The 72089-nt window shown below is 41.3% G+C and overlaps 1 protein-coding gene and 1 non-coding gene across 2 annotated transcripts; one reads left to right on the plus strand and one right to left on the minus strand.

The window, feature by feature from the left end:
• Positions 1–21758: 21758 nt before the first annotated feature.
• Positions 21759–55906, minus strand: LOC113934831 (monocarboxylate transporter 1-like). The gene is made up of 5 exons (XM_027616396.2): positions 55807–55906; positions 29843–30103; positions 28401–28544; positions 24511–25377; positions 21759–22226 (listed from the first exon to the last, which is right to left on the minus strand). Exons 2-5 carry the CDS (start codon positions 30057–30059, stop codon positions 21976–21978), a joined length of 1479 nt encoding a protein of 492 aa, XP_027472197.2. The 5' UTR covers positions 30060–30103; positions 55807–55906; the 3' UTR covers positions 21759–21975.
• LOC113917291 lies at positions 48956–49061 on the plus strand. Its single transcript, XR_003518193.1, has one exon. It is a non-coding gene; the product is annotated as a U6 spliceosomal RNA (small nuclear RNA).
• Positions 55907–72089: the final 16183 nt, after the last annotated feature.

Genomic DNA, 72089 nt, shown 5'->3' on the forward strand with positions numbered 1-72089 from the left:
AGGCTAACCCCTCGGAAGTGCCCACTCCCCCTGTTCCATTCTCTGGAGGGTCAAGTGGATCAGTGCAGACTTGGGGGGGGGCAGTCCTCCTACTATTGAGGGAGTCCCAAACAAAAGGCTCCAGCAGTTTGGGGACTGAGGAGTGGGGGAAAGTGTCTTCATGATTTCCCCTCTTCCCCTGTAGGAATGCCTGGGCGGAAATGTCTAGTAGGACCTCTGCCCAAGGCCTCAGATAAAGACCCAAGAATGAAGGCCCTGGGTAAGGAATCTAAATGTGTGGAAAAGCAACAATTAGTTTTATTGTACCTGGAAGCTTGCGACCTTATTTCAGCATTCTGGTTTTCATTGAATGTAGCTTCTTGAACGTCCCTTTGAACTAGATTTACCATTCCACTCGTTTCTTCATGGATGAGTTAATCTTTATCACATGCTCATTCTATATTTATGTGATTCCTGTTTTAACCCTTCAATAGTTATACTTTGACAGTCGTGGTGTTGAGGATGTGTTGGAAGTGACAAAGTGAGATCCAAGGCTGGGAGTCCTTAGAAAGCCATTTCAAGAATCCTGATGAGGCAGCATGAGCACCTGACCCAGGGCTGTGGCCGGGAAACAAGTGAGGAGGGGCTGACAGGGGGGCCATGAGGCAGAATGACCTATGAATATTGGTGATGAGAAATATGAGGAACGCCTACCCCCAGAAGGAGTTTAGGAGCATGCCAGAGCTTCTGGCTCAGAAAACTGCCCCCCTGTAGTCCCACATCTTCCTTGCTTGTGCTTATTCTTAGCATCCGAGAAAGTAGATAATACTTGGAATTTACCCAGTTCTAGGACTGGGGCAACAGGTATTACCAAATGTTTCTATAGCCTCAAATGTGAAAAGCATTTAGAATTATAGTCAGAAAAGCAGTCAGGCCCTTTTCTTTTCTTTCTAAAAACAAACAAACAAACAAACACAAACAAACAAATAAAAAAAAAGCAAAAGAAAAAGTAGGGGTGGGAGGGCCCAGAGAATAAAACACAGCAACAAAAGACAACAAGAGAAATACCCAGGGTGAACTTCTCTGAATTATACACATATGGATTATTAGCACCCCAAATGAGGTGACTTAATCCCAGCCCACTTCCCCTCCTGGCTTCTTAATGGTTGCTGGCCACTTCCTCTTGGGACACAAGTGGAGTAAGCTCAGCAAATGCAAGCTGTTTTAATTCTTGAAACAGCAAAGAATATTAGGAAAAGAAATCCACAAGTGAGGAAGTCACATTATGAATTCCAATGCCAAGGAAAAGGATTATACATCAGATTGTGAATTCTTTGGGGACCGGGAATTTTCTTACTCTTTTTGGTGCAGGACCCAAATGACCGGTTTGGCCATTATTCACCCTTCAGGACTACCCAAGACTCGGACTCTTCCATCCTTGTTTGTCTCCAGAGCTTCCATCCAGCACCATCTTCAGTGCTCACCTCTGAGCTGTAATGTTCTTGCTTTGCCCTCTTCTGATAGTAGATGCCCTGCTAGGATGAAGGCCCAGATAGGGGATCAGTGTTGTGGTCTTTCTTTTCTTTTCTTTTTTTTACTTTTCATTTTAGAATTTTAGATTTACAGAAAAATTGTACAGAGTTCCTATACACTCTTCACCCAGCTTCCTCTGATGTTAACCTCTTTTATTATCTTGGTTTATTTGTCAGAACTAAGAAGTAAACATTGGACAACCCTAGTAACTAAACTACAGACGAGTTTTTCCATTAATGTCCTGTTTTAGTTCCAGGACCCAATCCAGGATACCACAGTGCACTTAGAGGGGTCATTGTTTCCAATTATACCTACCTCCCTGGGTTTTGGCAGGGACTGGATGATAAACTGTATGTAAAAGGGCTTTGTAGGAATAGAATAGAGAGCCCAGAAATAAACCCATGATTATATGGTCAATTAATCTTCAACAAAGAAGGCAAAAATATCCAATGGGGAGAAGACAGTCTCTTCAACAAATGGTGTTGGGAAAACTGGACAGCCACATGCAAAAGAATGAAACTGTATCACTTTCTTACACCATGCACAAAAATAAACTCAAAAGGGATTAAAGGCCTAAACGAGAGACCTGAAACCATAAAAATCCTAGAAGAGAGAACCGGTTGTAGTTTCTTTGACATTGGCCATAACAACATTTTTCTAGGTATGTCTCCTGAGGCAAGAGAAACAAAAGCAAAAGCAAATTATTGGGACTTCATCAAACTAAAAAACTTCTGCACAGCAAAAGAAACAATCAACAAAACAAAAAAACCAACCTATTGAATGGGAGAAGATATTTGCAAATGATATTTCTGATAAAGGGTTAGTATCCAAAATATATAAAGAACTTATACAACTCAACACCAAAAAAAAAACAACAACAAAGAATCCAATTAAAAAATGGGCAGAAGACATGAATAAACATTTCTCCAAAGAAGATATACAGATGGCCAACAGGCACATTAAAAGATATTCAACAATACTAATCATCAGGCAAATGCAAATCAAAACCACACTGAGATATCACCTCACACCTGTCAGAATGACTATAATAAAAAACAAGAAAGAAGTACTGGCAAGGATTTGGAGAAAAGGGAACACTCCTGCATTGTCGTTGGGAATGCAAACTGGTACAGCCACTATGGAAAATAGTACAAAGGTTCTTCAAAAATTACAAATGGAATTACCATATGATCCAGTAATTCTATTGGGTATTTACCCAAAGAATATGAAAACACTAATTCAAAAAGACATAAACACCCCTTTATTTATTGCAGCATTATTTACAATAGCCAAATTATGGAAACAACCCAAGTGTCCATTGATAGATGAATATACAAATAAGATGTGGTATTGCTACGGAACCTGGACTGGATCACCTGATGGAAGAACCAAGCGGCACCTGGAGATCTTGGAGGACAGGAGGTTTATTTAATGCTGGTGGGCTCAGTGGAGAGTGGTCTCCAAAGGTCTGAGCCCCGAGCACAAACAAAGGGGGCAATTTATACACTTCTGCTTCTGCATACTTGGCACTTTGGGTATGTGCACGAAGTGGGGCAGGGAGAACCCGGAAGAGCCCCGGGGCAAGGACTGGGACTCTCTCGCTGGCTCCATCGGCCATCTTAGGACACAGATTTTCCTTATCATTCCCCCTCCTTAATGCCCCTTTAAACACCTAGTTTAGAGGGCATCATTTCATCTTCTATGGGGCAGTAGTGAGTAAGGAGTAACTGGAGTCTGATTTTAGCAATTTCAGTAGTGACAAACCTAGTAAGGGCATTAAGAATACAAGGACCAAATGCTACTATGAGGAGAAGCAATAGGAGGGTGCTGACGAGGGTGGTGAACCAAGGGAACCATTGTGAGAGGGTATCCCACCAAGTTGTCCGCTGGAGTGATTCCCACCAGTGATGTACTCATTCCTGTAATTGGGTCAGAGTTTCTTGGACCACCTCCGACTCACTAGCATAGAAACAACATTCCTCCTGTAAGAAGAGGCAGAGCTCCCTCCTGCACGGCCGTGAGCAAGTCGAGCTTGCGCCTGTTTTGGAGGACCACTGAGGCCAGTGAATCAAATTGGCACTGCAGGGCCAGGGCCAACTGAGTGAGGGTGGAAAAGTCCGCTGTGAGTTGTTGAGTTAACCCCTGGTACTGAACCTGAGACATCCAGATGCCAGTGGCACCGAGGGCAACACCTGATGTGGCCAGCAGGCTCACAATAAGAGGGATGGCCGCGGGGGAGCATCGAGGGCGGCGAGGACGTCTCCATATGAGTGGGGCATCGCTCCCGGAGAGGACTGAAAGATCGGGTAAGAGACTGACAAGTGTGCATGATTGATGTGCCAGGTGATGCAGATGTATACACCTGGATCACAAGCCAGAAAATTGTTGTTAGGCACACAGACCCAACTGTGGCCTGTGATGGGAGAGGAAGAGTTGCCATACAGTGGGACTGGAGCCAGAAAGGGATAATCTGAGGTCCCCGGTGCCGAGGCGGGAGGTGACACAGTAGATTGTTGAGGATGACGCCTAGGTATTGGACAGGACCGGGCTTTATACAGATCCAGCAGTCAGACGCTAGGGGTGGATTTGAGTGGTTAAGCACTTGGTGGGAGGCGTTAATCATACCTAACAGTTGCGCTATAGATGCTTGCTGCTTGTGGATGGGGGACCCAGGGATGCTCCAGGATGAGTTATTTTCTATCTGACTCTGGGGGTTGTCTGTAAGGCTTGGAGTGAACATGGACTTAATTTGGCCATGGGGTCGGTTCCTATACGGTGATATTGGCCCAAGAGGAGAATGATTCCTGTAGCCCATGACGTGGCATTAGGTTCTAAGACTGAGACGGTGAGCAGTATACAGTGATTGTTAGAGCAAGAGGATGGGGTGGCGTTGCATGACAAGGAAATCTGGATGTCACTGCACTGTTTGAGGTGCCACCTGGTGGGCCATCATTCCATTCCTGGCCAAGTTGCCACCCATGACTCACAACCCCAGGCTTGCGAGCAGAACTGAGGGCAGGGTTTTGCTGTTGAGGCGTAGGGCCCCCACAGATGTAGATATCTACCAGCCAGTAACCTGAGTGAGGGCCATGGTAGGAACACCATCTATCAGGTTCCCAGCAGGTATCAAGAAGCTGGCATCCATCAAAATGGAGATCAACCTTTGGTGTGTGTTCATGCCAGGTGGAAGAAGTAAGTGGGGGCGCTGGTGCGGGATTGAGGGGGATAAGCTGGAAAGTCCATTTGCCAGTAACGGTGATACGAGAGTTTGCCCCCCTTGCCTGGCCGGGCAAGCTAGAGGCAGTGAGAAGGAACAGCACACCAGGTAGCAGAAGACCGGGACTGACTGGGGCCAGGAAAACCATGGTGAAATGTGCTCAGGAGTAGACAGCAGAGGGCCAGTAAAAGTGGGATCTATGACCTTAAGTAGAGGGAGCCATCATGGCTAACCCGTCAGCAGATGAAACCCATGGACAAGTAAGTGCAGTAATACACCCTAGGGACACCCAATAAGCAATGACAATAGTAAGCCTCTGGGGGAAAGTCCAGTCAGGAGGGGCAACAGTGTAGAGTCCAATTCCCAAGATGAGGGAAATCATGCCGATGGGAGCCAGGGACCATGGTGAGTAGGTGTCCATCAGTCAGTGGGGTCTCATCAAAGGTGAAGCCGGAGTGGGTTCGTGAAGTCTGGCTGGACTCTCCACTGGTGCAGCTCCTCGTCCAAATGATGAGCTTTCTTCACTCTGGAGTGGTGGACCCACGGAGTGACACCTGAGACCTTGGGGGCAGTAGGGGCAGTTAGAACAACAGTGTGGGGCCCTGTCCACTGCAGTTTCAGGGGGTCTTTCTTCCAATCTTTGACCCAAACTGAGTCCCCTGTCTGGAAGGAGTGTACCTGAGACCCTAAGGAGATTGGGGCCCTCTCAGTGGTGTATTTTGTAATTTATTTAGGTTGGTCCCCAGGGCCTGAAGTTGCTCCTTTATCCTTTATCTCCAACCTGATGAAAGTTTCCTGGAAATCTTCCTAAGCATGGGGGAGGCTGTCCATATATTAATTCATATGGGGAGAAACCTAATGTCCTGGGCATGCAGCAAGCATGCAGGAGAGCTAGGGGTAGCAGATCTGGCCATGGGAGGTTAGTCTCCTGACAAAACTTTGCTAAGATTCCCTTGAGGGTGTGATTCATTTGCTCCACTTTCCCTGAACTTTGGGGCCAGTAAGCAGTGTGGAGTCTCCAGGTAATATTGAGAGATTTGGTCAAGACCTGTACAATGTCTGCCACAAATGCGGGTCCATTGTCACTATCATTGTTAATGGCAGGCCGAACTGGGGCACGATGTCCCGCAAGAGGACTTGGCTACTTCCTGGCTTTGTTCTGTCCTGGTCGGGAAGGCTTCCCACCCAGAGTATGTGCATACTATTACTAGGAGATATCTGAACCCCCTGCTCAGCTGCACATCTCTGAAGTCTACCTCTAGATCTTCGAAAGGGGTTGCTCCCATCCTCTGGACACCTGGCCGGGGCCATGGTGCAGACCGAGCATTATTTTTAGCCCATGTTATGCATCTTTCACTCATTGCTCGGCATAGTGCTGGCAGCTGACTGACATAGTAGTGCTTCTTGAGAAGGGCTTCTAATGCAGTTTTCCCCAGATGAGTGAGTCAGTGGTGTTCCTTGACTAGATGCCCTCCAGTTGCTGTTGGAACAAAGATGCACCCATCTGGCATCATCCACCATCCCTTTTCAGTCAGGGTGGCTCCCTCAGCCATGGCCCATTCCTTTTCCTTTTTAGTGTAACTGGGTGGAGGGACTTGTTCTGGGGGTGTTAGGGCCATGGAGAGGGAAAGATTGGCTGCGGTCTTGGCTGCCTCATCTGCCAGATGGTTTCCCCGAGCTATGGAGTCATCTCCTTTCTGGTGTCCCTTACAGTGCAGGATCGCTACTTCCTTTGGAAGCCAGATGACTTCGAGGAGTCTCAGTATCTCCTCTTTGTTCTTGATAGCTTTTCCTGTGGTGGTTAGGAGGCCTCTTTCCTTGTAGATGGCTCCATGTATATGTACAGTAGCAAAGGCGTACCGAGAGTGAGTATAGATGTTGACTCCTTTACCTTCACTGAGGGTGAGGGCTCAGACTAAGGCATATAATTCAACCCGTGGAGCTGACCATCCAGCTGGTAATGCCTTAGCTTCTAGGACTTCAGTGGTTGTGGTTACTGCATAACTCGCTTTCCAGGCACCCTTCTGTAAGTAACTGCTGCCATCGCTGAACAGCGTGAGCTCTGGATTCTTTATGGCTTGACCCCGCAGATCTGGACGGCTCATGTAGACTTCATCAGTCACCTTGGAGCAGTCATGGTCTGGTTCCCCCTCTTCTGTGGGGAGAAAGGTTGCTGGATTTAAGGTCCTTACTGTTTTGAGGGTGACCTGCGGGTTTTCGCAGAGGAGCCCTTGGTATTGTGCTAGCCGAGAGTTGGAAAGGAAGCGGTGTCCCTGTACGTTCATGAGGGATACAACGGCATGAGGGACCTTGATGTTAAGTTCTTGCCCCAGGGTAAGTTTGTCCGCCTCCTTGATGAGTAGGATTGTGGCTGCCAGCGCCCTGAGGCACGGTGGCCATCCTGCTGCCACGGGGTCCAGCTTCTTTGACAGGTAAGCAAATGGCTGTTGCCAGGGTCTAACATTCTGGGTGAGTACCCCGAGCGCTATTTTTTCCTTTTCATGCACAAAGAGATTGAAGGGTTTTTCTACATCTGGTAGACCCAGGCCTGGAACCCATCCCAGGGTGGTCTTTATCTTTGTGAAAGCGGCTTCTGCTTCCTCAGTCCAGGCAGGGGGTTCTCGATCTGGTCCCCCTAAGAGATCATAAAGGGTTCTTGCTATTGCCGAGAAACCAGGGATCCAGATGCAGCAGAATCCTGCAGCCCTCAGGAATTCTCTTAGGCCCCTTTTTGTCTGGGGCTGTGGTAGGGAGATAATGACCATTTTCCTCTCCGGCCCTAGTTCTCTTTTCCCTTGGGTGAGGAGGAAACCAAGGTATCAGACCTCTTGTTGGCAGATTTGTGCCTTCTCCCATGAGACTCGGTATCCCGAATCTGACAGGAGCTGTAGGAGGGCCTTTGTGCCTTTTGTGCAGTCTTCTTGTGTGTCACTGGCGAGGAGAAGTCATCCATATACTGGAGGAGGGTGCATGGTGTGGCCTCTCTTCGGAAACTGGCAAGGTCCGCGGCCAGCGCTTCCCCAAGGAGGGTTGGTGAGTATTTAAACCCCTGTGGGGAGGCACGTCCAAGCCAGTTGCATCTGGCGCCCTGATCAGGTTCAGACCATTCAAAGGCAAATAGTGGCTGGCTCTGGGGAGCTAAGCGGTGGCAGAAGAAGGCATCCTTTAAATCTAAGCAAGTGAACCATCTGGCTGACCCTGGGATTTGGCCGAGGAGGGTGTATGGATTCGGGACCACTGGGTGCAGAGAGATGGTCACCTTGCTGATGGCCCACAGGTCTTGAACTGGTTGGTATCCCCCTCCTGGCTTCTTGACTGGCAGGAGTGGGGTATTCCAGGCCGACTGGCACTCGACTAGAATACCTGCTTCTTTAAGTTTGGTCAGATGTTCTTGGATGCCAGTCTTAGCATCTTGTGGAAGGGGGTATTGCCTTTGCCTCTGAGGTTGGGCTCCTGGGATCAGTTCAACCATGATAGGGGCCCGATTCCGGGCTAGTCCAGGTGGGTTGTTTTCAGCCCACACTGAAGGGAAGGCAAGTCTGAACTTCGGCAGGCTGCTCGGTTGGGCCTGGGCACAGAATAACCTCCATTCTTCTTCCCTTGGTGTGGTAATTCCTAGTATTAGTGATCCTGTCTCCTCTTGCCTTGGGTTTAATCGGAGGCTAGTGTGTCCTGTGGGCTCAAAGGTTGTCTGAGCCCTAAGCTTGGAAAGTATGTCTTGGCCCAGGAGAGAGACGGGGCAATCAGGCAGATAAAGGAATTCGTGTCGGACCTTGTGGCCCCCGAGTCGCGCTGGCGAGCTTGGCAAAAGGGCTGTTGTATCGCCTGTGTCCCAGTGGCCCCCAAGGATGGTGGCAGTCCTTTTGCTGAAAGGTGCCACTGCGGAGGTGACAACAGAGTGCTCGGCCCCAGTATCAACCATAAAAGTCACTGGTTGGCCCCCTACCTTCATTCTGACCATGGGCTCATGGGGGCCAAGGAGGAAAGAGCACGGTCCCCCTCAGTCTGAGTCCATTCCCGCAAGGCCTATGAGGTCCTCCTCTCTGGGTTCTTTCTTATAGTGGCTGGGCTTTTGAGCCTTTCCCCAGTTGGGACATTCATTTTTCCAATGCCCTTTCTCTTTACAGTAGGTACAGATCCCTTGCCAAGGGGGTTCTGGGCTTCCCCCCTTTTGGTGGTTGGGGTCTCCCCATCTTTGTGTTGTCCTTTTCTTTCAGGGCCATGGCAAGGAGGCTGACTTTCTTTTTCATCTTTTTGTCAGCTTCCCATTTGGCTGCGACTTTCCTGTTCATGTAGACCTTATTGGCAATCTCTATTAGTTGGTGATGTTCATCCCGGCAAAACCCTGTAGTTTCTGAAGTTTTCTTCTGATGTCTGGGGCAGCCTGAGCCACGAAGGAGGTGTTTACCATCTGTTGGCTTTCCTATGCCTCAGGGTCAAATGGAGTGTATATCCTGTAGGCTTCACATAGTCTTTCATAGTAGTTCCCGGGGAACTCCCCTGTTTGTTGAGTGACTGAGGATACCTTAGTCATGTTCATGGGTTTCTTAGCTCCTGCCTGGATTCCCCGGAGGAGGGCCTCCTTGTATCAGCGGATGTGGGCCTGTCCCTCAGTTGTGGTGAAGTCCCATGGTGGGCGCTCTTCAGATGCGGCCGTATTAGCCCCGGCAGCAAGGTCTATGACTCCCACTGGTGCGTGCTCCTCCAGGTACTGCCGTGCACCTTTCATCATTCTCCTTTCCTCTGTGTTAAACAAGGTGCGGAATAACTGTTGGCAGTCTTCCCAGGTTGGCCGATGAGTCTGGAAGAGGGATTCTATGAGGTCTACCATGCCTGTGGTTTCTGAGTAGAATGGGGTGTTATGTTTCCAGTTGAGGAGGTCAGTGGTGGAGAAGGGCTGATAATACCTCATGGAATGGCCAAGTTGCACCGTCCTGTCTTCATCATGCCTCTCGGGTTCCCAAGTATCTCGTACAGGCATTTAGAGGGCGCTTGCACCTGGCCTGGGGCGCAGCCTGGCTGCTGGTCCTGGAGAAAGCGGATCTTTTGGGCCTGGGGGTGCCGGTGGATCCTCTGGGTCTGGGGGTGCCAGTGAAATCGATGGCAGTGGAGTGTCTGGAGCTGAAGGGCCAGATGTAGGCGGTCTTGGGAGTATGTATGGTGGGGTCAGGGTCAGTTCATCCTTGGGATTTCTGGCTAGGATTTGTGGAGACTGGGGATTTTGCTGATTTTCTTTAGGTTGCTTGGATGAGGTGATTAAGACCCTGGCCTGTCCCTGCCTATTGCAAACCAATCACACCCAGGGAGGAAGGGTCTGAGCAATTCCTAGCCAGGAGTCAATGTACGGAAACTGGTCAGAGTGTCCTTGTCCTTCTGTTAACGACTCACTATACTCTACGAATAGTTGGGACATCCAATGTCCCTTCTGAAGGCTACCTGACATCAAAGGTGGGCCATTCCAATTCACATAGGGTTCTCAACTTGCCAGGGTTCATCCTGACTTCATAATCTCCCAAAAACCCCTTCTTGAAATTTTTTATCATGGTCTCTAGAACTGTAGGTTTACTCTGCCCTGACCCCATGGTGATGTCCCCGTGTGCAGTGGCACAGAGACAAACAAAGGGAGGGTGCCTCCTATGGTGAGGAGACCAATCAGATACCCGTTCGGCTGTGTCCTGAAGGAGCTTAGGTGAGGCTTAGTCGTAGCGATCTCAACGTTGTGACTTACGACTGGAAACTAGTCCGATGCCGCCATAGACTGTATGCGATTCACCACGGAATTGCAGACGGGCCCACTCCAACTCCATAGGCTTCTGGGGACCTTAAGGGTGCCCACCCGTGGAGTCACAGAATCAGTCTGCTTGAGCAAGCCAGGTCAGACTGCACAGTCACTCACACATTCACACTCCAGAAGTTATTACATTCCCTCCCTGGGAATCCCTACCTGTGTGACCTCTAAGAGGTCTCTGGGAGGTGATCAGGCTCCCATTCCACTCCAATGGGAGTGGGTCTGTCTGGGTCCTAGGGCCCCAGGCCTTACCGGAATCCGACGTCGGGACCAGGTCCTCACCTGCCAAGTCTACTCGAGTCCGGCGGGAACAGCGAGTCTCGAGCAGGGCTGGCCTGAGGCGACCAAGGCGGGAGACTGCCGAAAATTAGGCAGGGCATGCCTTCTCCGTTATGATCCTTTGTTCCATCGCCATCCCGCCGCTGCCCCAAACCAGTGGCAACAATGGGCCAGCGCGGTTGGGTTTCCCAGTCAGGGGACCAAATGTTCCGGAACCTGGACTGGATCGGCCGATGGAAGAACCAAGCGGCACCCGGAGATCTTGGAGGATAGGTTTATTTAATGCTGGCAGGCTCAGAGGAGAATGATCTCCAAAGGTCTGAGCCCCGAGCACAAAGGGGGCGATTTATACACTTCTACTTCTGCATGCTTGGCACTTTTGGCACATGCGCGAAACGGGGCAGGGAGGAGGACCCGGATTGATGTGCGTGGGAAGCAGAGCAGGGAGAAGACCCCGGAAGAGCCCCGGGGCAAGGACTGGGGCTCTCTCGCTGGCTCGGTTGGCTGTCTTGGGACACAGATTTTCCTTATCAGTATGTGTGTGTCTCTCTCTCTCTCTCTCTCTCTCTCTCTCTCTCTCTCTCTCTCACACACACACACACACACACACACACACAGGACTATTACTAAGCCATCAAAAAGAATGAAATCTTGCTATTTGCAACAACATAAATGAATCTGGAGGGTAAAATGCTAAGTGAAACAAATCAGTCAGAGAAAGACAAATACCATATGATTTCACTCCTATGTGGGATTTAAGAAACAAAGTAAACGAACAAAGAAAAAATGAGACCAAAAAACCCCAGACTCTTAACTATAGAGAACAAACTGGGGTTTACCAGAGTGGAAGTGGGTGGAGGGATGGGTAAAATAGGTGAAGAGCATTACAGAATGTACTTGTGATGAGCACTGAGTAATGTATAGAAATGTTGGGGTTTTTTTTTCACATCTCAAGAGATTTTTATTTTATTATTTTTTAAAGATTTTATTTATTTATTTGAGAGAGAGAGAATGAGAGACAGAGCACAAGAGGGAAGAGGGTCAGAGGGAGAAGCAGACTCCCCACCGAGCAGGGAGCCCGATATGGGACTCGATCCTGGGACTCGATCCTGGGACTCCAGGATCATGACCTGAGCCGAAGGCAATCACTTAACCAACTGAGCCACCCAGGTGCCCCGAGATTTTTACTTTTTAATAAATAAAAATTTTTCCAAATTTTTGTTTAAATTATAGTTAACATATAGTGGTATATTGGTTTCAGGAGTAGAATTTAGTGATTCATCACTAACATATAAAACCCAGTACTCATCATAACATGTGCCCTCTTTAAAACCCATCACCCATTTAGCCCAACTCCCCACCGATCTCCCTCCCTCAATCTTTGGTTTATACCCTATCATTAAGTGTCTCTTATGGTTTGCTTCCCTCTCTCTCTCTCTCTCTTTTTTTCTTTCCCATATGTTCATCTGTTTTGTTTCTTAAATTCCACATATGAGTGAAATCATATGGTATTTGTCTTTCTCTGACTGACTTATTTCTCTGACCACAATACGCTCTAGCTCCATCCACACCATTGCAAATGGCAAGATTTCATTCTTTTTGATGGCTGGATAATATTACCTTTATCCATTCATCAGTCTATGGACATTTGGGCTCTTTCCATAGTTTGGCTATTGTTGGTAATGCTGCTATAAACATTAGGGTGCATATGCCCCTTCGAATCTGTATTTTTGTATCTTTTGGGTAAATTCATAGTAGTGCAATTGCTGGGTCATAGGGTAGTTCTATTTTTAATTGTTTGAGGAACCTCCATACTATTTTCTGGAGTGGCCGCATCAGATTGCATTCCCACCAACAGAATAAGAGGATTCTTTTCTCCGCATCCTTGCCAACCTCCGTGGTTTCCTGTGTTGTTAATTTTAGCCATTCTTACAGGTGTGAGGTGGTATCTCTTTGTGATTTTGATTTGTATTTCCCTGATGATGACTGATGTTGAGCATCTTTTCATGTGTCTGTTAGCCATCTGGATGTCTTTGGGAAAATGTCTATTCATGTCTTCTGCCTATTTCTTAATCAGATTATTTGTTTTTTGGGGTGTTGAGTTTGATAAGTTTATATTTTGGATACTAACCCTTTATCAGTTATGTCATTTTCAAATATCTTCTCCCATTCCATAGGCTGCCTTTTGGTTTTGTTTTCTGTTTCCTTTGCTGTGCAGAAGATTTTATCTTGATGAAGTCACAATAGTTCATTTTGGTTTTGTTTCCCTTGCCTCTGGAGACGTGTCTACCAAGAAGTTGCTGATTCCAAGGTCAAAGAGGTTGCTACCTATGTTCTCCTCTAGGATTTTGATGGTTTCCTCTCTCACATTTAGGTCTTTCATCCATTTTGAATTTATTTTTGTGTATGGTGTAAGAAAGTGGTCCAGTTTCTTCCTTATGCTTGTTGCTATCTAGTTTTCCCAACCCCATTTTTTGAAAAGACTGTCTTTTTTTCACTGGATATTCTTTCCTGTGTTGTTGAAGATTAGTTGACCATAGAGTTGTGTGTGAATTTCTGGGTTTTCTATTTTGTTCCATTGATCTATGGGTCTGTTTTTGTGCCAGTACTATACTGTCTTGATGACTACAGCTTTGTAATAGAGCTTGAAGTCTGGAATTGTGATGCCTCCAGCTTTGCATTTCCTTTTCAGGATTGCCTTGGCTATTCGGGGGTCTTCTGTGGTTCCATACAAATTTTAGGATTATTCTGTGAAAAATGCTGGTGGTATTTTTATTTTTAAAGTTTTATTTTTAAGTAATCTCTATACCCAATGTGGGGCTTGAACTCACAACTCTGAGATCAAGAGTCTCACATTCTACTGACTGAACCACCCAGGTGCCTGTTGGTGGTATTTTGATAGGGATTGCATTGAATGTGTAGATTGCTTTGGGTAGTATAGACATTTTAAAAATATTTGTTCTTCTAGTCCATGAGCATGGAATGTTTTTCCATTTCCCTGTGTCCTCTTCAGTTTCTTTCATAAGTGTTCTATAGTTTTCAGAGTACAGATCTTTTACTTCTTTGCTTAGGCTTATTCCTAGGTATCTTATTGTTTTTGGTGCAACTGTAAATGGGATCGATTCCTTGATTTCCTTTTCTGCTGCTTTATTATTGGTGTATAGAAATGCAAAAGATTTCTGTACGTTGATTTATACCCTGTGACTTTGCTGAATTCATGTATTAGTTCTAGCAACTTTTTGGTGGAGTCTTTTGGGTTTCCTACATGGAGTATCATATTGTCTACAAATAGTGAAAGTTTGACTCCTTCCTTGATGATTTGGATGGCTTTATTTCTTTTTGTTGTCTGATTACTGAGGCTAAGACTTCTAATACTATGTTAAATAGTAATGGTGAGAGTGGACATCCCTGTTGTGTTCCTGACCAAAGAGGAAAAGCTCTCTGTTTTTTCCCACTGAGGATGATATTAACTGTGGGTCTTTCCTATATGGCCTTTATGGTGTTGAGGTATGCTCCATCTATACCTACTATGTTGAGAGTTTTTGTCAAGAATGGATGCTGTATTTTTTAAAAAGATTTTATTTATTTATTTGACAGAGAGAGACACAGTGAGAGAGGGAACATATGCACGGGGAGTGAGAAAGGTTGAAGCAGGCTTCCCGCTGAGTAGGGACCCCGATGTGGGGCTCAATCCTAGGACCCTGGGATCATGACCTGAGCCAAAGGCAGCCGCTTAATGACTGAGCCACCCAGGCGCCCCTTTTATCCTTTCTTTTATTAATGTAGTGTATCATGTTGATTGATTTGAGGTATTGAGCCACCCCTCCAGCCCAGGAATAAATTCCACTTGATCGTGGTCAAAATTCTTTTAAAATACCGTTGGCTTAGATTTGCTGGTATCTTGTTGAGAATTTTTGCATCCATGTTCATCAGGGATATTGACCTGTAATTCTCCTTTTCAGTGGGATCTTTGTCTGGTTTTGGAATCAAGTTAATACTGGCATCATAGAATGAGTTTGGAAGTTTTCCTTCCATTTCTATTTTTTGGAAGAGTTTGAGAAGAATAGGTATTAACTCTTCTTCTTCTTCTTCTTTTTTAAGCTTTTATTTATTTATTTGACAGAGAGAGACACAGTGAGAGAGGGAACACAAGCAGAGGGGGTGGGAGAGGGAGACGCAGGCTTCCCGCAGAGCAGGGAGCCTGATGCAGGGCTCGATCCCAGGACCCTGGGACCATGACCTGAGCCAAAGGCAGACGCTTAACGACTGAGCCACCCAGGCGCCCCAGGTATTAGTTCTTCTTTAAATGTCTTGTAGAATTCCCCTGGGAAGCCCTTTGGCTTTGGACTTTTGTTTGTTGGGAGATTTTTGATTACTGATTCACGTTCTTTGCTGGTTATGGGTCTGTTCAAATTCTCTATTTCTTCCTGTTTCAGTTTTGGCACTTCGTATGTTTTAGGAATTTATCTATTTCTTCCAGATTGCCCAGTTTGTTGGCATTTAATTTTTCAGAGTATTCTCTTATGATTGTTTGTATTTCTGTGGTGTTGGTTGTGATCTCTCATAGTTCCTTCCTGGTTTTATTTATCTGGGTCCTCTCTCTTTTGTTTTTAGTAAGTCTGGTTAGGGGCTTATCACTTTTATTAATTCTTTCAAAGAACCAGTTCTTAGTTTCATTGATCTGTTCTGTTTTTGTTTGTTTCTATATCATTTATTTCTGCTCTAATCTTTATTATTTCCCATCTTCTGGTGGCTTTAGGGTTCATTTGCTGCCCCTTTTCTAGCTCCTTTAGGTGTAAGGTTAGGTTGTGTATTTGACACTTTTCTTGCTTCTTGAGATAGGTCTGTATTGCAATATGTTTCCCTCTTAGGACCACCTTTGCTGCATCCCAAAGGTTTTGGACTGTCATGTTTTCATTTTCATTTGCTTTCAGGTATTTTTTAAAATTTCTTCTTTAATTTCCTGATTAACCCATTCATTCTTAATAGGACGTTCTTTAACCTCTATATATATATGTGGTTTTTCCAAATTTTTTCTTGTGATTGACTTCAGGTGTCATAGCATTGTGGTCTGAAAATATACATAGTATGCTTATCTTTTTGTACTTGTTGAGGGCTGATTTGTGACCCAGTATGTGATCTATTCTGGAGAAGGTTCCACGTGCACTCCAGAAGAATGTGTATTCTGCTGCTTTAGGATGAAATGTTCTGACTGTATTTGTTAAGTCCATCTGGTCCGGTGTGTCATTCAAAGCCACTGTTTCCTTGTTGATTTTCTGCTTAGATGATCTGTCCATTGCTCTAAGTGGGGCATTAAAGTTCCCTACTATTATTGTATTATTATCAATGAGTTTCTTTATGTTTGCTATTAATAATATTTTATGTTTGTATTTAAATTTTTTTAAAGATTATTTATTTATTTGACAGAGCACAAACAGATGAAGCAGCAGGCAGTTGGAGAGGGAGAAGCCGGCTCCCTGCTGAGCAAGGAGCCCAAAGCGGGGCTCAATCCCAGGACCCTGGGATCATGACCTGAGCTGAAGGCAGACGCTTAACCAACTGAGCCACCCAGGCACCCCTTTATGTTTGTTATTAACTGACTTATATATTTGGGTGCTCCCATGTTGGGGTAATAAATATTTACAATTGTTAGATCTTCTTGATGGATAGACCCCTTAATTATGATATAGTGACCTTCTTCATCTCTTGTTGCAGTCTGTGCTTTGAAATCTAGTGTATATAAGTATGGTTGCTCCTGCTTTCTTTTGACATCCATTAGCATGATAAATGGTTCTCCACCCGCTCACCTTCAATCTGCATGTGTCTTTAGATCTAAAATGAGTTTCTAGTAGGTAGTATATAGATGGGTCTTGTTTTTTGTTTTTTGGGTTTTTTTATCCATTCTGTTACCCTATGTCTTTTGATTGGAGCATTTAGTCCGTTTACATTCATAGTGATGATTGATAGATATGAATTTAGTGCCATTGTATTACCTATAAATTTGGTGTTTCTGGTGATGTTTTCAGTTCCTTTCTAGTCTTTGTTGTTTTTGGTCTTTCTTTCCCACTCAAAGAGTCCCCTTTAATATTTCTTGCAGGGTTGGTTTAGTGTTCATGAACTCCTTTAGTTTTATTTTGTCTGGGAAACTCTTTAGTTTCCTTCTATTCTGAATGACAGCCTTGCTGGATAAAGTATTCTTGGCTGCATATTTTTCCCATTCAACACATTGACTATATCATGCCACTTTCTTCTGGCCTGCCAAATTTCTGTGGACAGATCTGCTGTAAACATTATCTGTCTTCCTTTATAGGTTAAGGACTTTTTTCCCCCTTAGCTGCTTTTAGGATTCTTTCCTTGTCTGTGTATTTTGCAAAATTGACTACAATAGGTCTTAGTGTGGGCCGGCTTTTGTTGAATTTGATGGGAGTTCTCTGTGCCTCTTGGATTCTGATGTCTGTTTTCTTCCTCAGATTAGGACAGTTTTCAGCTATAATTTGCTCAAATAAACCTTCTGCCCCTTTTTCCCTCTCTTCTTCGTTTGGGACTTAAGATACAAATTTATTACACTTTAAGGAGTCACTGAGTTCTCTAAGTCTGCATTCGTGATCCAATACTTTTCTTTCCTTCTTCTTTTCAGCTTCATTATTTTCCATAATTTTATTTTTATATCACTGATTTGTTCTTCCACTTCATCCATCCTCATTGTCATTGCTTTCAGTTGGTTTTGCATCTCAGTTATAACAGTTTTTATTTTGGCCAGACTAGTTTTTAGTTCTTTTATCTCTGCCGTGAGAGATTCTCTCATGTCTTCTATACTTTTCTTAGCTAATACCCTTATGATTGTTGTTTTAAATTCTGGTTCAGGCATCTTACTTATATCTGTTTTGATTATATCCCCAGCCATTACTTTTTCCTGTTCTTTCTTTTGGGATGAATTCCTCTGTCTTGTCATTTTGTCTAGTCACTGTGTGTGTGTGTGTGTGTGTGTGTGTGTGTGTGTGTGTGTTAGAAAGCCTATTATAGTCCTGCTCCTGAGAGTAATGGCTATATTAAGAAGAGCTCCTGTACTGTCTTGGGCCTGGTGCTTCAGGAAGTGTTTCAGAGTGTGCACTGTGCTGCTGTGTTTTGGCTGCTCCTTCCTTCAGGTCAGTCCTCTGCAGAGTTTCTCTTTGCCTACAGTGTGTGTGTTTGGACCTTTTCCACTGTGCATCAAGTTTTATTTATTTATTTATTTATTTATTTATTTTAAGATTTTAGTTATTTATTTGAGAGAGAGAGAGTGAGAGATAGAAAGCACGAGAGGGAAGAGGGTCAGAGGGAGAGGCCGACTCCCCGCTGAGCAGGAAGCCCCATGTGGGACTCGATCCCGGGACTCCAGGATCATGACCTGAGCCGAAGGCAGTCGCCCAACCAACTGAGCCACCCAGGCGCCCTGTGCATCAAGTTTTAATTAGATGTATTCTGGTCTGTTTGTTAAAAGAAGCTAGATCCTCAGAGAAAGAAAAATACCATATGATTTCACTCATATGTGGAATTTAAGAAACAAAACAGATGAACATATGGGAAGGAGGGGGAAGAGAGAGAGAGAGAGAGGAAAACGAACCATAAGAGAATCTTAATAATAGAGAACAAACAGGGTTGCTGGAAGGGAGGTGGGGGGCGCTAAATGGGTGATGGGTATTAAGGAGGGCACTTGTTATAATGAGCACTGGGTGTTATATGTAAGTGATGAATCACTAAATTCTATTCTTGAAACCACTATTTCATTATATGTTAACTAACTAGAATTTAAATAAAAATAAAAAAAAGCTAGATCCTATTTCCTGTAGAGCTGAAGATTTGCAGCACTCTATGATCAGTAGACTTGGTGCATGAAAGGGGCTTGTGCTGGTCTTGGGGGTGTGGGGGCGGCTGCACTGATTGTCAGGCAGACTTGCCCTAGTGGAGATGCACCTGCAGGGTGCAGGGGGGCTCCACTGCTTATAAAAACTTGTGGTAGTCACCCCTCTCTTTTTCCCAGTCAGTGATTTGGGGGAAGAGTTTTTCTTGTGCAATCCTCTGTGTGCTGTTTTCACTCTGTCTCTCTCTCTTTCTCACTCACCTCTCCATGATCAGACTCCCTCCCCTCACAGCGCCTGCAATTCTTTTCTCCCCCAGTCAACTGTCCACAGCTCCTACCTTCCATGAGGTGGCCGTTTTTCTACCTCTAGATGTGCAGTTTTTTCTCTCTGTCCTCAGATTGGTTTCTTGAGTGTTCAGAATGATTTGATACTTATCTAGCTGTGTTCAAGAGACAAGGCAAGCTTAGGGTCCCCCTACTCCTCTGCCATCTTAACTCCCATGTATAGAATCAATTTTGCCTCCCCCCTTTTTTTCCCCTAAAAGTACATTATATATATGGATCTAACCAGTTTATGTTGTGCTTTTTTCATTTAATGTTGTATCATGTTTTTAACATAAGGATCTTTCCATGCTATTAGACTTCATAGCCATCTATTTAAATATATTGCTACACATTTAAGGATTTTCAAATATAGTACTCATTTCACTGTCAGGTATGTCAGGAAAAGTCACCCGAAGAGTTTGAAAGACAAAAAACTCAAGGCACTTAAATATTTTTGTTTGTTTGTTTCAGTGTTTAATTTAAATTCCAGTTAGTTAATATATAGTGTAATATTAGTTTCAGGAGTAGAATTTAGTGATTCATCACTAATATATAACACCCAGTGCTCATCACAACAAATAGGGCACTTAAATATTTTTAAGACTCTGTTAAATGTCAGGATTAAAAAGGCTTTTCTAAGAACATACAGATGACCAAGCACATGAAAATATGGTCAACATCATTAGTTGTCAGAGGAATTAAGTTAAAGAGCCTGACTATGCCAGGTGCTGACAGGATGCAGAATAACTAGAACTCTCGTACATTGCCAGTTGGATTACAAATTGGTTTGGCCACTTCAACAATAGTTTTATAGCTTTTTACAAAGTTAAACATGTATTTGCCACATGACCCAGTAACTCCAATGCTAGGCATTTTCCCAAGAGAAATGAAAGCATATGTCTACATAGACCTCTGTGTGAATGTTTATAGAAGTTTTATTCATAATAGCCAAAAAGTGGAAAAAACCAGAGTCCATCAACTGGTGGATAGATTTACAAATTATGGTACATCCACACAAAGAAATATTACTCAGCAATAAAAAACAACAAACTATGTATAAATACAATGACATGGATGAATCATAAAACATTATGCCATGTAAAGAAGCCAGGCACAGGGGCACCTGGGTGGCTCAGTTGGTTGTTTGCCTTGGGCTCAGGTCATGATCTCAGGGTCCTGGAATCAAGCCCCTTGTTGGGCTCCCTGCTCAGCAGGGACCCTGCTTCTTCCTCTCTCTCCCTGTTTGTGCTCTCTCTTGCTATCTTTCTCTCTCTCTTAAATAAATAAAATCTTAAAACAAAGAAGCCAGACACAGGAGGTTACTCTATTATTCACAATGCTTCTGACATCCAATTTTTTCCACAACAACAACCCCTTCTCCAACTCCAGACTCTAAACTAGGTGTCCTACACTTCCATTCAATGCTGACACTTAGTCCGTAGAGTTAGTGTCAGATTCCACAGGTTTAAAGGTTGCCCTTACTTCAGATTCCAGTCACAAGCCCTGGGGTGCCACCTGTACCTCTGACCAACTAGCTCTAAGCTGGGAGTTCCCATCACTCTTTTCTCAGGTCTGCTAATTTGCCAGGAATTTCACAAAACTCAGGGAAACACTTTGCTTACATTTATTAGTTTATTTCTAAAGGATACAATGCAGGAACTGCCAAACAGAAGGGCCACAATGGGCGAGGTATGTGGGGAGGCATGGCATGGAGCTTCCATGCCCTGCCCGAGCACACTACCCTCCCAACACCAGCCCGTCAATGTACCCCAACCAGGAAGCTCTCTAAGCCTTGTAGTTTAGGAGTTTTTATGGAGGTTTCATTACATAGACACAACTGATTAAATCATTGGCTGTTAGTAATTGAACTCAACTTCCACAAGAGGTCACGGGGAGGGGCTGAAAGTTCCAACCCTCTAATCATGCCTTGGTCTTTCTGGAGACCAGCCTCATTCTTGAAGCTATCTAGGGGGTTCCAGCCACCAGTCATCTAATTAGCATGCAGAAGACACTCATCACTTGGGAAATCCAAGGGTTTTAGGAACAGTGTACCAGGAACTAGGGACAAAGACCAGATATATATTTCTTATTATGCCAGCTACATGCCTTGTGATTTCATTTATTCCGTTCTAGAAAAGGCAAAACTATAAGGGACAGAAATCAGATCAGTGGTCGCCAGGAGCTGTAGATAAGAGAAAGGAAGTGACTGCTGAGAGGCTGGAGGGAATTATTTTGGTTGTTTGAAATGTTCTATGTGGGCGTGGGAGTTATTTATGTAAATACCATTCATCAAACTTCAGTCTTATAAAAGAGATTTATCCTGTATGTAAAGTATACCTTAATAAGTATGACTTCAAATAGAAGTGATTTCCATCTGTTATCTTTTGTAAATCTCCTGACCCCAAAGGTTGTGACAAATGCTTTATGACTGCTGTAAAGGCACGAAATAAAAATCCCATCAATGGACACTTGGTGTTGATGTAGTTCTTCAATACAGGTGGGTTTAGTGGGGTGAGGTCCAGAGCCGATGACCAAGAAAGAATTCTTGAGACGTCTTTGGTGCAAAATGGTGGTTTTATTAAAGCCTGGGGACAGGACCCGTGGACAGAAAGAGCTGCTGCACCAGGGTTGTGAGGGGTGGCTAATTATATACTATGGAGTTGGGGGAGGTAAGGAAAAGGGAGGTTTTCTAAAGAACTTCCGTATGCTAAAGAGGACCTACAAGATACTGGAGGCCTTTCCATAGTCAAGGTTGTTTTTCCCTCTAGTCAGGCATTAACATTGAGACAGTTGGGAGCTTCCTGGAGGAATGTCACATGTATCCCATTCAGGAGTGGGGAGCAGGGAGGTTGCAGGGCATCAGCTTGTGCTTTGTCCTCATCTAGCCTTCTGTTCCCTCATCCATAGGACTTCCACACAAATGTCCCATGACCATGATGAGCAGCCCTAATAGAACATGATTCAGTAGAATTTTTCAGGTATTTTTGGTCCAAAGCTCCTCTGGTTATCCATGATTCAGAAGGGAAGTTTCTCCTCTTTGGGGCCCCATGGGCCTCTCTGTTCTGTAGATTCTGCTGCTTTAATAACTTCTTTTGGCTTCTCCTCTTTACTTTCCTTTTTCTGCTGATTCTCTGCTTTCTGCTCTTTTGCCACAAGTTGATAATTGATGCCCATGCCAATGAAGAGATAGATGCCTGCTATAATGAGGATCACACCACATGCCCAGTAGGTGTATTTGTAGTCTCCATAGATGTCATTCAGACGACCTAAAGATATCCAAAACAAAGTTATGTGGACAAAAGTAAACAAGTATACCTTCCCCAAAGAGAGCTGAAGGATCCACTCAGAAAGAAGATGTCAACCAATCCTCAAAGAGCCCACAAATGACAGATTCATCTAAAAAGGAACTGCTAACAATGATCTCATCTTTTATGATGTCACATTTGGTTTTAGATGGCCTTACCTATCCTGTTACTTTTGCACCTTGAAAGTAATGAAATCTTGGCCAGTTGGAATGGGGAAAGACCCAGAGATCACCTAGAATCAAGTCTCTCCCTTCACAATGGAAAAATTTGTTGCTCAAAAGAGGCTTAGGAGTCTTGCCCCAGGCCCCAGAACTAATTGCAGTCCCCCTCCCCATGCTCTTTTGCTGACCTCAGCATTCCCAAAGCAGCCCTGGGGGACACTTGTCCTAAGCTACAGAATTAACTAATAGCAACACCTTTCCACCATCCTAAGTGCTTAACCCTCACGACAGGCAGCATCTGTCATCACACTCACTGTGTACAAAGTCAGACTTAAGAAATGGCACATCCTAGGCTCCTCCAGTGAAGAGTGCATTAGCATATTAAAGGTTTTGCAAGGTCCTCTAGTAGAGCAATCTATCAAACTTGGTGTTCCCCAAATTTTTTTGGCCATGAAATCCTCACGATAGTAGAATTTATTAGCATCTCATCAAATTGGCATGTTAAGGAATAAACTCTGGAAAACCCTACTCTGTACCTCGGAGAAGGACTGAATATAACCAATTCAAACAGGATTCCATGTGTTTTTCTAACTCAGGGCACTGGCCATCCAGCCAAACTTACTGAGCCTACGCATGCACCAGGCACTGGGCTACTGGCCATGAGGATAAGGGAGAGCAGAGGAGAAAACCTCCACAGTTCAGTGGACAAGAGAAATGTTAATCAAATAATTACACAAACCTGACAAGGAGGGTTTGCAAGCAGAAAATAGGGGGTTGGCAGCAGCAAGCAGGGTCAGGAGGCTTCTCTCAAAGTGTAAATGAAGCAGAGACCTAGAGGGGGATGGGAGTTATCCAGGAGGAGGACTTGGGAGAAAGCTGTGGCCAGGGAACAGCAAGTGCAAAGGCAGGTGAGAGGAAGCGGGGTGTGAGAGGGAAGGAAGAAGGGCGGGGCTGCTGGAGCAGAGAGAACAAAAGGTGAGTGACAGGAAATGAGGCTGGAGACATTGGTGGCCAGGCTGGGGGGCGCCTCATAGGCCACATTAGGGAATCTGATCTCCACCCTGCGAACAATGGGAAGCAACTGGAAAGATCTAATCAGCTGGGCTATCAGGTTTGCATTTGCACAGATAAATTTTGCCTGCAGAGTAGAAAACAGATTGAAGGCCGGATAGAATGGATGTGGGTTGATCAGCCAGGAGGCTCATGGATGGAGCAGCCCAGATGGGAGACAGGAGCTGTGGACAGGGTGGTGGTGTGGTGGAAAAGTGGGCCTATTAGAAAGAGATTTAGGTGCTTACTTATAGGACTTGGACTCTCATTGGATGTAGGGAGGAATGAGAGTGGGGAGTTCAGAAAAGTGAGTAGTGGCTCTTCTTTTATGAATCCTTCCTTATTTATAATGCATAATCTCAAAAGAATGAGTCATATCCAGAGGAAGTCTAAATGATTATTGCATTTTGCATTAATAATAATTTTAAATTGTAAACAATTTGGTATTCTTAGAGAATCATCCATCAAGTTTTATGGTCACTTACTAGTTGTATGATCTTGGGCAAGTTATTTCACTTTTAGAAGCCTCTGTTTCTTCATTGGTAAAGTAGGGACATTATTAGTCTTACCTCATAGACTTGTGAGATAGGACGGGGTATATGAAATGATTAAGACAGTCCCTGGTACACTGTGAACCCTCGCCTGGTCAATATTGTTATTATTTTAAATGTTACTACTAAGATAAATTCCACAATTAAAATGAAATTACCAAAGTAGTTTAAAGGTGGAGTATATGTTATATATTTTTCTATAATAAACATGTTAGTTTTATGATCAGAAAAGGTTTTTTTAACAAATATTTAAATTTGCAATTGTTTTTGACTCCCCTTTCAGCTTGATGTTTGAATGTAATTCAATTCTGTAAGAATCTGAGCAATTATGCTGTGCCAAACATTGTGCCAACACAGGCTACAGAAATGAGAAATACTTTCTGCCACCAAGCAGCTTACTAATCTTGGCTTTCTATCATCTTTTCCATCTTCTATGTCTGTTTCATGTTAACAGAACTAAAGAGGTAGTAAGGCATACTATACCTAAAAGTGGTGGCCCCAGGAGGACTGGACAGCATTCCACAATGGTCACCAATCCCACGGCGCTGGAGAACCTCTGGGATCCAATAATGTCCATCAGTGTTTCAAACAACACCGAGCTAAACCACCCAAATGCAAATCCAAGGAAGCCCACATAGACACAGAATCCAATGTAGCTGGAGGATAAAGGTGCTAGCAGATGACACACTCCGTTTGCAACAATAGAAGCCGCAAAAAAATACTGAACTCGAGGTCTTACCCACTTGGTGTTGGCTACAAGTCCCATAGAAGGTCTGGCTACCATGTCAACAAAAGCCAGAATGGAAAGAAGGAAGGCAGACTTCTCACTAGAGTAATGTTGACTCTTGGCATAACTATTAAGAAAGACTAAAGGAGTAGCCATACCAAAAGCCATTATCACATTCCCAGAGAGGTACAGTAAAAAGCCTCTGTGGGTAAACAGGGATAAATCCATAACTTTGTTAATTGTTTGAAAAACTGATCGTTTTTCTTCTTTGGCGTTTCCGCCATTAAAGTCTGTATTTGCATTGCCTGCCTCCTTTTCTACATTAGATTTTCCAGCTTCCTGAAGGGATTCTTTAGACCTATCTTTCCCTGCACTTGTTGGTGGGGGCCCTATTGGTCGCATCAGGGCTCCAGCTACACAGCAGTTAAGTAGGAGGCCCCCAAGAATTAGGAAGCTCCCTCTCCAGCCAAAGATACCAAAGAGAGCCTGATTGAGGGGGGCCAGAGTGGAGAGGAACACAGGGCTGCCTGCCATGGCCAGTCCATTTGCCAATGGTCGCCTGTTGTAGAAATACTTGCCAATCATGGTCAGAGCAGGATTCAAGTTGAAGGCGAGCCCAAGACCTGGGGACGAGGGGGGAAGAATTACATACCGTAATAAATGTCAGAAACATATTTGTTATTAATCAACTAGACAAACTGAATAGCAAGAGGTCAAAATCATCATTATAACTAGTAGATCATTAAGTGGGCTGTTATCAAATACAGACATAAAGTCTCTTTATGCAACAAATAATAGATTTAAAATATAACATTAAAATAATTCTTTTTGCTTTAGCAAAAATAAGAATAATAAATGTAGGCTTCTTTGTTTAATTTCATAATTTTAGGTTTCCTAAAGAATAGGGAATTGAAAACAAAAAGGAGAGAGGACAAATCTTGTAAAATCAGAGAGCAAGACAGAAGAGGAGGGGCAGACGGGCAGGAAAAGAAGAAAGGGGATGGGGGGAGAGAGAAAATATTTTAGGAGTGTAAACACAATATTGTGAAGATGCTAACATTACCTTAGTAAATCCATTAATTTAATGTAATTTCAATGAAAATGTCAATGCATTCAATTTTTCAGATGAAGTACAATGACTGTAAAATATACCCAGAGATGCGATGCCTGGGTGGCTCAGTCAGTTAAGCATCTGACTCTTGATTTTGGCTCAAGTCATGAATCTCAGGGTCGTTAGATTGAGCCCCATATCTAGCTCCGCACTCAGTCAGGAGTCTGCTTGGGATTCTCTCCCTCTTCCTTTGCCCCTCCCCCTGGTCTCTCACACTCTCATTAAAATAAATAAATGAATCTTAAAAAAAAATACCCATCAGAGAACAAATACATTAGAAATATTCAAAAAGTATAAATAATTGGTGGGACCGACACTAACAGATACAGAAATATTTTCTACCACTGCACCTACAGTAATGAGAACAGTGTGCACTTAGTCAAAAATGGAAAAACTGATAATAAAATCGGGGAAAAGTCCAGAAATAGGACCAAAAGATACTTTTATTTTTTTTTTAAGATTTTATTTATTTATTTGAGAGAGAGAGAATGAGAGATAGAGAGCACGAGAGGGAAGAGGGTCAGAGGGAGAAGCAGACTCCCTGCCGAGCAGGGAGTCCGATATGGGACTCGATCCCGGGACTCCAGGATCATGACTCGAGCCGAAGGCAGTCGCTTAACCAACTGAGCCACCCAGGCGCCCCAAAAGATACTTTTAAATTAATAGGGAAAGAGTAGATTTTTCAATCAACGGAGCTGAGACGAGTATCCCAATAACCTCCTAAGTGGTCTCCCATTCTTGCTCCCTTAGTAGGTAACCCAGATTAGAATGCTACCCATTCAATCTCTCTAATGACAATCCACAGCTTTTCACTCTGGGTTAAGAAGTACCATGATTTGGCCCTTCCTTTCCTTCCTATCCGCATCTCAGCGTATTCTCATACATGCTCGGCACAGTTATTCCTCTAGATTTCCACAAGCCTGGCTCCTACTTATCATTCAGATCTCAACTCAAGGTCACCAACTCTGAGTGGACTTCCCTTTAGGGACCATTCAGCCTTTCTCCATCAAAATTCTCTGTTTCAAGTTTTTGCAAAGCACTTACCACAAGCTGATATTTTTCTTATTTACTCATTTATTTGTTGGTCCATTTATTGTCTGCTTCCCTCCACTATAGAGCAGGAATCTTATCTACCATATTGACTCAATCCCCACAGAGCTTGGAACAGTCCCTGACATACAGTAGGGACAAATACTTATTGAATGAGTTAATAACAAACAGGCTGAATAACCAAGTGGGAACAAATGAAGTTCTGTTCCTTCCTGTTATTCAAATACTCTAGATGAATTACAATATTTAAATGTTTAAAATTTTAATTAATGTAGTAAAAGTACAGATCCAAAAAGAAAATACCTGTTATTAGCATTATCTCAGATCCTGCAGGTAGGACTGTACATTATTAGAACCTTTCTAAAAGGATATTTGGCCAATCATATCAAAAACCTTTTCCCCCAGTAATTCCACTTCTAAAATTTGTCCTAAGGGAATTGTCAAGTTCACAAAGAAATACAGAGAAGCACTATCATACAAATAGTGTTTATTAATAGTGAAAAATATAAACAACCTAAAGGTCTTTTAATTAGAAAATGGTGAAATAAACTATGGCACATCCATCCAATGGAAAATAGTAGCTGCTACAGTATGTTTATTGAGATGGGGAACTACATACATAATGTATTAGTAAGTAAAACAAAAAACTGGTTACAAACATCATACTAAAAAAGCATATGTGTATGCATAAAAAATGTATGAGCATCAAAATATTAATGGGTTCCTCTGAATTGTAGGACAATGGATGATCTATATTCTTTATCCTCAGCAGTTTCATTTCCCAAATTTAGCTATTAGAAAGGGGGAGAAGAGGTTTTCCCATGTGTGTCCTTAATCCCTTGAAAATGTATATGGCTTCTCTACCAAAAATTCTTGCTTTGTTTCTGACATTCTCTCTTACTCTAATTTGAAACAATTTCTTTTTGGGTAGAAGGATAATGAGTGGGAATAGCTGACGACCACCATTTCAACAACTTGCCACACACTCTTTACTTATGGTCACTATGTTTTCTTAAGACAAAAAAAATAATTTTTTTAAAAAAAAGAAGAAAGAAAAAAGCCCTCCCCTTGAATAAAAAAATAACCACCCCAAAGTGCCAGAACTTTCTTTAAAGACATGTTTCTCTGGGGGCGCCTGGGTGGCTCAGTTGGTTAAGCGTCTGCCTTCGGTTCGGGTCATGATCCTGGGGTCCTGGGATTGAGCCCTGTGTCAGGGCTCCCTGCTCAGCAGGGAGTCTGCTTCTCTCTCTGCCCCCTCCCCACCATGCTCTCTCTCTCTCTCTCAAATAAAGAAATAAAATCTTAAACAAAAAAAAAGACATGTTTCTCTGGTACTATGAAATTAACATATGTATAGCTCTTAAAAATGGTGATCCAATAATTTTTCTAATGAAGAATTTTCATTTTTCAAAAGAGTTGGCAGATGAATGCTATAAAGAGTCCACATAAAAATTAATGCTTGAAAATACATCAGTAGCAACTCACCTCCAATGAATCCAATATACAAGTAAAGTTCCTGAACAGTATTACAGAAAGAAGCTGCAATCAAGCCACAGCCTGACAAGCAGCCACCAACAATCATGATTGGACGACTGCCATATTTATTCACCAGGATACTGCTGATAGGACCTAGAAGAGAACCAGAAATTTAGTAACACAGAGAAGCCCACCCCTCACATCCACACCTGTACAAGGCATTACTGACACAAAAGGATGCCAAGACATAAATACCCCACCCCACAAAATAAACAGATAGAAGACAGCGGTAAGAAATATTGCTTTCTATTTTATTTCAGAGTCACAGCTTTGTGTAATGGGAAAAATATGGCATCGATTTTATAATGTACCATGTACATCTTCTATATACCTAGAACATACTGGATGGATTTTAACTGAAGTATGGAAGACTTTAGCCTATCTCCTTCAAGGCAGATTAGGCTGCAAATACCCTGATTGTAAGTGTTTATAGGATTCTTCATGTAGATGTATCCTATGTATCTAGGATATTATCAATATGTATGTAGCAAGTTTGCTCTCTTTTTAATTTTTTAGATGATCATCTGGAGCAAATGCACATGAACATGATGCAATGTATGAGCAAGTCTGATCAAACTCCTGACTTTAGAGCATATTTTCAAATTAGCTGAAATGTACTTTGTTTCTCATAGAAAACAATGACAAAACCAAAACAGAACTACAAAACAAGAATGCCTACCATCACCACTTTTCTTCAACATTATACAGGAGGTCCGAGGCAGTGCAGTAAGACAGGGGGGCAAGAAAGGTGTAAGGAAAGGAAGAAACCAAACTATCAGTATTTGCAAAGATAAGTTTGTCTATCTTAAAATTTTGAAAAAAAAAATCTACCAATAAACTATTGGAAGTAATAGAGGTTAGCAGGGATATATAATTAAAACACAGACATCAGCGGCGCCTGGGTGGCTCAGCCATTAAGCGTCTGCCTTTGGCTCAGGTCATGATCCCAGGGTCCTGGGATCGAGCCCCGCATCTGGCTCCCTGCTCCGTGGGAAGCCTGCTTCTCCCTCTCCCACTCCCCCTGCTTGTGTTCCCTCTCTCGCTGTCTCTCTGTCTGTCAAGTAAATAAAATATGTAAAAAAAAAAGAAAAAGAAAAAACCCCACAAACATCAATTGACTTTCCATACACCAGCAACCAACACAAAACCATTTTTAAAGAAAATTATCCTTTATAATGATATTTGTTTTGCAATATAACTGACCTAACAGTGCATGGTTGTATGTAGCCTTTATTATTAAAGGGAATGAAAAATATGACTCCAACCACACAGCTTCAAAAACTAACATTTTAAATATCTTATACATAAAGGCATCAAGAACAAGAACTATTTAAAATGGAGCCTTTGTCTGCCTATTGAAAATTAAAAGGGTAGGCCTTCCGGGTACTTACCTCCAGCATACATGACAGCAAACATAATAGAAGAGATCCATGACACTTCGCTGGTGCTGGCATTAAATATTTCTTCAATTTCTTTGTAAAATACAGAAATAGATTTGCCAAACGCACAAGAGAAGCCAATGGATATAAAAGCTCCAACAACCACTGCCCACCCCCAGCCACCATCTGGGGGGGTGGGTCTAACTGGAACGTCATTTGCTGGCGACATTGTACATAGCGATGAATTCCAAAATGCAGTTCAAATCCAAATATCTAAAGGATATGAAATTAAAATAGTACATAACAAGTAGGTCAATATAAAGCACTTCCACAAAATGCCTTGCATTTATGTTTTAAATAACAGACGCTTTTCAATGTTACTTATACTCTGTGAACACAGTAGAAAAAGTCCAAGAGTCATAGTATTGCCCCAAATTTGTATAGGCTTAAAGTTGAAAACTCACCACTACTTGAACCATACACCAAAATCCTTTTCTTTTTTTTTTTTTTTAAGATTTTATTTATTTATTCATGAAAGAGAGAGAGAGAGAGGCAGAGGGAGAGGCAGGCTCCCAGGGAGCAGGGAGCCCGATGCGGCACTCGATCCCAGGACCCTGGGATCATGACCTGAGCCGAAGGCAGACGCTTAACCATCTGAGCCACCCAGGCGCCCCCTCCAAAATCCTTTTCAATCCTTTCCAATAAATATACTGCTTTTCAAATTTATAAACATACCTGTTCTAATAATAGAAATCAGTAATTTCCCACATTATCAAGGATAACTAAGTAATTCATTTGACTTTATCTGTATGCAAAATGCACACTACACACACTATAAAAGTTTCACAATCTAGTACTTCCTTTAAAATTTCTCTCCTTTCCCAAAATATATTCTCCAATACTCACCTGATTTTTCTGTTCTCTAGAATTTATAGGCTAACTTGGAAAATGTCGGGAAGGACATACTAATATCCCATAACTCACTAGAGATATAGCAATTTTCAAAAGAAAACTTCTTTCCACTTTGGGGCTATTATGAATAATGTTATGAAATATTGTGTGCAGGTTTTTGTGTGAACAAGTTTTCAATTCTTTTGGGTATATACTTAGTAGAAATGCTAGGTCATATGGTAATTCTGTCTAACATTTTGAGAAAATGCCAAACTCTTGCAAAGTGGCTGCACCGTTTTTCAATTCCACCAGCAATGTATGAAGGCTCCAATTTTTCCACATCATCACCAACATTTGTTATGTCTCTTTTCTAACCATCCTAATGCGTATGAAGTGGTAACTCATTGGAGAAGTATCTTCTTTGGAGAAATGCCTATTCAAATTCCTCACCTAGGGCGCCTGGGTGGCTCAGATGGTTGGGCGTCTGCCTTCGGCTCAGGTCATGATCCCGGGGTCCTGGGATCGAGTCCCGCATCGGGCTCCCTGCTCCTTGGGAGCCTGCTTCTCCCTCTGCCTCTCTCTCTCTCTGTCTCTCGTGAATAAATAAATAAAAATTAAAAAAAAAAAACAGTTTCCAAATTTCTCACCTATTTTTTAATTTGCTTTTTTTTTTAGCCATTGGGTGGTAAGAGTTCTTTATATACAGGCATACCTCAGAGATATTGCAGGTTCAGTTCCAGACCACTGAAATAAAGCAAATATTGCAGTAAAGCAAGTTAAATGAATTTTGGTTTCACGGTGCAGGTAACAGTTATGTTTACACTATAATGTAGTCTATTAAGTGTGCAATACCATTATGTCTAAAAAGACAATGTGTATACCTTAAGTTAAAAATACTTCAGTGTTAGGGTCACCTGGGTGGCTCAGTCATTGAGCGTCTGCCTCTGGCTCAGGTCATGATCCCAGGGTCCTGGGATCGAGCCCCGCATCGGGCTCCCTGCTTGGCGGGAAGCCTGCTTCTCCCTCTCCCACTCTCCCTGCTTGTGTTCCTGCTCTCGCTCGCTCTCTCTCTCTCTCTCTCTCTGTCAAACAAATAAATAAATAAATAAAATCTTAAAAAAAAAATACTTCAGTGTTGGAAAATTGCTAACATTCACCTGAGTTTTCAGTGAGTTGTAATCTTTTTGCTGGTGGAGGGTCTTGCCTGGATGTTGATGGCTGCTGACCCAGCAGGGTGGTGGTTGTTGAAGGCTGGGGTGATTGTGGAAACTTCATATAAGACAACAGTGAAGTTTGCCACATTGGTTGACTCTTCCTTTCATGAACAATTTGCAGCACGTGATGCTGTTTGATGGCATTTTACCTGCAATAGGAATTCTTTCAAAACTAGAGCAATCCTCTCAGACCCTGCTGCTGCTGTATCAATGAAGTTTATGGAATTATTCTAAGTCCTCTGTTGTCATTTCAACAATCTTCACGGCATCTTCACCAGGAGTAGATTCCATCTCAAGAAACCACTTTCTTTACTCATGCATCAGAAGTAGCTCCTCACCCATTAAACTTTTACGTGAGATTGAAGCAATTCAGTCCCATCTTCAGGCTCCACTTCTAATTCTAGTTCAACTTGCTTTTCCACCACATCTGTAGCTACTTCCTCCACTGAAGTCTTTTTTTTTTTTTAAAGATTTTATTCATTTATTTAACACACAGAGATAATGAGAGAGAGAGAGCACAAGCAGGGGGAGTGGCAGGCAGGCAGAGGGAGAGGGAGAAGCAGGCTCTCCGCTCAGCAAGGAGCCCGATGTGGGGCTCGATCCCAGGATCCTGGGATCATGACCTGAGCAGAAGGCAGCTGCTTAACTGACTGAACCACCCAGGCGCCCCTCCACTGAAGTCTTAAACCCCTCAAAGTCATCCATGAGGGCTGGATTTAACTTTCTCCAAACTCCTATTAATGTTAATCACAAATGTTCTTAATGGCATCTAGATAGTTAATCCTGGGGCATCTGGGTGGCTCAGTCAGTTAGACGTCTGCCTTCGGCTCAGGTCATGATCCTGGGGTCCTGGGATCCAGCCCTGCATTGGGCTCTGTGCTCAGTTGGGAGTCTGCTTGAGATTCTCTCCCTTTCTCAGTGCCCCTCTCCCCACTCATGTGTGTGCGCTCTCTCTCCCCCCCAAATAAATAAATCTTTAAAAAAATAGATTAGTGAATCCTTTCCAGAAGTTTTTAAATTTACTTTACCTAGATCCATCAGAGGAATCACTATTTATGGCAGCTATCGCCTTATGAAATGTATGTCTTAAATGGTAACTGTTGAAGGTCAAAATCACTCCTTGATCCAAGGGCTGGAGAATGGATGCTTGTTAGCAGGCATGAAAATGACATTACTCTCATAGTACATTTCCATCAGAACCCTTTGGTGACAAGATGTATGGTGAATGAGAGTAATATTTTGAAAGGAATCTTTTTTTTTTTTATGAGCAGTAGATCTCAACAGTGGACTTAAACTATTCAGTAAACCATGTTGTAAACAGATGTGCTGTCATCCAGGCTTTGTTATTACATTTATAGAACACAAGCAAGGTAGGTTGAGCATAATTCTTAAGGGCCCAAGGATTTTCAGAATGGTCAGTGAGCACTGCTTCCACTCAAAGTCACCAGCGGCATTCGTCCCTATCAAGAGAGTCAGCCTCTCCTTTGAAGCCAGGCACCGACTTCTTCCCTCTAGTGACAAAAGACCTAGATAGCATCTGTTTTTTGCATAGTCACTTTCATTAATGATCTGAACTAGATCTTCTGGATAACTTGCGGCAGCTTCCACATCAGCACTTGCTGCTTCATCTTGCATTTTTGTGTTATGGATATGGCTTCTTTCCTTAAACCTCATGAACCAAACTGCTAAGCTTCCAACTTTTCTTCTGCATCTTCCTCATCTCTCTCAGCCTTCATGGAATTGACAAGAGTAGGGGCCTTGCTCTGGATTAGGCTTTGGCTTGAGGGAATGTTGTGGCTGGTTTGGTCTCCTATCCAGATCACTAAAACTTTCTCCATGTCAGTAATAAGGCTGTTTCACTTTCTTATCATTTGTCCACTCACTGGAGTAGGACTTTTAATTTCCTTCAAGAACTTTTCCTTTATTCACAACTCAGCTGTTTGGAGCAAGAGGCCTAAATTATTTTGGCTTTCAACATAACTTCCTCACTAAACTTAATCATTTCCACCTTTTGATTTGAAGTGAGAGATGTGCGACTCTTCCTTTCACTTGAACACTTAGAGACCATTGCAGGGTTATTAACTGGCCTAATTGTAATATTGTTGTGTCTCAGGGAATAGGGAGGCCTCAGGAGGGAGAGAGAGGAGGGAACCGCCAGCTGGTGGAGCAATCATAACAGACATAACATTTATCGATTAAGTTATTAAGTTCACTGTTTTCTATGGGCATGGTTTGTGGCACCCCAAAACAATTACTATAATAACAACACTGATTACCGATCATAGATCATCATAACAAATATAATAATAAAAATGTTTGAAATATTGCCAGAATTATCAAAATGTGACACAGAAATGTGAAGTGAGCTAATGCAGTTGGAAAAAATGGCACCAATAGACTTGCTTGACTCAAGGTTGCTATAAACCTTCAATTTGTAAAAATACGCAATACATGCAAAGATCAATAAAGCAAAGCATAAAATAAAACGAGGTATGCCTGTACTCTAGATACAACTTGCCTATCAGATAAATGAATTGCAAATATTTTTTCCCACTCATTGTGTTGTCTTTTCACTTTTTTGGTGGTATCTTTTAAAGCACAAACATTTTGATGAAATCTGATATATTTTCTCTTTTGTTGCTTGTGCTTTTGATGTCGTATCTAAGAGACCGTTGCCTAATCCAAGGTCACAGAGATTTACTCCTAAATCTCTTAGTTTTCTTCTAAGAGGTTTATAGTTGTAGTTTACATTTAGGTCTGATCCATTTTGAGTTAACATCTGTCATGTAGGGGTAGGCGTTTTATTGAGGTAGGGGTCTGAATTCATTCTCTTGCATAAGGATATCCAATTACCCCAGCACAATCTGTTGAAAAGACTATTATTTCCCCATTGGATGGTCCTGGCACTCTTGCTGAAAATCGGTTGACCATTGATGTATGGGTTTATTTCTGGACTCTCCATTCTATGCCATTGATCTATATTCTGGCAGTACCACAAAGTCTTAATTACTGTAGCTTTATACTAAGTTTTGAAATGAAGAAGCATGAGTCCTCCTCCACTTTTCTTCTTTTCCAAAGTAGTTTTAATGATTCTGAGTCCTTGCATTTCTATAAAATTTTAGGATCTGTTGTCAATTTCTGCAAAAAAAAAGTAGCTGATTTTGAGAAGGACTATGTTGAATCTGTAGATAGATTTGGGGAATAATGCCATCTTAACAGTATTAAGTCTTGGGAACCTTGCTGGCTCAGTCATTCAGCGTCTGCCTTCAGCTCAGGTCATGATCCCAGGGTCCTGGGATCAAGCCCTGCATTGGGCTCCCTGCTCCGCGGGGAGCCTGCTTCTCCCTCTCCCACTCCCCCTGCTTGTGTTCCCTCTCTCGCTATGTCTCTCTGTCAAATAAATAAATAAAATCTTTAAAAAAGGGGGGGCGCCTGGGTGGCTCAGATGTTAGGCGTCTGCCTTCGGCTCAGGTCATGATCCCAGGGTCCTGGGATTGAGTCCCGCATCGGAATCCCTGCTCCTTGGGAGCCTGCTTCTCCCTCTGCTTCTCTCTCTCTCTCTCTCTGTCTCTCATGAATAAATAAATAAAATCTTTAAAAAAAAAACAATATTAAGTCTTCTGGTCCAGAACACAGGAAACTTTCCCATTTATTTAGGACTTCTTTCAGCAATGTTTTGTAGATTTCATTGTACATGTCTTGAACCTCCTTGTTTAAATTTATTCCTGAATATTTTATTATTTTTGATGATATTGTAAATTGAATTATTTTCTTAATTTTACTTTTGGATTTTTCATAGGTAGTGTATTGTAATATAATTGGTTTTTGTATATTGATCTTGCAGCTTGCAAACTTGTTTAACTCATTTATTACTTCTAATATTTATGTTTATAAGATCATGCCATCTGTGGGGCCCCTGTGTGGCTCAGTTGGTTAAGTGTCTGCCTTCGGCTCAGGTCATGATCCCAGGGTCCTGGGATCCAGCCCCGAGATGGGCTCCCTGCTCAGTGGGGAGTCTGCTTCTCCCTCTGCCTCTCCCCACTGCCACCCACCCCCAGCTTGTGTACTCTCTCTTGCTCAGTCTCTCTCTCTCTCAAATAAATAAATAAAATCTTTTCTTTTTTTAAAAAAAGATCACACCATCTGTGATAGCTTTACATCTTCCTTTACAATCTGAATGCTTTTTTTTCATTGCCTAATTGGCTCGGATAAAACCTCCAGTTCAACGTTAAATAGAAGTAGTGAGAGTGGACATCCTTGTCTTATTTCTGACCTTAGAGGGGAAGATTTTAGTAGTTCACCATTAAGTATGATGTTAGCTATAGTTTTTTGTTGATGCCCTTTATTAAGCTTGGGGAGTTTCATTCTATTTCTAATTGTTGAGTGTTTTTACCAGGAAAGGGTGTTGGATTATATCAAATGCACTGTTATAAGTCTATTAAGATCACCATGTGGTTTTTGGTCTTTCTTCCATTCATGGGGTTTGGCATATTGACTGATTTTCATATGTTGAACAATATATGAATTCCCACGTTCCCGAGATAAAATCTCAGCTTGTCATGGTACATAACCCATTTTATGTGTTGCTGGATTCAGTTTGCTCATATTTTGTAGAGAATTTTTGCACCTATATTAGTAAAGGATAGTGGTTTGTGGTTTTCTTTTCTTGTGGTATCCTTGGTTTTCGTATCAGGGTAATATGAGCTTCAAAGAACAAGTTGGGAAGTGTTCCCCCTACTATTTTCTGAAAGGGCTTATAAAGGATTAGTATTAGGCACCTGGGTGGCTCAGATGGTTGAGCGTCTGCCTTCGGCTCAGGTCATGATCCCGGGGTCCTGGGATCGAGCCCCGCATCGGGCTCCCTGCTCAGTGGGGAGCCTGCTTCTCCCTCTGCCTCTCTCTCTCTGACTCTCATGAATAAATAAATAAAACATTAAAAAAAAAGGATTAGTATTAGTTCTTCTTTAAATGTTTCATAAAATTTACTAGTGAGGCCATCTGGGCTTTGAGTTTTCTTTGTGGGTTTTTTTTCTATGACTACTTCAATCTCTTTAATTATAAAAGATATGTTCAGATTTCTAGAAATTTGTTAATTTCATTTAGGTTTTCTAATTTGTTAGCATGTTCGTAGTATTTCCTTCCAATTCTTTTTATTTCTGTAAGGTCAGTAAAGATATACAAAGAGTTTAGTCAACTGGGAACAGTCCCTGCAAGACTGCCCTCACTTTTAAATTAGTGGGGAAAAGGTGGAAGTGTTTCTAAAAACACTCTCAGGTTTGATAATTTAATGGAAGGGCTCAACAGAAATCACTAAAAGTTATTATATCCATGACTTATTACAGGGAAAGGACACAGGATAAAATCAGTCATAAGAAGAGATGTACAGGACAGAATCTGGGAGAGATCCAAATGCAGAGCTTCTGATCATCTCTTCCCATGGTCATGGATAGCATTAACTCTTCCTAGACACAGTGTGCGACAATAGAGTATTATCAACCAAGGAAGCTCACCCAAATCTTTAGTGTCCAGACTTTTCAATGGGGCTTGGTCATATATTACTCGCAGGGCTGAACTTTGGGGCGTGGTCATATATTACTCGCAGGGCTGAACTTCATTCTCCAACTTTTCCCATAGGGTGGGCTAATTCCTTTAATCTGTAGTTCCTTTGAAGTTTGGAAATGATGCAATATGGCCAAAGGCCCCAGGCAAATAATGAAACTCCTATTAAGCAGGACTTTTCAGAGGCCTAGAGATCAAATCGCAGTTGTCAAGGGCAAAGGCCAGATCTCTACAGATGAGGTTAATTCTTCATTACACATAATGTACCCTCTTTCATTTCTGGTTTTAGTAATTTGAGTCTTTTCTTTCTTTTTCTCCTTGGTAGTTTAGCTAAAAGTTTGTCAATTTTTCTGATCTTTTAAAGAACCATCTTTTGGTTTCATTGATTTTCTGTTATTTTTGTACTTTCTAGTTCATTTATTTATTTTCTAATCTTTATTATTTCCTTTATTCTGTTTGCTTTGCATTTAGTTTATTTTTTTCAAGTTTCTTTTCTTTTTTTTTAAAGATTTTATTTATTTATTGACAGAGAGAGACACAGTGAGAGAGGGAACACAAGCAGGGGGAGTGGGAGAGGGAGAAGCAGGCTTCCCGCGGAGCAGGGAGCCCAATGCAGGGCTTGATCCCAGGACCCTGGGATCATGACCTGAGCTGAAGGCAGATGCTTAACGACTGAGACACCCAGGCACCCCTTTGTCAAGTTTCTTAAGGTAAAAGTTTAAGTTGTTAATTTGAGGATTTTTTCTTTTTTTAATTTTATTTTATTTTTCAGATTTTATTTATTTATTTGACAGAGAGAGAGATAGCAAGAGCAGGAATACAAGCAGGGGGAGTGGGAGAAGGAGAAGCAGGCTTCCTGCTGAGCAGGGAGCCCGATGTGGGACTCAATCCCAGGACCCTGGGATTATGACCTGAGCCAAAGGCAGACGCTTAACGACTGAGACACCCAGGGGCCTTTTTTTTTTTTTTTAAAGATTATTTGTTTATTTATTTGACAGAGAGAGAGAGACAGCGAGAGAGGGAACACAAGCAGGGGGAGTGGGAGAGAGAGAAGCAGGCTTCCTGCTGAGCAGGGAGCCCGATGCGGGGCTCGATCCCAGGACCCTGAGATCATAACCCGAGCCGAAGGCAGATGCTTAACGACCGAGCCACCCAGGCGCCCCTCTTTTTTTTTTTTTTTTTTTTTTAGAGAGGAGGCGAGAGGAGGGGTGGAGGAGGGGCAGAAGGAAAGGGAGAGAGAGAATCTTTTTTTGTTTTTTAAGATTTTATTTACTTATTTGAGAGTGAGAGAGTACAAGCAGGGGGGAAGGGGCAGAGGGAGAGAGAGAAGCAGATGCCCTACTGAGCAGGGAGCCTGACATGGGGCTTTGATCCCAGGATCCTGAGATCATGAGCTGAGCGCAAGGCAGTTGCCTAACTGCCTGAGCCACCCAGGGACCCAAAGAGAGAGAATCTTTTTTTTTTTAACCATTTTTTTAAAGATTTTATTTATTTATTTGCCAGAGAGAGAGAGAGTGAGAGTACAAGCGGGGGGGGGGGGGGCAGAGGCAGAGGGAGAAGCAGACTCCCCACTGAGCAGGGAGCCCGATGTGGAACTCGATCTCAGGACCCTGGGATCGTGACCTGAGCTGAAGGCAGCCACTTAACCGACTGAGCCATCCAGGCATCCCAAGAGAGAGAATCTTAAGCAGGCTCCACGCCCACTGCAGAGCCTGACTTGGGGCTCGATCCCACAACCCTGAGATCTTGACCTGAGCCAAAATCAAGAGTTGGATGCTTAACCGACTAAGGCACCCAGGTGCCCTGAGATAGTTTTTCTTTTTAATCATGGACATATTCAGCTATAAATTTCCTTCTAAGTACTGTTTTAGTTGTATCCCAGAAGTTTTGGCATTTTGTGCTTCTGTTTTCCTTCATCTCAATGTGTTCCATAATTTCCCTTACGATTTCTTCTTTGAACTACTGGTTATTTAGGAATGTGTTAATTTCCACATATTTGTTCATTTCCCCAATTTTTTTCTATTGTTGAGTTCTAATTTCATTTCATTGTGGTCAGAGAACACATTGGAGTCCTTTTAAATTTATTGAGATATATTTGTGGCCTAATACATTGCTCTATCCTAGAAAAGGTTCCATGAATAGTTCAGTGTATATTCTGCTGTTGTTGGGTGAAGTGTTCTATGAATGTTTTTGGTTTACTCATAGTGTTGTTCAAGTCTTCTATATCCTTCTTGATTTTCTACATAGTTATTCCATTAACACTCTGTTGAATCTCCAACTATTATTATTGAATTGTCTATTTTTCCCTTTAATTCCATCAGTTTTTGCTTCATGTATTTTGGGGCTTTCTTGTTAGATTTATATGTATTTATAATTGTTATGTCTTCCTGATGGATTGACACTTTTATCATGTTTAAAATGTCCTTCTTAGTGTCTAGTAACAATTTTTTGTCTTAAAATCTGTTTTGCCTGATATTCTCATACTTATTCTTCATTTCCTTTGGTTACTGTTTACAGGGCATATCTTTTTTTCTTATCTATTTTTTTTAAAGATTTTATTTATTTATTTATTTATTTGAGAGAGAGAGAGAGAGAGAGAGAGAGAGAGTATGAGCAGGGGGAAGGGGCAGAAGGAGAGGATTTGTATGGAACCACAAAAGACCCCAAAATAGGTGGCTGGGTGATAGACATTGGGGAGGGTATGTGCTATGGTGAGGGCTGTGAATTGTGCAAGACTGTTGAATCACAGATCTGTACCTCTGAAACAAATAATACATTATATGTTAAAAAAAAAAAGAAGAATATAGCAGGAGGGGAAGAATGAAAGGGGGGGAATCGGAGGGGGAGATGAACCATGAGAGACTATGGACTTTGAAAAACAAACTGAGGGTTCTAGAGGGGAGGGGGGTGGGAGGATGGGTCAGCCTGGTGATGGGTATTAAAGAGGGCACATTCTGCGTGGAGCACTGGGTGTTATAGGCAAACAACGAATCATGGAACACTACATCAAAAACTAATGATGTAATGTATGGTGAGTAACATAACATAAAAAAAAAGACCCCAAAATAGCCACAGCAATCTTGAAAAAGAAGAACAAAGCTGGAGGTATCACAATCCCAGATTTCAAGGAGAGGGAGCCTGACACAGGCCCTGACACAGGGCTCAATCCCAGGACCCTGAGATCATGACCTGAGCCAAAGGCAGACACTTAACTGACTGAGCCACCCAGGCACCCCTCATCTGTTCACTTTAAATCAGTCTACATCTTTGAATCTAAAGTGCATATCTTGTAACATATAGTCAAATCATTTAAAAAAATAAAAAATTCTTCCCATTTACTATTTGCACCAAAAATAATAAAATATCTAGGAATAAACTTAACCAAAGAGGTGAAAGACCTGTACTCTAAAAACGATAAGACAATGATGCAAGAAATTAAAGATGACAAAAACAAATGGAAAGATATTCCATACTCATGGATTGGGAGAATATTGTTAAAATGTCTATACTACTCAAAGCAATCTACAGATCTAATGCAATCCCTATCAAAATATCAACATTTTTCACAGAACTAGAACAAATAATCCTAAAATTTGTATGGAACCACAAAAGACCTCAAAATATCCACAGCAATCTTGAAAAAGAAGAACAAAACTGGAGGTATCACAATTCCAGATTAACATGCTGTAGTAATCAAAACAGTATGAAACAGACACCGATCAATGGAACAGAATAGAAAGCCCAGAAAAAACCCATGATTATATGGCCAAGTCATCTACAACGAAGGAGGCAAGAATATACAATGGGGAAAAGACAGTCTCTTCAACAAAGGGTGCTGGGAAAACTGGCCAGCTACATATGAAAGAATGAAACTGGAGCATTTTCTTACACCATATACAAAAAAAACTCAAAATGGAGTAAGAACCTAATATGAGACCTGAAACCATAAAAATCCCAGAAGAGAGCACAGGCAGTAATTTCTATGAAATCAGCCATAGCAACATTTTTCTAAATGTCTCCTAAGGCAAGAGAAACAAAAGCAAAAATAAACTATAAGGACTACATCAGAATAAAAATCTTCTGCACAGCAAAGGAAACAATCAACACAACAAAAAGACAACCTACTGAATGGGAGAAGATATTTGCAAGTGACATGTCTAATAAAGGGTTAGTATCTAAAATGTATAAAGAACTTACACAACTCAACACCAAAAAAACAAATAATTCAATTGAAAAATGGGCAGAAGACATGAACAGACATTTCTCCAAAGAAGACATTTGCTGTAATTACTGATAAGACAGGATTTAAGTCTGCCATTTTCCATTTGTTTTCTCTATGTCTAATGTCTTTTTTGTTTTTCTATTCCTCCATCACAATCTTCTTTTGTGTCAGATAGATATTTTTAGTGTGCCCCTTTAATTACCTTGTTTACTTCACCATATTATTGCTATTCTCTTAGTGGTTGTCCTGTGGATTGCAATTAGTATCTTTTTTTTTTTTTAAGATTTATTTATTTGTGTGTGTGTGTGTGTGTGTGTGTGTGTGTGAGAGAGAGAGAGAGAGAGAGAGAGAGAACATGCAGAGCGGAGGGACAGAGGAAGAGGGAGAGAGAGAATCCTAAGCAGATTCCTTGCTGAGCACAGAGCCCCTCACAGCTCAATCTCATGACCCATGAGATCATGACCTGAGCAAAATCAAGAGTCGGATGCTTAACTGTCTGTGCCACCCAGGCACCCTGCAATTAATATCTTAACCTAAAACAATCTAGTGTGGATTAATACCAACTTAATTGCAATAGCATACAAAAACTGTGCCCCTATACACCCCCCCATTTTTACAGTATTATTACTACACAAATTACATCTTTATATGTTATAAGCCCATAAACAGTTTTATGATTATTGCTTTATATATATTGTCTTTCAAATCAGGTAGAAGAAAAAAAGTTACAAATAAAAAATACATTTATACTGTCTTTTACATTTACCTATGTAGTTACCTTTACTGGTGGTCTGTATTTCTTCTTGTGGATTTGAGTTACTGTCTAGTGTCCTTTCAATGCAACCTAAAGGTTGCATTGAAAAAGTTAGGTTGCATACCTAGCTTTTGGTATTTTTTGTAGTGCAGGTTGGCAAGCAGTGAATTCTCTCAGTTTTTGTTTTTCTGGGAATGTTTTACCCTCTTCTTCATTTTGAAGGATAGTTGTACTAGGTATAGAATTATTGGTTGACAGTCTTTTTCTTCAGCACTTTGAATATTCCATCACACTGTCCTCTGGTTTCCATGGTTTCTTTCTTTCTTTTTTTTTTTTCTTTTCTTTTTTTAGAGAGAGAAAGAGAATGTGAGCATGAGTGGGGGAGAGGGGCAGAGGGGAAGAGAGAGAGAGAAAGAATCCCAAGCAAATCTCTGTGCTGAGTATGGAGCCCGACTCAGGGCTTGATCCCACCACCCTGAGATCACCACCCAAACTGAAGTCAAGAATCAAATGCTCAACTCACTGAGCCACCCAGACGCTGGTTTCCATGGTTTCTAATAAAAAACTAGTTGTTAGGGGCACGTGGGCAGCTCAGAGTGTTAAGCGTCTGATTTTGGATCAGGTCATGATCCCAGGGTCCTGGGATTGAGCCCCTGTGTCAGGCTCCCTGCTCAGCTCCCTCTCTTTTTGCCCTCCCCCCAGCTTGTGTGCACTCGCTCTCTCTCTCAAATAAAAATAAAAATTAAAAAAAAAAGTAGCTGTTATTGAGAATCATTTGTGATGAGTCGCTTCTGTCTTGCTAGTTTCAAAATTCTTTATCTTTGACTTTTGGGAAGATTGTAATGTGTCTCTTTGTGGATCTCTGTTTATTCTACTTAGAGTTTGTGAAGCTTCTTGGATGTGTAGATTGTTTTTCATTGAATTTGCAAAATTTTTGGCCATTATTTCTTCAAATTTTTTTTTCCTTCCCCTTTCTCTCCTTTTCTTCTGAGGTTCCTATTATGCACATGTTTGTACAGCTGATGTTCCATAGGTCTCTAGGGTTCTATTCATTGTTCTTCATTCTCTTTTTTTTTTTCTTTGACTCGATAATCTCAATTGACCTATGTTTAGATTCACTGAATCTTTCTTCTTCCAGTTCAAGTCAGTTTATGGGGCCCTCTCATAAGTATTTCATTCAGTTATTGTAGTTTTCAGCTCCAAACTTGTATCTGGTTCTTTTTTATAATTACTCTTTATTGATTAATAGTCTCTATTTGGTAAGACATTGTTCTCATACTTTGTTTCAGTTCTTTGACATGGTTTTCTGTAATTATTGGAACATATTCATAATAGCTAATTTAAAAGATTTTGTCTAGTATGTCCAACATCTGGCCTTTTAGGGATAGTTTCTATTGAATGACTTTTCTTCCTGTGTTTAGACCATATTTCCTGTTTCTTTTGTGTCTCGTATTTTTGTTGTTGTTCTTGATAACTGGACATTTTATATAACATATGTGGCAGCTCTGGGAATTAGATTCCTTCCCCCGCCCCCAGGGTTAGTTGTAATTGTTGTTTGTGGTTTGTGTTAATGCCGCTATTGCCTTTTGTTTAAGGACTTCCTGAACAAAGTCTGTGAAGTTTGTAGTTGTTGGGTTTTTGTTTTTTATTTGATTTGTTTTGTTACATGTGGCCACTGAAATCTCTGCTCAGTTTAGCTTAGTGGTTAAGTCAACGATTGGACAAAGACTTGCTGAAATGCCTTGAATCAGGATATCACCTAGGCATTGCCAAAGGGCATTATGTGTGTGGTGGGGCATGTTTTCAACTCTCTAGCAGGCAGCTTACACCTCTGCCTTAGTCTTCGGTTCCTGCTTATACAGAGCTTCAATGTCAGGCAGTGGTGGGAAATTCAGGCCTTCCTGAGCATGGGTATAGTCTTGCACATGTGCATGATCTTCTAGAGTCCCAGGATTATGTCAGAGCTTTTCAAAATACCCTATGGACATCTTATTCCCAAGATTTTCCTTTTAAGTGTTTGGTCAGCTTTTTGTTTGCCCCAGTTGTTTTCAACAAATATCCTGGGGAAAAGGCTGTTCACACTGAGCACACTCTGAATCAGGTCGAATAAAGATAAGCTCTCTGATTAGGGGTTAACAGGGAATGCCAGACATGTTAAATAATGACAATTCTCTGAGAATGGGGCTTTATAGAGGGTTCCAAACCCATTCTGCCCCACTAGGGGCTACTAGGCTGCTGGTTTTCATGGTTACTGTGATTGTGAAGTTATTTGTTTTTAATAATTTTACAGAATTGGGAAGAGAAGGATGGGGGGAATAGGTCATGTTTAAACACCACAATTCTTGGGGCACCTGGGTGGCTCAGTTGTTAAGCGTCTGACTTCGGCTCAGGTCATGATCCCAGGGTCCTGGGATCGAGCCCCACATCAGGCTCCCTGCTCAGCCAGGAATCTGCTTCTCCTCTCCCATTCCCCCTGCTTGTGTTCCCTCTCCCTCTCTGTCTCTCTTTGTCAAATAAATAAAATCTTAAAAAAAAAATAAACACCACAAATCTTGCTGTTCTTAGATTCAGCTATTTTCTTGTATACATTTTCTTTGGGTTATTATAAGCCTTTGGTTAATTTGGGGTCTTAAAAGCTGATTTTAGTAATTTTTGCTAGTGTTCTCATTGCTTTTATGAAGGAGTAGATTTTCAGAGGGCCTCACTTCATCATTCCAGAAGTATCACAACTGATTTTTGTATATTGATCTTTAATTTGAAAATTTTGCAAACATTTTATTATTTTTAATAGTTGACTAACTTATTCTTTAAGGTTTACTACATTGATAATCATATTACCTGGGATTTTTTTTTCCAGATTTATTTATTTGAGAGAGAGAGAGTGGGAGGAGGGGCAGAGGAAGAGGGAGAGAGAGAATCTCAAGCAGACTCCCTGCTGAGTGCAGAGCCTGACTTGGGGCTCAATCTCATGACCCCAAGATCGTGACCTAAGCCACAATCAAGAGTCGGACACCCAACTGACTAAGCCACCCAGGTGCCCCTTACCTGGGATTATTTAATTTGGTTTCCTCCTTTCTAATTCTCACACCTTTTTTCCTTGTCTTATTGTGCTGGGTTCACTATCCATTACAATATTAGATAAAAATGGTAATGTTGGTGTATTAGTTTACTAAGGCTGCCATAAGAAAATACCATAGACTAAGCAGCTTAAACAACAGAAATTTATTTTCTTACAATTCTGGAGGCTAGCAGTCCAAGATCAAATGTCAGGAGGTTTGGTTTCTTCTGAGGCCTCTGTCCTTGGTTTGTAGATGGCTACCCTATTACTATCTATTCACATTGTTCTCTCTCTCTCTGTGCAAGGTCTGGTGTCTCTCTCTCTCTCTTTTTTTTTTTAAGATTTTATTTGAGAGCGCGTGTGCACGCGCACGAGTGCAGGGAGGGGCAGAAGGAGAGGGAGAAGCAGGCTCCATGTTCAGTGGGGCTCAATCCCAGGATCCTGAGATCATGAACTGAGCCCAAATCAGACTGAGACACCCAGACACCCCTCTCTCCTCTTTTCATAAGGATACTAGTCACACTGGATTAGGGCCTACCCATATAACATCATTTTACCATAATTAAGTCTTCAAAGGCTCTATCTCCAAATATAGTCATATTCTGAGGTACTGGGGGTTAGGATTACAACATATGAATTTTGAGGTGACACAATTCAGTCCTTATTTTGTGATTTTAAAGGTAATGTATATAATGTTTCATCATCAACAAAAGTATTTACTCCAGAGTTTGGTAGATACACTATCAGATATAGGAAGTTTTATTCCCAGCTGATTAAGAATTTATTTTAGGGAGCCTGGGTGGCTCAGTCGTTAAGCGTCTGCCTTCAGCTCAGGTCATGATCCCAGGGTCCTGGGATCGAGTCCCACATCGGGCTCCCTGCTCTGCGGGAAGCCTGCGTCTCCCTCTCCCACTCCCCCTACTTGTGTTCCTGCTCTCGCTATGTCTCTCTCTGTCAAATAAATAAATAAATAAAATCTTAAAAAAATAAGAATTTATTTTAAATTCAGTAACTATTGAATTGTTTAAAAAAAATGCCTTCACATGATATTTCTTCTTTCATCTTTAAAAGTAGTTAATAACGTTAATATATTTTTATATGTTAAACCACATTGCATTCCTAGGATATTCCCAACTTGATCACAATATATTATCTTTTTAATACATTTCTTTTTTTTTTATTATGTTATGTTAATCACCATACATTACACCATTAGTTTTGGATGTAGTGTTCCATGATTCATTGTTTGTGCATAACACCCAGTGCTCCACGCAGAATGTGCCCTCTTTAATACCCATCACCAGGCTAACCCATCCTCCCACCCCCCTCCCCTCTAGAACCCTCAGTTTGTTTTTCAGAGTCCATAGTCTCTCAGGGTTCATCTCCCCCTCTGACTTCCCCCCTTTCATTCTTCCCCTCCTGCTATCTTCTTCTTCTTTTTTTTTTTAACATATAATGTATTATTTGTTTCAGAGGTACAGATCTGTGATTCAACAGTCCTGCACAATTCACAGTGCTCATCATAGCACATACCCTCCCCAATGTCTAATATCCAGCCACCCCATCCCTCCCACCCCCCTTCTTAATATATTTCTAAATTAAATTTGCTAATGTTTAGTTTGGATTTTTTTGAACTGTGTCTATAAGTGATTTGAAAACATAATTTTCCCTTATCATGACCTTTCCCTTATCCTGACCTTTTCTGACTTCAGTATCAATATTATATTACAGTCACAAAGTGAGTTTAGAAATGTTCTTTTCCCTCATCTCAGGAAGAGATTATACAAGATTGGAATGATCTGTTCTTGAAAAACTGGTAGAATTCACTTCTAAAAACACCCAGACATTGTATTTTTTTTCCTTTGGGAGATTTCAAATCATCTACTTCAATTTCCTTAACAATTTTGGTCTCTTCATTCCTACTATGGCATTTGTGGCTTTTTGTTTTTTTAAAGATTTTATTTATTTATTTGAGAGAGAGCGAGTGAGAGAGAAAGCACAAATGGGGGGAGGGGCAGAGGGCGAGGGAGAAGCAGTCTCCCCACTGAGTGGGGAGCCCAACGCAGGGCTCAATCCCAGGACCCTGGGATCACGACCTGAGCCAAAGGCAGACACCCAATGACTGAGCCACCCAGGCGCCCCCCTACTGTGGCATTTTGAATTTGTCTTCATACTTTTCTATAACTTCTTCCATTTTCTCAAGGTTTTCAAATTTACAGGCATAGAATTTTTATATTTTAATCTTTTTATGGGTTTGTAGTTATATTCCCTTTATCATTAATATATGGATCTTCTTTCTCCGCATTAACTTTAGGAGTTTATCTATTTTACCAGTTTTCTTCAAAGAACATTCTCAGTTTAGTATGCGAGTCTTTATCTTGGGGTTGTGAGTTCAAACCCCAAGTTGGGCATAGAGTTTACTTAAAAAAAAAAAGACCATTCTCAGTTTTATTGACTTTTTATTGTTCTCCCACCCCCTTTTTCATTGATTTCTGCTACTACTTTTATAATCATTCTTATGCTTACAGTTTTGTAATTTAATCTGTTCTATTTCAAACATAAGGTGTATAGTTGGCCAATTAGCCCTACTTTTCCAATATAAGCATTTAAAACTACATATTTCCCTCTATGTATCACTTTACTGTATACTATCTATTTTTTTTTAAGATTTTTTTTATTTGAGAGAGAGTACACAAGCTGGGGAGAGAGGCAGAGGGAGAGGAAGAAGCAGACTCCCCCTGAGCAGGGAGCCTGATGCAGGGTTCGATCCCAGGACCCTGAGATCATGGCAGCCAAAGGCAGCCGCTTAACTGAGCCACCCAGGCACCCCTACTATCTATTTTTTAAAGATTTATTTATTTTAGAAAGAAAGAGAGCATGGGGTTAATATATTGGGGGGGCAGAGAGCCCAATGTGGGGCTCGATCTCACAACCCTAAGATCATGAGCCAAAACCAAGAGTTGGACACTTAACCGACTATGCCACCCAGGTGCCCCAACTATCTATTTTTAAGTATTTTCACTATTGTTTGTTCCACTATTGTTTTAAAAATTCCCATTGTGATTTCTTCTTTGACACAGACCAGTTATTTAGAGTTCTTTAAATCTTCAAAGGAAATATTTTGTTTTATTGACTTATGATTAACAACATTGTGGTAAGATGACCTGGTTGGTGCAATTTGATTCTTTGGTATTTTATGAGACTGGCATTTATGGGCTGGTACATTAATATCTGAAAATATTCCATGTATGTTTGAATGTACATTTTTTAGCTGTTGGGTTTGAATTGCTTATTTGTTGAATCAAACTTTTTATTCAAGTCTTCTAAATCTTTACCAGTTTTCTATTTCCTGCTTTATGTATCAATAAGTGAAGAGAAGTATGTTGAAATCTCCTAATGATGATGTGTTTCTCAATTTTTCCATCTGGTGCTCGCTTCAGCAGCACATATACTAAATTTGGAAGATATAGAGAAGATTAGCATTGTCCCTGCACAAGGATAGCACACAGATTCATGAAGCATTCCCGTATTTAAGAATTATTTTTCCCATGTTGCTCTTTTTTTTTTTTTAATATTTTATTTATTTATTTGACAGAGAGAGACAGTAAGAGCAGGAACACAAGCAGGGGGAGTGGGAGAGGGAGAAGCAGGCTTCCCGCCGAGCAGGGAGCCCAATGTGGGACTTGATCCCAGGACCCTGGGATCATGACCTGAGCCGAAGGCAGACGCTTAACGACTGAGCCACCCAGGCGCCCTCCCATGTTGTTCTTTTGGTAATGTTTATGAGCTTAGGTGGTAGACCTTAATCTCTGAGAAACCTGAGGGCCCAAATTGAGGGCACTTTCTTCCAGAAAGAAATATGCATCTCCCAGAAGCTAGGGAACATTAAGGACCTGGATGATTTTAGCCTCTGCCAGGATCCCTGGCTTATTGTGGGGGCTATGGTTATCTTTCCTTTGCTGCTGGTCCCAGGCTTATCTCTCAACTAGTAGCCCACGTATCCAAGGCATAGCATAGAGTAAATGCAATTCAAACATTTGAGTGATTCCATTTAATTTACTAAAGGCAATTTAAATTAAAATATGGTTCCTGCTCCCAAGGAATTTGTAATTTGATGGCAGATGACATAATTATTGTGCTGGATACTTTCACCAGCCTTGTTTGACAAACTTCATGTGTCCTTGCTTTAACATTAATTCATCATCCATTGTTCAAATCGTTAAAAATGCAGTCTTAAATGCTCTTTTTGACTTCTCTCTCGATTTTCTTCCTTTCTCACAGGCCATTTACTCCTTTTCAGTTTGATTCAATGACTCCATTTCTTCTGCTTACTTTAATTAGGTTGGCAAGTGACCAAATACATAATCCACTCTGACTTGAACAAAAATAAAATGCTTAAGGTTCATGTAACCAAGAAATCTAATGTGGGGGTTTAGATTTTGGCACAGCCTGCTCCGAGGACCAAATGATGTGGTCAGCAATATTTCCCTCTTTGTAGTCCTACTTTCTTCTGCGTTGTTTCCACTCTTAGGCCCGCAACTCAATGAAGCAAGATGAGCGCCAGTAACTCCAAGCCTACACATTCCACAACAATCCTAGCTTTTTTTTTTTTTTTTTTTAACAATCCTAGCTTCTTTCCAGGCAACAGAATTCCCAGAATGTTCACTCTAGTAACATAATTAGCTTCGAGTAAGTGCTTGTTTCAATCAGGGCTAGGCACTGTGGAAGCCTTGACTGCCTGGATCTAATTCACACACCTACTTCTGAAGCCTGGGATCCAGTCACAGAATGGAAAGAATGGAAAGCCAGTTTTTAAATGCTACAAAGGCCCTATATCATTTTCCTTACTTTATTTCCTACCTTCGTCCCCCGTGGCTCATATCACTCCAGCTACACTGGCTTTATTACTATCTTTAAGGATGTCAAGCATGCTTGCTCTTTAGGGTTTCTGGATTTATTCTTATCTCTGCCTATAATTTTGTTAACACAGATATCATTTCAATTAAGTTTTTGCTTAGTATTGCATCCCATAATATCCTTTGCTGGGGTCTTTTTAGACAGCTACCAAATCAATTTTCTTTCACAACTACAGTCTTTTATAAGATTCACATTTGATGTGAGGTGAAAAAAGATCAAGCAAAATACTCAATGATCTAAAGTCCTAATTTATACCATTCTGTGGTCTCTTAACCTAACATCCTAAATCTACTTTGAAGGGAGCTAGTGTATGTACAAGTGACTCCCAAGTCTGTGGTCTTCAACTGTTTTGTCCCAAAGAGAACTTTGGAAAATATGTACCCGTTATACTTTGACTACCAAAATGTGTAAGTTTAATAGTCGCAAGTTTGTAGTTCCTGGCATATTGTACATTGTGTTATATATACTTTAAATATATCATTGTCAAAACCTTGGCACTTAATTTATTCTGTTTATGGAAAATGGCCACTCTGGAGCACCTGAGTGGCTCAGTCGTTAAGCATCTGCCTTCGGCTCAGGTCATGGTCCCAGGGTCCTGAGATCGAGCCCCACATTGGGCTCCCTGCTAGGCGGGAGGCCTGCTTCTCCCTCTCCCACTCCCCCTTGCTTGTGTTCCCTCTCTCGCTGTGTCTCTCTGTGAAATAAATAAAATCTTAAAAAAAAAAATTAAGAAAATGGCCACTCTATAACCTAACTGGCCAGTCCTTATCATCAGAAAAGATCTGACCTCATTTGAATGCAAAACAGTTAATTGATAAACATTCCTATTACAACCTACTCTCTTTCAAGTTCTAAGATGATAGAAGACAGAGAAGGTAGAAGTTTGTGTCTGGGTGAAATATGGTCCTGCTTCCTTCAGTATTTCTCTCTCTGGCGCTATGCAGCCTGGCGTTTTCACTTTGTTTGGATTGCTTCCCAAAGATTTTTATACCCTGGGGCAGTGCACCAGAGTAAGAACTGGGATGAGTGAGATAGCCTTACTTTTGTAAAAGAGATGGAATCTGTGTAAGATGAATTAGTAAAGAAGTCCTGAGGCATCCATTCTCATCTGGGTGGAGATCATTTTAAATTCAGGGTACAGATGAAACAAAATTTGCAAAATAATTCCATAAGACTACACTACCATTTGAAACTAAAGATTACCTGTCCTAGAGCATTTCACCTACCTATGCCAGAGGTAGGATTACAAAAATATTCCCAAATCAGGGGCACCAGTTGAGCGTCTGACTCTTGGTTTCAGCTCAGGTTATGATGTCAGGTTCGTGAAATCAAGTCCTGCATCGGGCTCTGCACTTGGCAGGAGTCTACTTGAGAGTCCCTCTCTCCCTCTCCCTTCCTCTGCTCCTCCTCCTGCTCTCTTTCTCTAATAAATAATCTTTAAAAAAAACTTTCCAGGGCGCCTAGGTGGCTCAGTCATTAAATGTCTGCCTTTGGCTCAGGTCATGATCCTAGAGTCCTGGGATCAAGCCCCACATCAGGCTCCCTGCTTGGCAGGAAGCCTGCTTCTCCCTCTCTCCCTCCCCCTGCTTGTGTTCCTGCTCTCACTATCTCTCTCCCTGTCAAATAAATAAATAAATAATAAAAAATAAATTTAAAAAATTTCCAAGTCAAAGTTTTCTAAAATTTCTATTTGAATTATAGAAATTGTAACATCTCTCAGTTCAAAGGAAACAATCTGGGTTCTAAGACTACATTAAATAGCAATGCTCCAGGGCATGAATTTTACAAGTTTTTCCTCTGAATTAAGAGTCAAAAAAACAAGGTTAATTAATTTCAGAATACTTATACTTAAATTTTTTTAAAAAGATTTTATTTTTAAGCAATCTCTACATACAACATAGGGCACAAACTTACAACCCTGAGATCAAGAGTCACGTGCTCTACCAACTGAGCCAGCTGGTCGCTCCATGAATATTTATGCTTAAATTTACATACACAATCACAATAGAGCTGCTTGATACATTTCGGTTCACTTGCCATAGCTAATAGAATACATGCTGGATGTGATTAAACTTTGAGCTTCCTTGCCAATTATGATGTCTCACCATTTGTTTTTTTTTTCATCATTTGTTTTTTAAAAGTCATAGTTTTTGGTCACTAAGAACTGATTCATCACAGTCTTAACAGTAATATTGTCTTGTTTTAAAAAAATTTTATTCATCCTTATATTTAAGTGACTTAAAACAGATTCAGAGAGAAAAAATGAATCAATTTGAGGACCCAAAAGCAAAACTATGGATTAAAAAAATTCACAACCCAGGGGTGCCTGGGTGGCTCAGTTGTTAATCATCTGCCCTTGGCTCGGGTCATGATCCCGGGGTCCTGGGATCGAGCCCCGCGTCGGGCTCCCTGCTCTGTGGGAAGCCTGCTTCTCCCTCTCCCACTCCCCCTGCTTGTGTTCCCTCTCTCGCTGTGTCTGTCAAATAAATAAATAAAATCTTAAAAAAAAAAATTCACAACCCAGACATGAACTCAACACAGTTCTGCCAAATTAACAAATTCCTGTGGTTTGTTGTTGTTGTTGTTATTTGAATTTATTTTGGCATGATTTCTAAATACTGAGACCCCCCCTTTTTTTTCACATTTTAAAAAGGACATTAGGCTCTGAGTAGGGAATAAAGGGAAGGTAGAGACTGTGTCCTTCAGTCTTCTACACTATACAGGAGAGTTTTGCTTAGAATTCCAGATTACAATCTAGAATACAATTTATAAATACTATTTTCTGCAGCAATCCAAAGTAGACTCTCCAAATCAAAACCTAAATATACTATTTTAATTAATACAAACTAATTTTATTCCAGAATTTGAAGCAGAAATGTACTGGCTCTTTTTTTTTTTAAGATTGATTTATTTAATTTATTTTTTAGAGAAAGAGAGTACACAAGCTGGGGGAGGGGAAGAGGGAAAGAGAGAGTCTCAAGCAAACTCCCTGCTGAGCATGGAGCCCAATGCAGGGCTCAATCTCACAACCCTGAGATCATGACCTAAGATGAAATCAAGAGTCGGACACCTAACCATCTGAGCCACCCAGGCACCCCTGTACTGGCTCTTTTAAAATAACAAATATGTAGTTAGGGTTATGGTCATCCACATTACTCCTTTTGAATAGAAATGCTAGTATATCACTGCTAGCATCCATTTCACACAGTTCTTTTGAGGCCAAGTTGGGAAAATGCATCACAAAGAGGAAGCCAGCAAAGAAAGTTGTTTTCCTGGGGCACCTGGGTGGCTCAGTCCTTAGATGTCTGCCTTCAGCTCAGGTCATGATCCCAGGGTCCTGGGATTGAGACCAGCATCGGGCTCTCTGCTCAGCGGGAAGCCTGCTTCTCCCTCTCCATTCCCCTTGCTTGTGTTCCCTCTCTCGCTGTGCCTCTCTCTGTCAAATAAATAAATAAATCTTTAAAAAGAAAGTTGTTTTCCTTTTCTGGAAAAAAAAATTTGTACTCACAGAAAGATTTAGCACTATAATTAGCTTCACAGTTTTTTAAAATAGTTTTATAGTTTACAGTTCTATGAAAAAAATGAATCATAGGTTTTCGTAACTAAATACCACAGACTAAAATTTTAAAGTTTTATTCATCACTGAAAGTTCTCATCCCAAAATGAGACCCTTAAATTTGTCTCCTTCTAGTTTTTTGTACACATCTTTAATTGTCCATGAATGAGTCTGAACATCATTATTACTGCTACATCTGAGTCCATTACTTCAAAGAAGGAATGAAATTATTTTGTTTTTGTAGAAGAACTAATAATCCACCAAACACTAATAAACTGATTATTGGTGGTGCCTAGGTGGCTCAGTTGGTTGAGTGACCGACTCGATTTCAGCTCAGGTCATGATCTTAGGGTTGTGAGATCAAGCCCCACAGTGGGCTCCATGCTCAGAGGGGAATCTGCTCGAGATTCTCTCTCCCTCTCCCCTGCCCCTCCCCCCCCCAGCCCCCCTACCTCCCACGTGTGTGCTCCCTCTAAATCAATCTTTAAAAGAATAAAAGGATGGTGTGCCTGGGTGGCTGAGTTGGTTAAGCCCCTGCCTTTGGCTCAGGTCATGATCCTGAAGTCGTGGGATTGAGCCCTGAGTTGGGCTCCATGGTCAGTGGGGAGTCCGCTTCTCCTTCTACCCTTTGACCCTCCCCCTGCTCATGCTCTGGATCCCGCACTCTCTCTCTCAAATGAATAAATTTAAAAAATGTCAATAAGGAAATTTTGTTACCCCAAAATACAATTACAGGTTAAACATAAAGAGTTTTAAAATGCTGACAATATAAGCCACAGAATATACTGTCGTTAAGATAAAAATCACTTCCTTTAAAGTACACTTAACAATTTCAACAATCTATTTCACTTTCCTAAAAAGCCAACAGTAAATTATTAATCTGCTCCCCTGCCATAATCTCTGTTTTCTACATCATAAACTACAAACATCAGTATGTTGCAATCACAACAGAGGGAGGTAAACATGTGCATTTCTAATTTGTAGGTAAAGCAACCCAAACCTGAGGGTCAAAGGACTCCCAACAGGTTATTACAATTGATATGACAAAGGTCTGCATCTTAGAGTGGTTCACTCCAGACAATATTTAGGGCTAATTTAACTAATGTAACTGGATCCACAAGAAAAAAGTACACCCTGGGTCACAGTAATTACCCAAAAATCTGCTCAAGACATATTCCGTTCAACTACGTGCTATGGGAACTTCTAAGTTACTACCTTAAAGAAACTTACAATAAGGTGAAAGTAAGCAAAAACACAACTAGAGTAAAGGTTCACATAATACAAAAATTACAATGGAGAACAGGATGGGTAGGATTTGAGAAGAAAAGGGAATTTCTATGGGCAGAGTAAAGTCACAGAGAATCAAGAACCGGGGAGAATTCAGTTTGTCAGGATAAATTAAAAAGAGGACCAAATAGGGGTGCCTGATTGGCTCAGTCTGGAGCATGTGACTCTTAAGGTGGTAAGTTCAAACCCCACTTTGGGGGTGAACATTACTTTAAGAAGAAAAAAAAAGGCCCAAATAAAGACTTTAAAGATTAGAAGGTTAAAGGGGCATCTGGGTGGCTCAGTTAAGCGTCTGCCTTCAGCTCAGGTCATGAGCCCGGAGTCCTGGAATTCACACCCCACCCCCTTGAGCAGTGAGCCTGCTTCTCTCTCTCCCTCTGCTCTTTCTTCCCGCTCATGCTCGCTCTCTCTCAAATAAATAAAATCTTAAAAAAAAAAAGATTCGAAGGTTAAAGGTGGCATATGCCACAACGCGAAAAAGAAAAACAAACAAACAAAAAAACTCCCGCCCAAATCACCTGCCGCAGAGCCAAAATCTGGCCAAGAAAGCCTTGAGGCATGAGGTTAGTCATCCCTATTTGATTTTACAGCCGAGGTCATTTTTCTCCCAGAACAAAAGCATCCCCAATAGAGATGAAGCGATTTCCCCCAGGTCACCACTGCCTCGTCTCCCCAGCCGGTGGCCGGCACACCTGTCCGGATCTCCCGCTCCCGGCTCTGGGACGGCCCTAGCAGGCAGCCTCCCTCCGCCAAGACCCAGGTCTGCGTCCCTCCCCCAACCCCCTGTCCAGGCTCCCTCCCACCGGCCAGGGCTGCAGGGGCACCGCGCGCTCCGCGCCCAGCGCCACCGCTGGCCGTTACCCAACTAACCGTTTGCGCGTCTCGCGCCGCCAAGCGTGTACGTGACGCGGCTGCGCGGGGCGGGGCTCGGCTCCCCTCGGCCGCACGCGGCTCCCACGCGGTGGGAACGCTCCCCACAGTGTGTGCCGGGTGGGCGCCGCTGCCTCAAACCCTGCCCGGGCCGGAGCTTGCGCGCGGGGGCGGAGCCGGCCCGCCCTGGCACCGCCCCCTCCCCCCCAAGTGCGAGCGGTCACCTGTCTGGCCCCACCAGGCGGGGGGTGCCGACGCCCTGGCCCGCCACGAGTATCCCGCATCCTCGCCGTGACGTACACGGGCGCGGGACACCAGCTGCCGGCCTCCCCCTCAGTCTCTGGCAGAGAAAAGGGAAAAGCCCCCAAGGAGGGATGGGGCCCGGGAGCCTGACTCAGAGCCTCCCCTGTGGTATTTGATGAATGCTGGGTGTTAAACACAAGTCTGGAAAGAAGAGCGGGTCAGAGGGTGGTGAGACTGGCCCCTAGGGAGGTGTGTATGTTGGAAACATGGAGAAACGAGAATGCAGAGGCCAAGTTTTCATGGACCCTGAATGTTCGGGACAGGATCTAATTGCAGCTAGCAGACTGATTATGTGCTAAGTACTTCACCTGAATCCTCGTGACCCTGTGCAGTGGGTACTACATTTTACAAGTAAAGCACCTGAGGCTCAGAGAGATTAAGCAATTTTCCACGGGTCACGCAGCTAACAGTAGCCAGCCTTTGAAGTCAGACTCCAGAGCCTGATTTTGTCCTAAGAGCCACCGATGTCTTGAGCAAGTCCAGAGACCGAAGCATATCAGTTAAAGTCACTTTAAATAATGTTGACTTTTAAGAAATACCCGAAAGGTATAAATCAAGGCCCCTGCCTTCCAAGAAATCACAATTTCTTTGAGGAGGCTGAGGTACAAAAGAGCCAACATTTGTTGAACATTCGCTGCATTCTGGGACCTTGTCCAGCCACTCCACTCTCACCCCCTACCACACACACTTCATTCTCAAAACAATCCTAGGAGTTGGCCTTAAGATTTTGTTTTGCAAATGAAGAAACAGACTGAAGAGTGGCGTTTGGGGGATCTGGTCCTGAGAGGTCCCAAGTGCTTTCCTCTCACTCACTCTTCCTCTGTTTCACAGCAAACTTTTCAGTAACAGTTCCAAGTGTTAGCAGAAGACAGTGTAGAATCTACAGCCAAGAACTGCTTATGAGCAAGAATTGTTTTTGCCTTTGATAAATGCAGAGTAAGAAAGATCTTCATGTCATTGTGGTGGCCAGGACTTGAACACTGATGCTTTAGGAGTGTTAGGGTGGCAGCAGCATTCAGGGTTGACTGTAGACAGTTGAGTTAGGGAGACAGAGTGGGAGACTGGTTCAGGAGTGAATTTATAATGGCAGTGGGAAGAGATAGGATAGAGTAATTCCCAGGAAATTTCTTTCTCTCTCTTTTTTTTTAAGATTTTATTTATTTATTTGACAGAGAGAGAGACAGCGAGAGAGGGAACACAAGCAGGGGGAGTGGGAGAGGGAGAAGCAGGCTTCCTGCCAAACAGGGAGCCTGATGCAGCAGGGCTCGATCCCAGGACCCTGGGATCATGACCTGAGCCGAAGGCAGATGCTTAACAAACTGAGCCTCCCAGGCGCCCCATTCCCAGGAAATTTCTCAAAGAAGTCTTGTAAAGCAGTGGTGTAATGGGTTCAGAATATGGACTCAGGAGCCAGACTGCCGGTTTTCAAAAACCAAAGGACCTAATTAGGGTTGTTAAGGAAATAAAACTAGTGTTTGTGAAGCACTGGGACAGAGCCTAGCATATAGCAAGTCCTGCATAAGTATTTGTTAACAACAAAGAGAAAAAGAAATTAAGAAAACAATTTCATTTACAATAGCATCCAGAAGATTAAAATACCTAGGGCTATATTTAAGGAGTCTGCAAAGCATTTAGGCAACAGTACACTCTGAAGAAACAGTGCCCCCAAACTGCCTTTGCTTTAGACACCAGCTGTATGTAACTTTGAGGGCCCCCAGGGCCACCCTCACTTTAGACCATCTGGCCACAAATTGGGGGTTCCCAAAACCACCCTCAGGCTCACGAATTTGCTAGCAAGATTCACAGAGCTCAATGGAAGTTATTATACTCAAGGTCAGGTTTATCACAGGTTAAGGATAAACTGAAATCAGGCAAGAGAAGAATAGCATAGGGCAGAATATGGAAGGGGTCTGAACTCGACATTCTAATCCTCTCTCCCAGCTATGATGTGTGACAATGTTCAAAGTTTTGCCAATCACAGAAAGTCACTCCAGTCCTGGTACCCATCATTTTTTGAGGCTTCGTTCCTTGACATGAATCATCACCCAAGTGATTGAACTCAAATCTCTAGTCCCTACCTACCTCCACCCCTGGGCTATTACCATGTCACACAAAGCCCTACTTCTCCAATCACATGGTTGGTCTTTCTGGCATTGCCAGCCCTCACCCTGAGTTGTTTTATTAGCATAAACTATTGGGGTTGATCTCCAGGAACCTACCATGAATTACAAAGATACTCTTCTATCACTTGGGTAGTTGCAAGGCTTTAAGAAGTCACCTCCCAGGAGCTTGGATAAAGGCCAGACCTCTCTTTAGATGAGGCCAAATTCCTTACAACATTAAGTTAGTAGACCTATACATGGAAAACTACAAAATGCTGCTGAAAAAAATTAAAGAAGACCTAAATAAATGGAAAGGCATCCATGTTCATGGATAGAAAGACTTAATATTGTTAAGATGGCAATACTACTCAGTGTGATCTACAGATTCAAAGCAATCCCTATTAAAATTCCAAGAGAATTTTTGCAGAAGTGGAAAATAGGACCTCCAAATTTGTATGGAATTGCACAGGACCCCAATTAGTCATAAAAATATTGAAAAAGAACAAAGTCGGAGGACTCACACTTCCTTATTACAAAACTTATTACAAAGCTACAGTGATCAAAACAGTGTGATACCATCATAAGGACAAATATATAGACAAATAGAATGGAATTGAGAGCCCAGAAATAACCTCATAAATACATGGCCAACTGATTTTCTAAAAGGGTCCTAAGACCATTCAATAGGAAAAGAAAGTCTCTTCAACAAATTGTGCTGAGACAACTGGATATCCATATGTAAAAGAATGAAGTTGCATCCCTACTTCAAAGCATATACAAAAATCAACTCAAAATGGGTTATCCAACAACCTAAAACTAAGGGCTAATCTATAAAATTCTTAGAAGAAAACAGGGGTAAATTGTAATGGTCTTGGATTTGGCAATGGATTCTTAGATACAACACCAAAAGAGGAGCAACAAAAGAAAAAGTATGTAAATTGGGTTTCATAAAAATTAAAAGCTTTTGTGCGTCAAAGGATAATTATCAAGAAAGTGAAAGGGACACCTAGCTGGCTCAGTCGGTGGAGTATGCGACTCTTGATCTCAGAGTTGTAAGTTCGAGCCCCATGTTGGGTGTAGAGATTACTTAAAAATTACTTAAAAATAATAAAATCTTTGGGGCACCTGGGTGGCCCAGTCAGTTAAGGTGGTTTCAGCTCAGGGTCATGAGATCAAGCCCCACATTGGGCTCTGCTCAGCATGGAGTCTGCTGGAGATTCTCTCCCTCTCCCTCTGCCCCTCCTGCTCATGCTCACTCTCTCTCTCTCTAAAATAAATAAATAAATAAATATTAAAATCTTGAAAATAAAATAAAATCTTTTTTAAAAAAGTGAGAAGACAACCACCTACAGAATGGGAGAAAATATTTGCTAATTAGGGTCTACTATCCACAGTACATAAAGAACACTTACAATGCAGTAACAAAAAGACAGCCTGGTTAAAAAATGAGCAAAGGACTTGAATAGATATTTTCCAAAGAAAATATGTAAGTGGCCAACAAACACATGACAAGATACTCAACATTATTAATCAATAGAGACATGCAAATCAAAACTACAAGATGCCATTTCACATCCACTAGGATGGCTAAAATAATAATTTTTTTAAAAAAAGAAAATAAGTACTGGCAAGAATGTGAAGGAATTTGAAACCTCATACATTGCGGGTGGGGATAGAAAATGGTATAGCCACTGTAGAAAACAATTTGGTGGTTCCTCAAAAAGTTAGAGAATTACTATATGACCCCCCTTCTATGTATATATCCAAAGAATTGAAAACAAGTATTCAAACAAATACTTATACAGGAATGTTCATAGCAGCACTATTCATAATAGTGAAAAGTTGGAAACAATTCACCGCCCATCCTTGAATACCATCATTGAACAAATATGGTATAGCCATACAATGGAATAGTATTGAACCATAAAAAAGAATGGAGTATTGATACATGCTACAGCATGTGTCAAAATATTGTAAGTGAAAGTAGCAAGGCACAAAAGGTCACAAGTTATATGTTTCCATTTTATAAAATATCCAGAATAGGTAAATCTGTAGAGATAGAAAGGAGATTTAGTGATTGCCAGGGTCTGAAGGGTAGGGGGAAAGGGAATGATTGCTTAATGGGTATGGAGCTTTCTTTGGAGTAATGAAAATGATTTAGAACTTGATATAGGGGCTAGTTGTGCAACATTGTGAATGTATTAAATACCACTGAAATGTATACTTTAAAATGGTTAACTTTATGTTATATGAATTTACCTCAATAAAAAAAACTGAATAAATAAATAAGAAACGGGGGCGCCTGGGTGGCTCAGTCAGTTAAATGTCTGTCTTCGGCTCAGGTCATGATCCTAGGGTCCTGGGATCGGGCTCCCTGCTCAGGGGAAGTCTGCTTCTCCCTCTCATTCTGTGGTTCCCCCCGGCTTGGGCTCTCTCCCTCTCTCTCTGTCAAATAAATAAATAAAATCTTAAAAATAAATAAATAAATATATAAATAAATAAATCTTAAAAAAATAAAAATAAAAAATAAACAGATTTTCCATGAATTTAATGAAGTTTACTATATATGTTCATAGGATATCTAATTTTGTAATTGTAACTTTAGATTTTTTCCTAAAGAAGGATAATGTGGTAGTCAGAATAAGCAACCCCCTCAAGATGTTCATGTTCTAACCATTGGAACCTGTGAATATGTTATATTACAGGACAAAAGGGAATTAGGGATGTAGATGGAATTAAATTTTCTAGTCAGCTCACCTTAAAATAAGGAGATTATCCTGGATTGTCTGGGCCCAATGTAATTAAAAGCATTCTTAAAAGTGGAAGAGGGAAGGGGTGCCTGGATGGCTCAGTCGAAGAGTCTGCCTTTGGCTCAGGTCATGAACTCAGGGTCCCCATGTTGCGCTCCCTGCTCAGTGGGGAGTCTGCTTCCCCCTCTCCCTCTGCCCCTCCCCCTGCTCATGCTCTCTCTCTCTCTCAAGTAAATAAATAAAATTTTTAAAAAAAGAAAAGTGGAAGAGGGAGGCAGAGAGGTCAGAGTGATACAGTGTGAGAAGGATTTGCTATTGCTGGCTTTGAAGTTGGAAGAAAGGGTTTGCCAGCCAGGGAATGCAGGTGGCTTCTAGAAGCTGAGAAATGCAAGGAAACAAATTCTCACGTAGAACCTCCAGAAGCGAACAAAACTCCCCTTGACACCTTGATTTTACCCCAGTGAGGTCTGTGTTGGACTTCAGACTTAGGGAACAGAAAGATCATAAATTTATGTTGTTGTTGTTGTTTTTAAAGATTTTATTTATTTTTTGACAGAGACACAGCGAGAGAGGGAACACAAGCAGGGGGAGTGGGAGAGGGAGAAGCAGGCTTCCCGCGGAGCAGGGAGGCCGATGTGGGGCTCAATCCCAGGACCCTGGGATCATGACCTGAGCCAAAGGCAGACGCTTAACGACTGAGCCACCCAGGCGCCCCAATTTATGTTGTTTTAAGCCCCTCTTTGTGGTGATTTGTTACAGCTGTAGTAGAAAGCTAATCTTGCCAGCATAAATGTGGATACTTCAGGCCCCACAAAAGTGGTTCCCATTAACAGGGAATATTGTCATGAAGAGTACAGGCTTTGGAGTAGGCCAGGTCCTATAGCTGCCTGGTTTTGTTACTGTGGGCAATTCAGCAAAATCTTCCAGGCCTCCTGTTTCCTCACCAGGTACACCAGAGATAATACGTATAATCCCACTTTTTTGTGAGAATCAAAACAGAAAATTTAGCAAGTGCTCTGAGAATGTTTATACATCATATTAGAAGTTGTCAGTAAACGGTGCTTAAGAGGAAAAGGTCAAAGCTGGAAAAACAGAAACAGGGAAGGGGGAAAGAGGAATCAGTTTGAGCGAGCTGGAGAAAGTGATAAAACAGGTGCAACTCTCTAACTATTTTGCCAGATTTTATCTTGCCTTTAAGGCAGTACAAAATAGGAATTTTAGAGTTGACAGGAACTTGGAAACAGCATAGCCAAATCCACACATTTTGCAGATGTGGAAGCTGAAACCCAGAGAAGCTGAAAGACTTTCCTAAGGCCACCCAGATAATGAACGGTTTGACCAGGTGAATAAACACCACCCTGGCTTCAGTATAATAACTTTAAGATGAAAAGGGATTTCTGCGCAGAAATCCTTAACTGCAAACCACACGGGGTACAGTGCCCTCTAGTGGCTTTTAATTTTATCTTACAAATCTCCTTTACTTCACCTTTCTGTTTACAGGTCAAGAACAATTGGAAATGGTGCAAGTTAGACGGCCTTAGATAAACTTACAGCTATTTGCAAGCTCAGGAAGATTTCAAGAGAGTTTTAACTTCAGAAATTAAGGACAAGGGTGAGAAACACCATTAAAGAAAAGGGGGGAGCAGATCTTATAAATGAAAAATTGGAAATTTATTACTTTTGCTGAATACATTGCTCAAATATTTTATCTGGAAAATAAGAAAAATAAGTTGCTGTTGTGTTTTCACTGAAAATTCAGTTACTTCATGTCCATTCTTCCCTTATTCTTTCAACACCTCTCTTAGGTAAGAAATAGGAAGGTGCTCTTAGCCCTATTCCACCAATAATAAAATGTAAAACAAGTTTTTGTTTTATTGAAATATAATCCTCATATAAATTCACGTATGAATATTACAAAATTCCATATTCCATAAAATACCAGAAAATTCACCATTTTAAAGTGTACATTTAAGTGGTTTTTAGTCTGTTCACCATGTTTTACAAACATCACCACTATCTAATTGCAGAACATTTCCATCTCCCCATAAAGAAACCCTGTGCTATTAGCAGTTAGTCTCAATTTTGCCCCCACTTGTCCCATTCCTTGGCAATAACTAATGTATTTTCTGTCTCTATAGATTTTCCTATTCTGTATATTTCATGTAAATGGAAGAATATTATCATGTGACCTTTTGTGGCTGGCTTCTTTCATTTAGCATAATGTTCTCAAGGTTCACCCATCTTATAGCATGCATCAGTACTTAGTTCCTTTTCATGGCTGAATAACAGTATTGTAAGGATATGTCACGTTTTGCTTATCAGTTCATCAGATGATGGACCTTTGGGTGGTTTCCCCTTTTTGGCTATTATGAATAATGCTGCTATGAACATTTGTGTACAAGTTGTTGCATGAACATATGTCTTCATTTCTCTTAACTCTTTTTTGGTTTGAGAGAGAGAGCCCTCACATGCACACACGTGCAAGTTGGGGGGGGCAGAAGGAGAGGAAGAGAGGGAATCATTAAGCAGTCTTCGCACCTGGTTAGTGCTTTTTGTGTCCTACCTAAAAAATGTTTTCCAACCTCCCATTCTTCCACCCCCAGATTACAAAGATCTTTTCCTGTTTTCTTCTAAAAGCTTTAGAATTTTAGTTTTCACGTTTAGGCCTATGATGCATCTCAAGTTAATTTTTGTATAATATGCATTGAAGTTGGGGTTGGGGAGTAGTCTGTAATTTTTTTTTTTCTCCTACAGATATCCCCTACTTGTTGCAGCACTGTCTACTGGGAAACTTTCTTCCTTCATTGAATTGCTTTGGCTATTTCGTCAAAATCAATTGATGGTATGTATGTAGGGACCTATTTCGGACTCTACCATTGATCTATTTATCCATCCTTATGCCAATACTACCTCGTCTTTTGGTACTATGGCTTTTCATTGTAGTAAGTCTTTTTTTTTTAAAGAAGACATTTATTTATTTGAGTGTGAGAGAGACAGCACAAATGGGGGGAGGAGCAGAGGGAGAGAATCTTCAAGCCAACTCCCTGCTGAGCACAGAGCCTAATCAGGACCTGAGCTGAATCCAAGAGTTGGACCCTCAACTGACTGAGCCACCCAGGCACCCCTCATTGTAGTAAGTCTTGAAATTAAGTAGAGTGTGCCCTCAAACTTTGCTTTTCTTCTTCAGGATTCTTTTAGCTATTTTGAGTCCTATTCATTTCCATATATATTTTAGAATAAGCTTGTAAATTTCAATGAAAAAACCCTGTTGGAGTTTTTTTGGAATTTTATAGAACAGTTGGTAAGTATTGTCATCTTAATGATATTCAGTCTTCTAATTCATGAATATGGTATATCTCTTTATCTATTTAGGTCTTTAGTCTCTCTCAGCAGTGTCTTATTGTTTTCATGTAGAGGTTGCACAGTTTTATTAAAATTATTCCAGATGTTTTATTTTTTATTATTTTAAATAGTTTAGTTTCAATTTTTATTTTTGAATTACTAGTAGACATACAATTTATTTTGCATATTGAATTTGTATCCTACAATCTTGCCGAATTCACTTATTGTTTCTAGTAATTTGTTTATAGCTTCCCATGGATTTTCTACATATGTAGTCATGTCACCTGCAGAAAAGAAAGTTTTTCTTTTTCTTTACAATCTTTATCCCTTCCTTCTTGCCTTGCCTTGCTACACTGGCTAAAACCACCAGTACAATTTTGAATAGTAGTGATGAGAATGGACATCTTGGCTTTATTTCAACTTAGAGGAAAGTGTTCAATATTTCATCATCAAGTTTGATGTCAACCACAGGATTTTATAGACAACCTTATCAGATTAATGAAGTTCCTTTCTTTTTTTTTTTAAGATTTTATTTATTTATTTGGCAGAGAGATACAGAGAGAGAGCAAGTAGGCAGAGAGGCAGGCAGAGGGAGAGGGAGAAGCAGGCTCCCCGCCGAGCAGAGAGCCCGATGAGGGGCTCGATCCCAGGACCCTGGGATTATGACCTGAGCCGAAGGCAGCCACTCAACCGACTGAGCCACCCAGGCGCCCCGAAGTTCCTTTCAATTTTCAGTTTGCTAAGAGTTTTTATCATGAACAGGTGTTAACTTTTATGAAATCATTCTCTATCTCTACTGAGGTAATCATATGTTTTTTTCCTCCTTAATTTGGTTAATGTGATGGCTGACATTGATTTCTTTTTTAAAAATACCTTTTTATTATGGAAATTTTCCAAATACATACAAAGTAAATAGAACAGTATAATAGACTCCCAGGTACCCATCACCCAGCTTCTTAGATCATTTGTACCTTTACCTAATCCCTACACTTAAAAGCTCCTTTCAGGTTTTCTACTTTGGATCTTCTGTTTGTCACTTTCTCTCCAATTCTTTTCATTCACCATTTTCTTCCTCTTCCACCTTGCGTTTCTTTTCCTAGCTTCTCCTCCTCCTCCCTCTGCATCTGCCCTTCCTCTTTTGTCCCCCTCCCCTTCTGTCTTCCTCCACCTCCTTCCTTTCACTTTTTCCCTCTCCTTTCTCTCCCCTTCCCCTCCTCATCTTGTGCTTCTTCTGGTAAAGTTGACAAAGTCTTTATTGTTATTTAATAAAGATAAATGAACTCATATAAAATCCTTTTCTTGCCTCCCCTTTTAATACACTTCAAATTAGCAAAGTTTTCTTTCTATATTTTAGTTCAGTAGAATACTAGAATTTTGTCAAGAACTGAAATGTTACACATTAGTCACCATTATAAATTCCAACAATGTAGTTCAAACCCCATGAGTGTATCACTAACTAAAATTTAGTTAATTGCAGAACCTTCTTTCCAAAGACATGATAAGAAAGCACTGTATCATTTTGCTGTTTCGGGTAAATAATCTGAAAAATGAACTGCCTATGGCTATACTTAACAAGTTGTGATATATTGTGAAAAAATAGGAAGAACACGGAGCCAAAAATATCACATTTAAATATTTTATATTCTTTAGAATTCAGGCCCAGACAAATTAAATACAAAATTTAGATTTATATGGCTATTTTCATTGTTTTTGCAAGTTCTACTATCTGAAAAGGCATGAGAAATCAGCTTATCAGCTTGTTATGAAATCTGCGAGCAAAAAAAGCAAAAGAATAAGGCAATATCAATATTATGTGAGAATACAATATTTAAAATTTTTTTTGTTTTTTTGAAGTATATTTAACATACAGTGCTATATTAGTTTCAGGTGTACAATATAATGATTCAACATTCATTACATTACTCAACGCTCATTACGATAAATGTATTTTTAATCCCCTTCACCTCTTTCACCCATTCCCTTACCCACCTCAACTCTGTCAACCACCAGTTTGTTCTCTGTATTTAAGAGGCTTTTTTTGTTTGTCTCTTTTTTTCTTTGTTTCTTCGTTTGTTTCGTTTCTTAAATTCCACATATGAAAAAAATCATATGGTATTTGTCTTTCTCTTACTGATTTATTTCACTTAGCATTATACCCTCTAGATCCATCCATGTTGTTATAGTGGCAAGATTTCACATCTTTGTATATTCATCTATCAGTGGACACTTGGGTTGCTTCCATAATTTGGGTATTGTAAATAATGCTGCCCTAAATAAAGGGGTGCATATATATTTTTGAATTAGTGTTTTTGTATTTTTGGGTAAATACCCAGTGGTGCAATTACTGGATCATATGGTAATTCTGCTTTTAATTTTTTGAGGAACCTCCATACTGTCTTCCACGGTGGCTATACCAATTCCATTTTCAACAGTGAGCAAGGGTTCCTTTTTCTCCAAATCCTCACCAACATTTGTTTCTTGTGTTTTAGATTATCACATTCTGACAGATGTGAAGTGATATCTCATTGTGGTTTTGATTTGCATTTCCCTGATGATGAGTACTGTTGAACATCTTTTCATGTGTCTGTTGGCTATCTGTATGTCTTCTTTAGAGAAATGTATGTTCATGTCTTCTGCCCATTATGCAATTGATTATTTGGTTTTTTGGTGTTGAGTTGTATAAGTTCTTTATATATTTTGGATACTAACCCTTTATTGGATATGTCACTTACAAATTATCTTGTCCCACTCAGTATGTTGCTTTTTGTTATGTTGATTATGTCCTTTGCTGTCCAGAAGCTTTTTATTTTGATGTAGTCCCAATAGTTTATTTTTGCTTTTGCTTCCCTTGCCTCAGGAGACATATCTAGAAAAGTGTTGCTATGGCCGATGTCAGAGAAATTACTGTCTGTGTTCTCTTCTGGGATTTTTATGGTTTCAAGTCTCACATTAGGTCCTTAATCCATTTTGAGTTTACGTTTGTGTATGGTGTAGGAAAGTAGTCTAGTTTCATTCTTTTGTGGTTACCCAGTTTTCCCAACACTGCTGAAGAGAGTTTTTTCCATTGCATATTCTTGCCTCTTTTGTTGAAGATTAATTGACCATATAATCATGGGTTTATTTCTGGGCTCTCTTTCCTGTACCATTGATCTGTGTGTCTGCTTTTGTGCCAGGACCATACTTTTTTGATTACTTCAGCTTTGTAGTATCTCTTGAAATCTGGGATTGTGATACCTCCAGTTTTGTTCTTCTTTTTCAAGATTGCTTTGGCTACTCAGGGTCTTCTGTGGCTACATATAAATTTTAGGATTATTTGTTCTAGTTCTGTGAAAAATGCTGTTGACATTTTGATAGGGATTGCATTAAATCTGTAGATTGCAAAAGCTTTTTATTTTCGTGTAGTCTTAATAGTCTAATTCTGCTTTTGTTTCCCTTGCCTGAGGAGGTATATCTGAAAAAATGTTTCTACAGCTAATGTCAACAAAATTACTATCTATGTTTTCTTCTAGGAATTTAATGGTTTCAGGTCTCACATTTAGGCCTTTAATTCATTTAGTGTGTGTGTGTGTGTGTGTGTGTGTGTGTGTGTGTGTGTGTATTATAAAAAAGTGGTCCACTTGGGGTGCCTGGGTGGCTCAATCGTTAAGTGTCTGCCTTCGGCTCAGGTCATGATCCCGGGGTCCTGGGATCGAGCCCCGCATCAGGATTCCTACTCGGCGGGAAGCCTGCTTCTCCCTCCCTCTCCCACTCCCCCTGCTTGTGTTCCCTCTCTCACTGTGTCTCTCTCTGTCAAATAAATAAATAAAATCTTAAAAAAAAAGAAAAGTGGTCCACTTTCCTTCTTTTGCATGTAGCTATCTAGTTTTCCCAACACCATTTGTTGAAGAGACCCTCTTTTCCCCCATTGCATATTGTTGTCTCTTTTGTCAAAGATTAACTGACCATATAATCATGGGTTTATTTCTAGGCTATTTTGTTTCATTGATCTATGTGTCTATTGTGCCAGTACCACACTATTTTGATTACTCAGCTTTGTACTTTGTAGTATTGGTTCATTATATGCATGCTCTAAGGGGTAGTGATTATTTCATCAGAATATTTGAAAATATTATCACATTATATAAGAAATAACATAGAAAATACCATGTATTGAGTAGCTGCATTTTTCACATTACAGGTCTAAGGATAGTTTTGAACATACCTATGCTACACCAACTCTGAAAATTGCTTGGAAAAACTTTTAGAGCAACTGAAATTTGTTTTTCTGGAGGAAGATTGCATCAGCCTTACTCTTATCACCAGAGCCTTCAAATACTTATTTGCAGTTGTCAGTAATACATACCATCTCAAACAATACTTCCACAGCAGTCATTGGTCACATAAACATGTATTCCCATAGTCAGCCTCCACATCCAATAAAAACACATGCATTTTCCCTCCTTTCTCCTCTAGTCCTAAAGTAAAAAAGAAAAACAAAAACAACAAAACAAAACAAACAAAAAAACTAGGCAGCAGTTGCAGCTACTAAAGAGAAGGTGGAGGTGGGGCTGAGGGCAAGAGCTTTTGGGGCATGTTTTCACATCTCTTTTCTCCTCCTCCTTTCCCTCCCCTAATCCTTCTATTTCAAATTGTGATATTAAACATGAAATTACACGTATAGATCTTGTCATCAGCTCAGTGAGTTTTGACAATTGTACATACCTCTCTAACCACCCCCTAAAAAAAAGATAATATTCTGTCACTTCAGGAAGTTTCTTCATGCCCTTTCCTGTCTGTTCTCCTTCTTTCTAAGGAACCACAGTTCTTTTTCTTTTAAGATTTTATTTTTGGGGTGCCTGGGTAGCTCAGTCGTTAAGCATCTGTCTTTGGCTCAGGTCATGATCCCAGAGTCCTGGAATCGAGCCCCGCATCGGGCTCCCTGCTCAGTGGGAAGCCTGCTTCTCCCTCTCTGACAACTGCAAATAAGTATTTGAAGGCTCTGGTGATAAGAGTAAGGTTGATGCAATCTCCCCCTACTTGCGTTCCCTCTCTTGCTGGGTCTCTCTCTATCAAATGAATAAATAAAATCTTAAAAAAAAAAGATTTTATTTTTAAGTAATCTCTGTACCCAAAGTGGGGCTCAAACTCACAACCCCGAGATCAAGAGTCACATGGTCTACTGACTGAGCCAGCCAGGCACCCCAAGGAACCACAGTTCTGATTTTTGTCCTCATAGATTAGCTGGTCTTGGACTTCACATAAATGGAATTGTATACTATTTTGTGTGTGGCGCCTTTCACTCAGCATATGTCTAAGATTTATCTATGTTGTTGCTAGTTTCAGTAGTTTGTTTCTTTTGATTGCTGAATAGTATTTCATTATATGAATATACCACATTTTTTCCCAAGACTCCATTTTTTAGAACCGTTTTAGATAGACAATGAAATTGATAGGAAGGTACAGAGATGTCCCATATACCCTTTGCCCCCACACATGCATAGTTTCCCCCATTATCATCACTCACCGGAGCAGTACATTTGTTACCAAGGATGAACCTGTGCTGACAAATCATAATCATCCAAAGTCCATAGTTCACCTAAGGGTTCACTGTTGGTGTTATGTGTTCTATAGATTTGGACAAATGTATGACATGCATCCATCTTTATAGAATCATACAGAGTATTTTCACTGCCTTATTTGCACTGTCTGCTCTGCTCTGCCTATTCATCTTCTTTCCAACCCCAGCAATCCCCCTGCAACCATGGATCTTTTTACTGTCTCCATAGATTTGCCTTTTGAATGAATATATTTTATAGGGTGTAACTGGTAATGTTAGCTTATTAATATTAAAGTCAATGACTTTACCAGAGCAAACTTTTGATCATTATAAATAGAAAATTTTGAAATTGGCATGTTGTGTAATAATTTATTTCTACATTTTATTTTGTTCGCACAGTATTGAAATGATTGCTGGTTGAAGATCAAAATAAGTAGTCACACATGGTAGCCCATTTTTAAATAGCTCACCTTATAATTTAGGTCACTCTTTAATTACATTAATTCCAAAGCTTGAACGAAGTGTAGTAGAGATTTTTCTTTCTAAGTTGGCATAAAAGTAGTATCTAATAAGAGTTCAGATTCCTTTTCATATTTGTAATAGTTAGATATAATTTACTCCAACAGTAAATGTTAACGTGTCTACAAGCGTTTACCGGTTATTGTACAACTGATCAACGCAATGTAAAGAAAATTTGCTCCAAATAGGTGAACCTTGTGCATTTTATTGAGTGTGCTATTGTTACCTACTCACCTGTACAGTTTTGTAACCTGGATTATTTATTTATTTATTTGCGAGAGAATGAGAAAGAGAAAGAGCACGAGCAGGGTGGGGGAGAGAGGGAGAAGCAGACTCCCCGCTGAGTAGGGAGCCCGACGCGGGGCTTGATCCGGAGACTCCGGGATCATGAACTGAGCCGAAGGCAGACACTTAACTGACTGAGCCACCGAGGCGCCCCTGTAACCTGGATTTTGGAAAGAGTTAACACCTGGGGCGCCTGGGTGTGATTCAGTTGGTTAAGCATGCGACCTCAGGTCATGATCTCACAGTCAGTCATGAGGTCGAACCCTGGGTGGGGCTTCCCAGTCAGCACATAGTCTTCTTGAGATTCTCTCTCTCCCTCTGCCCCCACCCCCACCACTCACGTGCACTCTCTCTCTCTTTAAAAAAAAAAAAAATCAAAAAAGTTAACAGCTTCCTAGTCAACCATACAACAACCTCCCTTTCTGCCAGGGGAGGAGTTAGAAAACTGCACTCAAATGACATCTGACTCCACACTTCAGAACGTGGAGGAAGCGCCTGGCAGCCAGGCCCGACAGGCTTGACAGATTAGCCTTTCTAATTCCTCCCTAGGAACACCCTGCTCAGTTGGTGGCAGAAAGCCAACTCCACTGCTCTGCACATAGCAGAGGGCACTGCCGCCCTGAGGACGGTCAGTGGCCTGGGAAGCCAGTACTCTGGCTATCAGACCGACTTGTTTCCTTTAGGGCACAAGGCCGTTTGGAAGCCCTTGGAGCATTCAGCTGAAAAAGGTGACAAAACCCATGCAAGGTGTCTTAAGTAACCACACTTAATTAAGTCAGAGGGGCTTGAAGAAAATCAGAGCCTTCAGTCCAAGAGTAATTGGCATTTCATTCACTTCTTTTTTTTAATTTTTAAGATTTTTTATTCATTTACTTTTGAGAGAGAGAGAGCACGAGTGGGGGAAAGGGTAGGGGGAGAAGCAGACTCCCTGCTAAGCAAGGAGCCAACACAGGACTTGGTCCCAGGACCCTGGGATCATGACCTGAACCAGCCAGGTGCCCCATTTCATTCACTTCTACAAGGAGGAAAAGAAAGTTTTTGGAATACTCAGGAACTGACCTGCTTTCATTTGAATGGGCCCAGTCTGTTCTGAG

The sequence above is a fragment of the Zalophus californianus genome, chromosome 4, assembly GCF_009762305.2.
Source record: "Zalophus californianus isolate mZalCal1 chromosome 4, mZalCal1.pri.v2, whole genome shotgun sequence".
Lineage (NCBI taxonomy): Eukaryota > Metazoa > Chordata > Mammalia > Carnivora > Otariidae > Zalophus > Zalophus californianus.

Bases quoted from the DNA above. Each gene is read 5' to 3' on its own strand.
- LOC113934831 (XM_027616396.2), bottom strand. From the start codon at position 30,059: ATGTCGCCAGCAAATGACGTTCCAGTTAGACCCACCCCCCCAGATGGT. The intron at 25,378-28,400 runs GTGAGTTGCTAC...CCTCGTCCCCAG, and splicing joins GTATATTGGATTCATTGGAG to GTCTTGGGCTCGCCTTCAAC. The intron at 22,227-24,510 runs GTATAGTATGCC...GGATATCTTTAG, and splicing joins CCTGGGGCCACCACTTTTAG to GTCGTCTGAATGACATCTAT.